This window comes from Macrosteles quadrilineatus, unplaced genomic scaffold (genome assembly GCF_028750875.1).
Source record: "Macrosteles quadrilineatus isolate MER2022 unplaced genomic scaffold, UCM_ALF_1.0 Scaffold_3__2_contigs__length_128488019, whole genome shotgun sequence".
In the NCBI taxonomy this organism is placed as follows: Eukaryota; Metazoa; Arthropoda; class Insecta; order Hemiptera; family Cicadellidae; genus Macrosteles; species Macrosteles quadrilineatus.
Window position 1 is genome coordinate 44,894,150 of NW_026542596.1, and position 72,089 is coordinate 44,966,238.

Genomic DNA, 72,089 nt, shown 5'->3' on the forward strand with positions numbered 1-72,089 from the left:
CTTTGAGAGGATATCCTACACAGAAATTATTCCCTGCCTTAGTGATAAATAAGTTTATCATATATATTTTGACCTAAATTGTTTACTATGGGGATTTTCTAAGCCTTTTTGTCCACGTATGAAAAAAAATAACACAGTCCAAATCCTGGCCTTGTCCAACGTCCAACGTCAATATGGTGCTAGAAAGCATCATCCCTCTCACAAATTGCATCTGCCTTAAAATTCGTTCGCAAAATTTAGGTGGTTTGATGGGAAGTGATTCCATCAACTCAATCTCACTCTAACATTAAAACAAGAGCCAACAGCTGATCAGCTGATGTATGCATTAAGCTAAAAAAGTGGCGGGGGAACTCAGGAAACATTCCCTTTAAACCGCCAAAATTTTGTGAACGAGCTATAGTAATAGGAGTGTCACAGAACACCAGGTAAAATACATATTAGTGCAGTAAAAATAAGAGAAAAATTCCATAAACCTAAAAAAAATTAGCACAACCGGGGAATTTGGTATTGTTATTGTTATTAAGTATATTTAGTTTTTTCTATTTATCAAAAATAGGTGAAACACATGGAAATTGACCGTTACTTTCAAGGATTATAATAATTTATCCCATTTAGTTAAATAATGTGATACTATAAAATCTTAAAATTTAAGCTTATTTTATGAGTAAAACAACTCTGCCACAGCAAACCTGCAGACTCGGCAAATTTCCATTTGATTGGATGTTTTATTAATTGTATTTAAATAAAATTAGATTCAACAGGTACCTAGGTTTTCTGCTACAGGTAGGTTATTATAGTGTGTTTTTTTAAGTAAAATATTAATAACTTAGTATAAAATAATTAATTTTCCAAGTTTGATCATAATAAATCTATAAACAAACAAACTGCAACAGTTAACTAATTCATAATAATAGCATGGTGGCTTAAGATATACAATTTACAAATTTAAATATACAAATTTTGGTTGTGTTTACTAAAAATATGGCGATTATTCGTCACGATTCGAATACTAACCGAAGGGGTTTACAAAAGGAGATGAAGCAAGTAATTTAAGTACTGTAATATTAACTCGTACCAAGTATCGGAAATATTGTATGCAGTGAGGAAATCAATTATATTTTGTAAACTACGCAATAGTCATATTAATATTTTATACTCATTTTTACCCATTTAATAAATTAACATTTTAATATTTTGATGGCACTACCACTATCACTCTAATATCAACTAAGTGGGATGAATAACTGTCGTAAACCTTGAAAGTAACCGTCGATTGCGATGGGTTTCACCAATTTTTGATAAATAAAACTAACTATACTATACCATACTTAATTAGTCACCAACATGAACTATACACGAAAAACACCCTTCCAAATTTACAATGGGATATCAAGTATAGTTAGTTAGTGTGGTGGTGCCATCAAAATACCAAAATGTTAACTATTAAATGGGTAAAAAATTAAGATAAAATATTAATATGACTATTGCGTACTTTACAAAATATGGTAGATTACCTTACTGCATACAATATTTTCGGTGCTTGGTACCAATTAATATTACTTAAATAACCGGCTCCATCTCCTTTTGAAAACCCATTTGGTTAATATTCTAATCGTGACGAATAATCGCCATCTTTTTAGTAAACACAACCAAAATTTGTACATTCAAATTTGTTTGTTGTAAATTTAAAACTCCCATGCTATTCTTATGAATTAGTTAACTGTTGCAGTTTGCTTGTTTATATATATATTTTGATCAAACTTGGAAAATTAGTTATTTTGTAGTAAGGTATTGATATTTTACTTAAAAAAACACACTATAATAACCTACCTGTAGCAGCAAACCTACCCTGTTGAACCTAATTTTATTTATATACATTTTTTAATAAAACATCCAATCAAATGGAAATTTAATGAGTCTGCAGGTTTGCTGTGGCGGAGTTGTTTTAATCATAAAATAAGCTTAAATTTTTAGATTTTATAGTATCAAACTATTTAACTAAATAGGATAAATTATCATAATCCTTGAAAGTAACGGTCAATTTCCATGTGTTTCACCTATTTTTGATAAATAGAAAAAACTAAATATACTTAATAACAAATATCTCAAGAACCGCTGGGCTTAGAGAAAGATGATAAATACAAAAAATGTGTATTTTTAGATTACCTACATTTTTTACATTTAGTTTTTTCCTGTATCTCTAATAATAAAGTCACTATAGCGAAAAATACAGAAATATGCCGCCATTTTCCAATATGGCGGCCGTAAGTATGTTCAAAAGGAAGGTACACCCAACATCTGTACCAAATTCCCCGGTTGTGCTAATTTTTTTTGGGTCAAAACATTTTTTTACTGTACTATATGTTTAGAGATACCCCCATATTGCTAAGGGTATAGAATTGACAATTGAAATGTTCTGACCCAAAATTTTAATGAGACATTTTTCACGTAATCAATTAATCAAACGGTTATGGTGGTAAGATTTGAGCCCTAATCTTCAAAACGGAAGCCTCGTACTTTAACAACTAGACCAGGCGCGTTCAAAATCTCTAGAAGTGATGCAATTTTTAATAGTGCTTTTAATAGTAGCTTTCGGTGTAGCGAAATCTCTAGATATTTCTCAACCGAGATACTTTATCTAACTTCTCAACAATACAAGCTTGGACTACGCACAAGAGATTGTGGTTATCACATAACGAGATGTAATTGTATGGACATATCAAAGGGCAGCATGAAACCAAGACATAATTCTGTATCTTAATTTCATTCAGTAGCAACTGTCTCTGTCTTTGAAACGCACAGCTTTAAAGGTAGGTCTAAGCCTGGTTAATTGTATTAGCGAACAATATCTTCAGTAGATGTAAACCCAAGAGTCGAGTGAACATAAAAAGGTGAAAACGTTAGAACAAAACATATTTAAATATATGAACCAGTTTTACTGTCAATTAACACAATGTGTAAAAGTGTTTTACGGATTAACTTTCACTACTAATTAGTAGTAGTCATTTTGTACGTTCTAGGACAGAGGAGGGAGGAGTGTAGACCACGTGGGTTGAGGTAGGTAACCTCACTTTGCCTAACCTAACCTAACCTTACAGGTAGAGACTGATCCTCTGATTTGGACGACTTTACAGAAACGACAACAACTTTTGAATCTCATTTTATATAGGACCACCAATAGGTTCTCAACTGCACAAAAATGGCGCCGATTGCATCATTCGGTGCTCATGTTTTCACTAGAGGATTTGTATGAAGATGCAGTATTTCGATCTCAATGTATACTGACACGCCATTTGAAACTCACGTTCTAGGACAGAGGAGGGAGGAGTGTAGACCACGTGGGTTGAGGTAGGTCGGGAAGGAAGGTGTGTCCATGACGTCACATGTAAACAGAGGATGATCTTACAGTCAGAGACTGATCCTCTGATTTGGATGACAATTTTTTTTTGTGTAGATATAAAGAACGTTAAATCAGTTCTCATTTGGTATACTTGTCGTATAATAGGATCTCACGGCTGAGATCGAAAACGACAATAGCTTTTGAATCTCATTTTATATAGGACCACCAATAGGTTCTCAACTGCACAAAAATGACGCCGATTGCAACGTTAAATCAGTTCTCATTTGGTATACTTGTCGTATAATAGGATCTCACGGTTGAGATCGAAAACGACAACAGCTTTTGAATCTCATTTTATATAGGACCACCAATAGGTTCTCAACTGCACAAAAATGGCGTCGATTGCATCATTCGGTGCTCATGTTTTCACTAGAGGATTTGTATGAAGATGCAGTATTTCGATCTCAATGTATACTGACACGCCATTTGAAACTCATTGTTTTCATGTTGATTTTTACGTGTCTTCTGAGTGACTCAGCACGTGGTTCCGACCACGCCAATCCTTCGGAGGCGAAAAAATATTTTTTTGTGTTTTTCAGTTATTTTGCGTATTTTATTTCTGTTATATTAGTTTATTGTTGTAAACTCGATCTGACCATGGCTTTTGGGTATCAAAGCAAGTTTTTCGTTGACACCGTTGTTGTAGTTTCTAATCATGACGTCTGTCAAAACGTTGTTGTACCTGCATGGGAGATACAATTTTCTTAGATTGCCACAAGGGTCTTCTTCGACAGTAGCAGTTACCGAGGGACCGTATCTCGTCACGACTCGCTGCAACTCCACTATTCTGTAGGGATGCTCATGTCGCAGCTCTTCGATTTTAGTGTATTTGGGTGCTTGGCACGCGTTAAGCAAATCTACCAATTGTGCCATGTCTCTCACTTATATAAATGCGCAGTTACATTACCTTGATTATGTTCCTTGATATGTCGTAGGCAAACGCGTTTTCAGAGACTACGATGACATATGCGGTAGTGCCTGAATCGGCTGATGGTGATGCGATTGCGTTTGTGAAATCGAATTCTATTTGAATGTCACTTCTAGAACGGTCTGTATTCATCGGATGAAGATGTGTGTCGACAACACACAGTGGGTAGTGTGAAATAAACTCGCTTGGGTCAATGATCATTGAGCTGTCATCGAAATTCACCTTACGATATCTCATGAATTGCTCGTAAATCACTCTCCAACGTCCCTCGAGGATTGCAGCGTTTTGTAGTTCTTGAGGGTAACGTTGACCATTTATTTTAACTGCAAAGTTTTTTATATTTTCGCTGTCAAATTGCGCTGGGTTCTTTTTCTGATCATTCGTGCGGTTAGTTTGAAAGCACATGATTACGAATCTAGGGTTGTATACGTTTCTATAAACGTTTGTAATGTCGAATGTGTACGTAGATCCGAACACACCCTTTTTGTCAATACATTGCCACTAATAATAGTTGTAGACCAACTCGTCTTTTTCACTAAGTTTTGTTAGACCATCGATTAGTTGGATTTTGCTAGTTGACGTATATTCCACTATGGGAACTCTGAGAACGAAGGAAGTGATTTTCACTTTGCCATCCTCAGGTTCGGTAGCTGCGGTACCGGTTCCTTTCCAATGGTATAGAGCATCGTTATCTTCAGCTCTTGTGAATACAATCTCGAATCCACCTTTGTACATGGGGTATCGCATGTGGTCAAAGAACCCTAACCCGAGATGCGCTAAGGTTCCAATCGCTTCGAACTTGCCACCACCAAGCGAGTATCTTGATGCGAACCCACAGTTTTGCAAAGCGGGTTTCATCGATTGAGGATAGTTTAGGATACTTTTGATAGTGCTTGTAATTCCCGGATGATCGACCACATCGATTGTTGTGTTGTGTTTTTTCAGTTCGATTCTTGTAAATAGGTATGGTATGAAATTGTCAATAAGGGCTATAGTGGCAGTCGCATCATATGTTTTACCATCGGATTTTTTTACTACCTCGCCGCAGATGTGATATTGAATTGCCGAGTCGTAAAACGTGTCTCCGTGATCGAGTTTGAAGATTGTGTAATTGTTTGGTGTGTTGAAATTCAACTCGGATATCGGCATAACAGCTCGGTACTCGCTTTTCACCACTCCGGTGGAGAAACGTTCGTACAGTGCTTCCATTGTCTACAATGACTTAATAACACAGAAGAACAAAAAAAAATATAAGCTAATTATTTTTATTTATTTTTTAATTACATGGTATATATATATATATATATAGGCTTACTCATCGAACTCCTCTTCCATGTAAGCTTTGTGATCATCCAAAAACTGTTGTGAAACGATCTGGAATTTTTTAATGTATTCCCAATCGACTTTGTTTGCGTAGTCGTGTATGAACGACTCGGAAAGTATTTGGTGCTTGCTGACAGCAAACCACGCATGCTCAAAGTTTGGTGCCATCTCACGAAGAAAGCTCTCACTGAATTTTTGCCTCTTCAGAATAGGACCCCAGTCAACACGATGAAAGCATATACGCAGCATATCGATGGAGAAATCATAGTGAACTGACAACAGGTCCCAGTTGAGGTACCTATCGAACTTCATAACGAGCTCGTCGGTGAGTACACCGTTCGGTGCCTTCGGTTCGCGGGACAAGATTCGCCAAGCGTTGTCCATGCTGTTCACTTATATATACCCATTTTTTCTACAGGGATATGAACACGCGGATGTACCTAAACCCATCCCTAGTTTACGTTTCAACCACATCGCACCCGTGGTCGCGAGGGCTACGCTCCTCTCGTTAAGGTCCGCGTCGCTAGACGTCACTCTATCCCACGCCGCTTTCTGTAACGCTTTATCTGCGACCCATCTGTCTTCGGGCTTCCGGTGGTCTCTGTACCATATGTCGTGCTGTTTACACGCATCGTCTAAAGGGTTCACACCCTTGTCACCACGACCTAATCGTTCAGCGAGCTTCGTGCCTGGACCGCAGAAGTTGTACGTATCGAATTTCCAGTTACGCGGGGCGTGTAGTTCTACAGGTAATTTGTTGATGATGTCGTTCAACAATCCCGAGCCTTCTATCGCGCGTTCAGGCAAGGCTGACAAACATCGTACTACGTATTTGACCCCGTTCGGTTGGTCAATCAGTTCTTGCATACGGTCGGATATGAATTTAACAACAGATAGTTTTTCGTTGTGAAAGTTGTTGTTGCCTGCAACCTCCTCTGCGTAAATAAAATTCAGACGGTTGATGAGCTCGTTGAGGTCTTTGATGTAGCGATATTCAACCGGACCGTCATGGTAGCGTTTTAAACCGGATCCCGTCAATAGATCCCTCTCCATATCTTGTTCAATCGGATCGGTCGGTTTGATAACTTCGTCCCAAATAGGTTTTATCATTTTCCGCCATTTTTGTCCTGAACTAGATTTTGGACGTCGTGTAGTAGGATCATTTTTCTGGAAGATAGAGTTTGTCATCAAAAGCATATCTTTATATGTCTGCCAATCGTTTGATGTGTATTCATTAGACTGCACAAACCCTTTCTTCGTTAAAAGTTTCCAAAGTCCTTCAGTACCTTTAAATCGTTTGTTGTTTACAATAATATCATCATAATCAAACCCAATCGGTTCAGAACCGATTTTTAGTTGCTCATCTATCTCATCGAAATAAATGCCGAATTGAGAGTCACTAGCTCGTGGTAGATATTTAGCTCCGACCACTCCGAGATTAACGACCTTGGTATCCATCAACTGTTTTATTGATTGATCCGCAACTACTTCCATTTTTTCATCTTCATCATCATCGTATTGAGTGGAACCGATATAACCAACTCGGTCTGGTGTACTAGAGACTGATGGTCTAAAGTTGCGTTTCATTAGCTGGTTGTATTTTTGTTTTTTCAGCATTTCTTTTGTTTTTTTCTCCAGTACCTCATCCTTTTCTTTTTTCTCTTTAATCGCTTTGGTGATAGCCTCGTACTTTTTCTCCCTTACACGTTGTTCCTCCATTTCCCTAACATGTATTTCTCCGAACTGGTTTTTCAGAGTGGTTTGCAGTTGCTCCAGTTGTCTAGCTTTTTCAACTGTCAGAGGTTCATCTCGCGTTTTACTTGTTACTCGTGTTGGGGGTTTTGTGATGTCTTGTATTGCATGTGTATTGGGATGGGAGTTTGTAATCTCCTCTAGTTTCTTAGCTCGTTCTTTCTTTTCCTCCTGTTCCGCTGTCCGAAATTTTTTGACGAGATTCTTTTCTAGAATCTCAAGTCGCTTAGCTTCTTTTGCATCCATTGTGCACTTAGTAACACATAAACACAACGTAAGATTCACATCGTTATTCCAACATGTACATGTGAAACGTTTATTGATTGTAGAAACGCTCTTTACATAAATATGACGTTTATTTAGTGTAGAAACGCTTTCGATAAAAATATAACGTTTATTTAACGCAGAAACGCTCTTTAATTTGAAATATCGTTTTTTAGCATAAACACTATCATTTAGTGTAAATACGCTCTTACGTATAAAATATCGTTAATGTAACAAAATACACGTATTTGATGCAAAAATGTTTTTATTAGGGATATAGCGTTTCCTTAAACATACATCTATATTTACCTAGATGCGTTTTTTTAGTAGTGTCTATTGACATAAAACCGTGAGGTTCCGCCCAACACTTTTTACACATGCCTACAAACTCTTGGTATATCATATCGGATCCAACGAAGTCGTTGTATATCTTTTGTGTATAGTGTTTGTTCTGTGTGAATATACACAAAAGATTAACGTTATTCCTTATTACTTGCATGTCTACCCGCCCGTAGCTCTGACTCAAATAAATGCAAGATACCTGTTTATGACGCCCTCGTATGAAATAGTCTTTTATTTTTGTTTGTTCTTCTAAAAGACAATCGTCAAACACCACCAAAGAGTTGGACTTACATTCGTCTAGAGGTATCAAGTCACTACAGTTTGAGTAAAAGTATGCAATAGTTGTGCAGAGTGCGTGCTCTACTTTTTCATAGTGTTTACGTAGCTGTGTGTATGCTGGCTGATCAATGGATCGGCTGAACACATAAAGGTTTTTGAACTTTACACCCTTAACGTTATAGATAAAATTGAGCAATAGGTTTGTTTTTCCACACCCTGATGAACCGACTATAAGACATCTTAATGGGTGTGGTAATAGATTATTTATGGATCCTTCTTCGATGCAGTAAACATTGATATCCATTTTAGGACTTATATAAATCTAAAACTATTACACATTCAACGTTTTCGTTTTGAAGCAAGCGATTGTTTTGATCTCGGAGAGTGATGTCGATTCGGTTGATCGTTTGTAAGCCATTCCTCAGAGGAACGTACAACTTCTCCGTTGGCACTTCATATATCTTGTAGCCATGTGCTACATTCAGGAAGAACGTGTACAACAGTTCTGCTTCCACATGTTTGTGTCTGTGCTCATCGTGGCTGATGTAACTGTGCTCTACGATGTTGCAGTGTACCTCTATGGCGTCCACAGCCCTGAAATTGGGTGCGTTTGGCGCAACCAGAAGCGTATTGGCATCGTAAAACGATTCCTGCTCGGTTAATGGTTTCTCTCCAGGACTTGAGAATCCGAGGAATGAAGCCGCCTTTTCGTCGAGATAAAATTTCAATGGACTTGTTATTGCAATACGATCATTTTCCCTTTTGATTGAAAATTGGTTGGTAGGTACGTTAAGTTTCAGTGCAGTAATATATTCGTTGATTTTTTCATTTAGTTTTTCAATAGTCCAATATCCCCTTGAGATCGTAAATGGCGTCGAGATCAGATAAATATCGCTGTCCCAAAAATATATGTTACCCGGTTCTAACACGTTGTTTATGTAGTTCTCCGACATAAAGCTAACTAGAGCTAGTCGGCACTTGCTACCATCACTGAGGCGGATAGGGTGCTCTGGATGGAATGTCATTTGGCATCCTTTGCCCCGGATTTTCACTAGCGGCATCTTTGTCACTTATATCATAACCATTTTGTGCTCTCTTTAAATTTATAATGTCATCGTGTATATTAACCAATATCGTGTTAAGGTTTGTCTGGAATGTAACCAGTTTTTCATTTAACTCGTTTAGTTCTTTCCTTACGATCACGTCATAAAGATCTTTTGATCTGCTGACTTTTCCTATTCTTCGATGTCCGTTTAAATTTACCACCTCAGGGTTCGAAACATCGAATGTTTTTGTTAGTCTATCCACCGTTGATTTGACAGTATCCAATTGATATTTGTTTACAACATCATGTTTATCAATTGCATTGGAGACGCTAACCAAACGTTTGCTTTTAAAACCAATGAAATTATCCTTGATGTTCATCGTAGATTCTATTTTACCAAGTCTATTGTTTAATGCTACATGGCTCGAATCGTCGTTAGGTGTTCTCATCATTTTCTTCATTTCCGAAAGACCTGATTTGACAAGATCTCTAATTTCAGACTTTGTTTGTGATTCGATTTGTTGACGAATTGAGCTTTGGTAGTCCACCTCGTCCCCGAATCTATTGAACACGAATCTTCCGCTGCCACCACCAACTCCATACATATTTATCATCCCGTATAGCTCTTATGATATCATCCCAAGGCTCATCACTAGAGTTTCGTCGTAAAACCTCCAAACACAAATGACCACAGATAGGTGGATCATTATACTCTTGAACAGCAATGTCATTATAGAAGAGATCGTTTGAACCTAAATAGTCTATTAGTTCTAGTGGTGGGGGTGCGTTTCCAAACGAATCGAAATAGAACTTTTTGTTTTTGTCTTTAACATAACAAGTCCAATGGGTTCCAGAAGAATCGATATTACCCAGATTCAAGATTCCACATTCAAACTCCATAGGGGCTTCGGGTAATATCTGTCTCATAAACACTCCTCGAAAGCCACGGATGCCTAATTGGTTAGCATAAAGCTCTATTTCTCCCAGTGACATAGGTTCAAACGATCTTACGGGTTTTTTAAAAGAGAGTCCAGCTTGTTGTTGATGCACCGCTTAAGGCCGGCTCCCTTGGGGTCTTTTTCAATTATTGAATCTAGCTCGTTATCGATCAGGTTTTTCAACCACGGCACGAATCGGTTCTTGAGAATCGGTGCCACCTGATGTCGTATCAATGGAGATATGAAACGTTTTCCATATGGCACCTTTGATTCAACCATTTCCAACATCTCTTTCAAAAGACCGCCCTCTTTGTTTTTCAAAAGCTGGTCGTAGCTCACAGCCAGACGTAGACCGGTTTTGTTCCGGATAGCTTTTTCAACAGCCTTGTGTTGTGCTTCGTTAAGCAGTATATGATCCGCTCCACGTGAGAGGCTATCATTAGTTAAACCAATTATAGCAGTTCTACGCTTCTTAAACGCGATGCGTAACTTACGCTTCTGACCGTCGGACAAGTGAATTCTGTGTCTGTGCAGTTCACTCATTTTTAAGTCTTTCCCACTTATATAAGAGCCAATGGAAATCTACTGTATGAAATGCAAAAGGAAAACCACGTCTCAAGACAGTGGGGAGTATGTCAAAACCGTTAACAACAAATGGCGTTTAAATACGACATGCAATATTTGCGGTCAGCGTAAAGGCGCCTTCGTCAAAGTTCCTAAGCCCAGTATGGCCGCCAAGGAAGTACATAGACCAGTGATCAAGCACTTTCCTCGACGACGTATTGTTACCCTAGGTATAGACGATCTGTGGGCCGCAGATCTGGTTGTCATGAGAAAGTATGCCAGTGAGAATGATGGCTATAATTATATGTTGAATGTGATTGATACCTTTTCAAAATTCGCCTGGTCAGAGCCGTTGATGACCAAACGGGGTGCAGAAGTAGCGGAATCGTTTATGCTCATATTGAAGCGAGCAATTGACGTCAACTGTCACACCGCTCCCAGACTGTTACACACCGATAAGGGCAAAGAATTTCTTAACCGTGATTTTAAGTCAGTTTTGCAATCGTACAACATAAAAATGTATCATACTGAAAATGAGGAAAAGAGTGCAATCGTTGAGAGGTTCAATCGTACGTTGAATGAAAAAATGAAGGTTATATTCGAGACTCAAAATTATTTTCGGTGGTTAGACATAGTTCAAGACTTGTTACATCAGTACAACAATAGTGTCCATCGTACAATTTGTATGAAACCTGCAGAGGTTACTAAGGCGGACGTACCTAGATTGCTTGAGAGGTTCTCCAATATTCCTCACACACCTAGAAAAATAAAATTTCAACTAGAAGACAGAGTGAGGATTGTGGCAAAAAAAGATACGTTTGCCGATAAATACAGTCGCAATTGGACTAGAGAGATATTTACCATATCCAAAGTGCAAGACACCTTTCCAATAACCTATAGAATCAAAGATAAAAGTGGTGAAGAAATAATTGGATCTTTTTATGAGAAAGAGCTACAAAAAACCTTGTGCACACCAGGGCAATAAATAACAACAGTGTAAAACACGAAAAAAATATATTTTACAGGAATAGTTTTTTTACATTTTTTTATGTACATTCAGTAGGAATTCTTCTATGTCCCCAGGGTAGCGTCCTTATTCCGTCTCGAAGAACACACCGTTTGTCGTCCTTTGGCGAAAGTGATTTCTTGAATTGTGTCATACTATAAACATCGTGCAGGTGGCTTCGGATGCTGTTGATTTGTCTGTACACATCTTCGAGAGTCTTCAAACATCTGCGATAGTCATCTATTGTGATTTCATTTTCCACCACTGATTTCTTGATTCCTTTAGCCTTTTTAGATGTTTTTATACAATTCAAACCTTCCTCTACGTCAGTAGCATACATTTTTGACTTCAGACCAACGTATTCAACCATGATCAGACCTTCCAGCTCATCTTTCATTTTTCCGAGAACCTTTTTGTTTACTCGAGGCATACCAAAAGGGTTGGAGCTTTGATATGCACTCGTGTCGAACTCGTCAATCATTTCTTTCATGTCCATGTACCAGTCTTCTGTATATATGATGTAAATCAGTGAGTCGGTATCAGTATAGGTGAGTATGACTCGATCACCATATCTGCTCTTCATCACTTGATAGTGGAAACGGTATATAAGGGTTTTCGACACATCTAGAATAGCCGCCCCCACGTAAATCGGTTTGTTGAAAAGAAGTGATGTTTTGGTCATGTGCACAGCTGCAAGATGGTCCGTAAATATTTTCCTACTCTTGAATGTAGGTTTGGCAATGAATTTATCCGCCTGTCGTTCGTCGGTTACCAGACGAACGTCCACTCTATTCCGAAGGTTTTCCATAGTTTTCCCAAATACCGCGTTATTCATAAGCTTGTAGAAGTCAATTTCGAATTTATTTTTTGCTTTGGTCCTCATGTTAGTGTTTAAATCAATGTATGGTTTCATCCACGGTTTTTGAGAAAACTCAAGAACCCGATGTATATTTTTTAGTTTCATTCCGAGGTTGAGATACTGTTTTAAATTTCTGTAGTGTACAACGTATCTAGATCGGTCGTACAAAGTGGTGACCAGTTTGGATATTTTTGACCCAGGTGGAATCATGTGGTGAGGTGCGAGTGGAAAGTCTGCATGGTGGTCATGAATTTCTTCGGGATACTCGAGGTCAACTTCGAGAATGTAGCCGGTGGCCGCGTCATCACTGATGTCTAAAACATTTATTTCAGTATCTTTTCTCCATCTAAAGTCACCGAATGGCATTGCCTGCGACATAGCCCAAGCATATAGGTTATTCGCATCTAAGTACACCAGGTAGCTAGGTTCTTTGTTCTCATCGAAGCCTTGACTCATGTACTTGTTGTTGGCTCGAGCTTGTCTCAAGCAACACTGCGAAACACCTCCACGAATTCCTTTTTCAACCATTAGAATCATATCGAGGTCGGTTAGTAACTGGAGCTCTACATCAGTGAGTTTCAGCATCGCCGACCAGGCTAATCCGGGAGCTGTGAAGTACCATGCTGGATCGAGACTATATGTTTGAAGGCAAACGTCTCTGAAGTTGTCCATAACATCTGCCAACTGGAGGACGTCAATCTTGTTGTAAAACAATGTGTACTCTCTCATATCTTTGATGTTGAACTCATTCCAAACCTTTTGAGCATGCTCATAATCTGATTCTGATACATCACACTTATTTAATTTGTTTTTGAAATCATGAAGTTCCGGCAGAGTTGTCATATCATATTTTGTTATGTTATCCATAAAGTCATAGGGATAAACTCCTTTTCTTGTTACCAACTCTATCTGTGATGATCTGACAAATCTCTTTGTATGCTCCAACTGATCTGTAGTTAAATTGTTAATCAATTGGTCTAAACTTGCACTTAAAAACTTAAAAGAGTCCAAGAATCTCAGTTCCAACCCTCCCCTAACTTGAACGGTGAATGATATATATCGCTCATCATTTTGGGGAATCACTTTGAGTTTCTCACCTTGTCGTCCTATTTCTTTGATGAACTGATGTATGTCATAGCCAGAAAGGTTGTGCAAGAAAACAGGAATAAATTTGGGCTTAGTAAACAATAAGTTACATTTGGAATGGGCAGGGCCTCGATACAAACCGGTGAGGTGGTCGTGATCCCTCACTTTGTCGGTTTCATTGAGAGGTTCCTGGCAGATGTGACAGGTTACCGCTTCTTTATGTCTACGTATCTCTTCTTCCTCCAGTGGTTTCATTGGAATGATATTTTCGTAGATTTGTTTTATCTCTACGGCCTCCTTTTTCAACACCTCGACAAACTTTCGTCCAGCATCTTCCCCGAAATATGTCGTTGGAGGCTTTTCACTGCCAGAGATATAGTAACAGAAACTTATAGCTTCGTGTTTCTGATAGCTGTATGTGTACGATCTCTTAGCACCGTTTTCATCAACTCCCGATGGTTCACAAGTAGAAATCGGGAGGAGCATGCTCTCCAGATCAGCATAAATGACATAAGGAACTTTCATTGATTTATTGTGTTCCGTAAATCTTATTTTGTCATTTTTTCCAGCGGTAGGGAGCTTTATTTTTAAGGGATCATGTCTAGAGCAGTCCTCCATATGTGTCTTCAAATTGTCTTCGTTATGAAAGTGTTGAAGACAACGTCTGCATATATAGCATTTTCTATTATGTTTTGTAGCTTGACTGTGAACTAAACGAGATAGGTTTTTGATTAGACAGTAGTGTGAGTTCGTTCCATCTTTAACCAACAACAGGTCTACATGCACGGGCTTTTCTTCATCTGTTACACACAAGGGAAAAACATCACTATTTTCTTCAAGACCGTATACATTGATCGATAATCCTGCACGCTTTTCGAATTTTTTTACATCAGTCAGTTTGACTGGAAAATCTATCCCATCAAATAACTCGAGAAATCCATCAACATAAGCAGTGTAGCTTTCGATCCGCTCCGGGTGTACCTTTGGAGGGTGGAGTGCTGCTAGACAACACCACATGAAACAACGCTGATCATTGTTTTTTATGTTTACAACAGCACGTTTTAAGCGAATTTTTTCTGACAGGGCTATGTAACTAGACCCTTTCAAAGGCTTAAGTCGGTTGATATGTAAAAGAAGACATTCAATCGTTTTCATTTTCCAATTGGAGCCTTTGTGGTTAAAACTTTCCATCTCAGTCAATAGTTTTTGTTTTGCCTCATTTAACAAATCTGATAGATTAGAATCTTCGTAAATGATGATGTTTTTCGTTTTGAATTCGAAATCAGATTCGACTTTTTCCGTAATCCCTTTAGCGAACTTTGCCTTAAGGATAAGTTGGATTTTCAATGAAGTTCCCTCATCACGAACCTTTTCAATTATAAGTTTTTTGGAATCTTCGATAAAAGTTTCAACACTTTTGTAACCATTTACTTTGACATTATTGATCTCAAACGTCTTCATTCGACCTCTGAACGCCGTTTTAGATTGGATGATTTCAAGATTAGGTGGTGGCGGAGGCTTACGTGGGACTTGCACTATGATGGATGGCCGAACTATGATGGATGGCTGAACTATGACGGATGGTCGGTTTAGTTGCTGTTTTTGTATCCACGCCGCTTGGTGAGCTCCACTCCCAGTATGACGGGCCCAGTTTTTCCTAGTAATACTGAGGTGACATATATCACAGAACTTTAATGTTTTTGTATCGGCTCTCCTGACAGGTAGAACCTGCACGACATCCGAAACATCTTCTTCCTGCTCTTGAATGTCCATCATCTCACTAGCACCTTGTAGTTGTTCCGAAATATCCAACTCACTATGTTGGGCTCGACGACGCTTCGGTGATATAGGACGGGTCTCGTTATCACTGTCGTTGTCAGTAGGAAACGACCGCTTGGTAGCACTTTGAACAACCGGTGACACATGATGTTCTCCGTCAGAGACCGAGGCAACATCCAAGCGGTGTTCTTCCCTAGCACCTTGTTGTTCCTCAATATCGTCTTTATAACGTTGGAACCAACGACGCTTCGGTGGTGTAGGAAGGCTGTCGTCATCACTCTCGTTGTCACTAGGAAACGATCGCTTCGTAGCACTGACACTAGCCATCACCGCAAATCCTCGTCACACTTATAAATGGTTGAAAACTTACTTTTCACGCACTACACAATTTCAAAGACTCGAAAAATAGCACCTCTCACAACCACCTCTCAGAGAAGACTGACGCAAGACCGCGCGGGCTGTTGCACAATCGTCGAAACACATGACCATATATGGTAATGTTCTCGAACGTTCCAAGATGATCACGTGACCTATCACGTGGCATTTCCTTTTATGGTAATGTTTCTAGAACATTCCATGATCACATGATCCCAAGACAAGTGACGTCACTAAACACGGAACTACTCAACTCAGAAGACACGTAAAAATCAACATGAAAACAATGAGTTTCAAATGGCGTGTCAGTATACATTGAGATCGAAATACTGCATCTTCATACAAATCCTCTAGTGAAAACATGAGCACCGAATGATGCAATCGACGCCATTTTTGTGCAGTTGAGAACCTATTGGTGGTCCTATATAAAATGAGATTCAAAAGCTGTTGTCGTTTTCGATCTCAACCGTGAGATCCTATTATACGACAAGTATACCAAATGAGAACTGATTTAACGTTGCAATCGGCGTCATTTTTGTGCAGTTGAGAACCTATTGGTGGTCCTATATAAAATGAGATTCAAAAGCTATTGTCGTTTTCGATCTCAGCCGTGAGATCCTATTATACGACAAGTATACCAAATGAGAACTGATTTAACGTTCTTTATATCTACACAAAAAAAAATTGTCATCCAAATCAGAGGATCAGTCTCTGACTGTAAGATCATCCTCTGTTTACATGTGACGTCATGGACACACCTCCCTTCCCGACCTACCTCAACCCACGTGGTCTACACTCCTCCCTCCTCTGTCCTAGAACGTGAGTTTCAAATGGCGTGTCAGTATACATTGAGATCGAAATACTGCATCTTCATACAAATCCTCTAGTGAAAACATGAGCACCGAATGATGCAATCGGCGCCATTTTTGTGCAGTTGAGAACCTATTGGTGGTCCTATATAAAATGAGATTCAAAAGTTGTTGTCGTTTCTGTAAAGTCGTCCAAATCAGAGGATCAGTCTCTGCCTGTAAGGTTAGGTTAGGTTAGGCAAAGTGAGGTTACCTACCTCAACCCACGTGGTCTACACTCCTCCCTCCTCTGTCCTAGAACGTACAAAATGACTACTACTCTAATTAATTAAAGCACGGTCTGTATGCAGTCATTCATTAAGCTACATATGATTCAGCGTAATACATGAAGATTATATAACAAACTGGAAACACTTCTTTCATAATTGCTGAATATAAAACCACATCCAAACATCCAGTAGAGCACACAGCAAGGATGGCCGCTATACTGGCAACACTGTGTCTTCTGACGCTAGCCTCCGCCGAACACTTCCATCACCACGTCCAACATCATCACGAGCACGTCAAAGCCATCACGGTGACCAAGAAGGTGCCTGTGCCGTACCCTGTCACCGTCGAGAAGAAAGTGCCTTACACCGTGGAGGTGCCAGTCGATAAACCGTACCCGGTCCACGTGCCCAAGCCGTACTCCGTCTATGTCGAGAAGAAGGTGCCGTACACGGTCAAGGAGTACGTCCCGCAGCCGTACACGGTCTACAAGAAGGAGCCGTACCCGGTCGAGGTGCCCGTCGACAAGCCGTACCCCGTCCACGTCCCTAAACCTTACCCCGTGGTCGTCGAGAAGAAAGAACCTTACACGGTGGAGAAGCACGTGCCGTACCCTGTAAAAGTGGCTGTGGACAAACCTTACCCCGTCCACGTGCCTGTCGTCAAGCATGTGCCGTACACTATAGAGAAGAAGGTGCCTTACAAGGTAGAGGTGCCTGTGGAGAAGCCCGTACCTGTGTCTGTGCCCAAGCCTTATACGGTCGTTGTGGAGAAGAAGGTGCCTTATACAGTGGAGAAGCCGGTGCCTTACCCCGTCAAGGTGCCTGTCCATGTGCCTGTATATCACCATCACCACGAGATTGGACATGGGTTTGAACATGGATACCATGACAGCTTTGGGTTTTAAATCCAATTTAATATATGTAAAGATGTAGTAGTAATACCTTGTGTACAAATAAAATCAATGTTTTGTTTAAGAAATTTTGAACTTGAAGTCTTCCATTAGTTATAAGCCCATGTTTCATAAAAAAAATTTCTTGTGAACATTGTTTCAAGGAATTCAATAAATTCAACGAGAAACACATTTTTATATAGGTTGATGGCCTCTTCAAATCTTGGATTTGCCCACCCGTCCACATAGGCTACGAATCTGTTGCTGGAATGTATCCATCAAAGCAAGGGGTGAGCTGCTATATTACAAGGGTGAACTGTACTGAATAAAATCAGTGACAGCATATATTAATGAATAAACACTACTCCTTTAATAAATGATGGTAGTGACCAGGATCCGATTCCACGACGTCGCTGCCTTGGGCCCGAAGTCTGTGGCCCTACCACTGAGCCACCGACACACTCGAAGGAAATGCACTTTGAATGATGGAATTTTAAATCAAAATTTGTTTGTGGTCTTATGAATTATGTTTTTGTTTAGTTGTCATTTTTGTGACAATTAATTCCGAAAAGGTAGTGGGGGGAAGAAGGTGTCTTACCTCGTAATGGTGCCTGTCCATGTGTCTGTATATCACCATCACCACAAGATTGGACATGTGCTGGAACATAGATATCACCACAGCTTTGGGTTTTAGAATCATTTCACAGACTGGTTAACCATTTTTGTTTTTCTATACTAAAATCCTGATGTTTTTCTGATCAATTTACCCTCCAAAATTGAGCTTAATGAAATATCATGATCGTTAAGATGACTTTGAATTAAATATGTGTTACTGTTGGTTACATTTTTTTTAAACATGTTGAATTAGACAACATAGCAAAAGCATTATTTATATTACCGAACTTGATATAGAAAAACAACACACGATACAATAATAGCGTTGAGGAAATGTTTATGATTGAAATCATATATCAGACATTCCATTCCCATATTAGAATTGTAGCAAGATTTAGTATCATAATCACAATGAACGCTGTTGAATTAAGTGGGCTGCTGCTAGTTGCCGATTTCTGTTCTATACACAATTAATTATTTACCAATCCAAATAGGAAGGGCAACTTAGTAAACTATGAAACGTACTAGCACAAGCTGGTGATAGAATTTCGTCTCCAAAACCCCACATAGAAACTTAAAGGCCAGTGCATCAGAACCAGTAATGAGTTATAAAATTATCTACTGAACATCGACGATCTCTAATAATTAATTAATGTAAAACGCGTTTGTACATAACACATTTTGCCCCCTCCAACCCAAAATACTAATTTCCCACGTCCCCCCTACCGTCCAAACCTAAACCTAAAAAATGATTAAACCTTTAACCAAACATCAATGATGGGGACATCAGATTCCTAGCATCTTCCTTTCCATACCACAACACTACAGGCATTGCTGCTGTACACCCCCAGATATATTAATTTACTTCCTAGTCTAGATCTACTGGGTCTACCGTACTGATGACAACCACAGGAAGGTCGTGGCTCTTCACCACGCACCGGAGTCTAACAGTTCTTCAGCATCCGATGGCTAGACAAAGTAAAAAACAACACTAAAAAGAATAAGGAATGACTGAATAGGGAGGGTTAAAACAATTTAGCCGGCAAGCTCTGCACCGAAACCCACAGGGAATTAAAAAGGGCAGACCAAGAACCACTTGGAGGAGATTAGTTAAGATATATTCATTATGAATGTTAAATAATTCTTGATAGCATTTATGCTACTTTGTAAGTAAGTGTAAACCTGTTTTGTAGCATTGTAACAAAAATAAAATAAATAAACTAGAAATAATAGAAAGATAAGTATGCCAAAACAAGTGATAAAGAGGCCCAAAACATGTGTTAGAGAGCAAGGGTTGCAGTTATACATGTTTAATCTATGGTTATACTCTCTCCCGCAGGATTAAAGGTATTAGGTAGAGTATGTGGACTGATTTAAAAAATTGAATCTGAAATTGTACATTAAATTTTAAGGCTTGGTTGTAAATTTGAGCAAAATTATACATACATGAGATTTAAAAACATAGATTTAGGAGTAAGAATTTACTTGTGGAGATCGAGGCCAGTTAAAAATTCAAATAAATGCGGATGGAAGTGTATTTGTATAAGCTGATGTGTGCATATCCCGTCTGAGAACCATAATGAAAGTTGCAAAATCAGACGAAGGACAATTTCCCAAATAGACTGTAACACAAATTCACAAAGGAGTAAAACCAAAGACACCATTCATAAGACTTCTAACACATAATATGGGATAAAAGTTTATCCTTCAAACAATGTCCGTTTGTTATTGAGCTTATTGCATTCAATGATACCATTTTCACATAAATGTAACATATTTGCTTATAATTTTTATATTTTTTTGCTTAATGTTTATTTTATTTTTTATTGTTTTAAAACAACCTGCGCATAAATCTAACGGAACACAGTAAGAACAAAAATGTGTAAACAAAATTTAATTTTATTTGTACACGAGGTTTTACAACATCATTACATATCAAGGTACATGATAAACCAGTCAGTGAAATAAATCTAAAAACCAAAAATGTGGTGATGTCCATGCTCAAACCCATGTCCGATCTCGTGGTGAGGGTGATATACAGGCACCTTGACGGGGTAAGGCACCGGCTTCTCTACTGTATAAGGCACCTTCTTCTCTACAACGACCGTATAGGGCTTGGGCACAGACACAGGTATGGGCTTCTCCACAGGCACCTCTACCTTGTAAGGCACCTTCTTCTCTACAGTGTACGGAACATGCTTGACGACAGGCACGTGGACAGGGTAAGGTTTGTCCACAGCCACTTTTACAGGGTACGGCACGTGCTTCTCTACCGTGTAAGGTACTTTCTTCTCGACGACCACGGGGTAAGGTTTAGGGACGTGGACGGGGTACGGCTTGTCGACGGGCACCTGGACCGGGTACGGCTCCTTCTTGTAGACCGTGTACGGCTGCGGGACGTACTCCTTGACCGTGTACGGCACTTTCTTCTCGACATAGACGGGGTACGGCTTGGGCACGTGGACCGGGTACGGTTTATCGACTGGCACCTCCACGGTGTAAGGCACTTTCTTCTCGACGGTGACAGGGTACGGCACAGGCACCTTCTTGGTCACCGTGATGGCTTTGACGTGCTCGTGATGATGTTGGACGTGGTGATGGAAGGGTTCGGCGGAGGCCAGCGTCAGAAGACACAGTGTTGCCAGTAGAGCAGCCATCCTGAAATTGTGCCAGAACAGTTCTTAGTATGGATCATATAGCCAATCTCAAACTAAATAACCACATACACTGTTAGCGCAACATACGACACATAACGTCTACATGGCGGGTACATAACATCCTTCTTAAGAGTTAATGATGCCAATGGAATGTTCCAGCGTTGCATTTTAATTAGTAGCGCAATTTCTCAATGTAGTTACTGATATGATGTCCATGTGCTTTGTTCATCGATTGGTAATTAACTATGTCAGCCAATAAAACAATGATAAATTTGTTTTAGATTTCCATCTTTTAAAGAATGATTTTAAAATGTAAAATTTAGCTTATAAGTTGGGATATTTGTATTTTAATTTATTTGTATAGTTGATTGAGTGATAATATATATATATTTTTTTTAATTAAATACTGTTTAAAATAAACCATAGTTATGGCAGAATCAACTTTTGAGTCATAGCTTCTTTCAAAATTGATAATTTAAGATAGCACAGTTAGTTGTCACAATGATATTTGGATAGTTTATATTATTTCAATACTTAATAAAAAAGGCTAGGATAATGCACAGATTTGTTTAAACGTTAACCTCATGAAATGCTTTGAAAAGCTAAACACAGGTTTAGGCCTAATTCAAATCATAGTTTGTCACTAACAAAGAGAAGCATTTAGATTCAATTTGTACAGATTTGAACAAAACAATAAATGAAAGAATTTCTAAGATCTTAAACCGTAGGTTTTAGGCCTGTGGGATATTTGAAGAAACAATCAAATCAACATCCACTCCAATGTACAAAAAGAATAAATTGACTGAAATCTAAATAACGTTTTGAGATAAATTCAAACAAGAAATAAATGTGTTAACATTTTTCTAATTTCATTTTTAAGACGAAACAAGAACAATTTATTTTGCATATTAAAATGAAACGTTGGTTACGTTGATCACAAGGTGCAAATCACTACCTATGGGTTTCATCAAAGTTGCCTGGAGACTAGAGTGGGTGGGTGACAGGGTGCTCTCCTAGGTCTACTGTTGTTCCGCTCGAGTTGTCGGGTTATTGAGGCTCGACTCGCACTCAATTACTCAAGTTTGCTTCCTGGATGTCCGGATCATTTGATTTTCGGACATCCTTCTTCACTAAAGGGTTCTCTGTAAACAACATCTACCAGTCAATGTTGTTAGTGCTATTGGCATAACGAGTCTTAAGTAACCTAGATTAAAATTAAAACTAGAATCGCATTTTTAGAAGCACGTGTTAAAAATGTTTGCAAAGTACACAAATCAAAGATTACAGTGTAACTGCAAAATACTGTTTTTAGTAAAAAACCCTCAATTTGTTTTCGACGGATAGTTGGTCCATTATACTGAATGCAGCTAGACTAACAATCTTTGAATAGATTTAGCTAAAATATAGAATATTATTGCAAAACTACAAATCAAGAAAAATATTTGATGCCTTGAATTTTAAAATTATAGAAAAAAAGGTTATTCAGTAGTGGTCATAAAAACGGCTTCGCATACTATTTATAAGGGTTGATTGTTTATTAGGTTAAAAATAATCCATATTTTTACTGTAAGTTAAATCTTTGGTTAGACAATATAGCAGCCGAATTCGAAATACTACTCGATAAAAGTGATTTGAATCCCATAACGTAGTTTAGAAACACATTAAAACCAGGCCAGACCTAATCAAGTGGCAACAATTAACCACAAAAATGATCTCAAGTGTGAAAATCCTCACCCAAGAACATTCTTGGGTTAATTATTTCGCATGTTTTCGGAAGCCGCTTCATCTAATTGTAGTCGAAGACAAAAGGCGCATTTCTTTGTTATGATATTACCATTGTCTTTTTTATGTTCGCACCCCCGAGCGCGTCGAATGCACCCCTAGGTGAGTCAAAGTGCCGCCTCCCGCCAGCGCGCGAGAAGTTAGTTCCGACCCATTGCGGTCTAATGCGCGATCCCCGAAATAATATCTCAAGAGAAAAAATGTCAAATGTGAAGAGGAAATTGGTAGTAGACATATCTGTCTCATAGCTCACCTAATAAAGGGTGAATCAAGCCACCCTTATGGCTGTGACGAATTTATCGGGAGGGATTATTAAGATGTAGAAATGGATTTAGAATAATTTTAGACTGAAAGTTAAAGAAAAGAGCATTTATTGTTTTAATATGATGTTTTTGAATGCAGTCAATGGAATACAATGGTAATCAAATGGATATTTAACATGTTAACTCCCGAAATCTAAGTATAAAGTATTTATTTAATTACCGAAGGCTCCATGGAGATGTAGTACTGTAAAGTAATTTATATGAGAGCTGTAATCACTAAATTAAATTAAATTTTATACAGTTGCGATACTAAACTAAGTGATTTATCACTTAAAATTTGAATGTGTGTTATTTAAGCGTTTCGTCACATACAGAGTGGCTGAAAAGTAACTTGCATCTCCCTCTTATTTTTTTAACTATTTCAGATTTTTGAATTAAGTTTGCGGCAACCTTCTTAGTTATGAGGGGCTACAATAACTATGGGTATTTTTTTTTTAAATTAACCTTTAGGGGTAGTGTTGGTAGGGGGTAGTTCAAAATTGTCAAATAGGAAGTATGGAGGACTTTCATATAATTTTATAGGCATCCTATTGATGAAACAAAACAATCGACAAAAAGAAAAGAAAAATTGGACCACTAATAACAAGATAGTAACTAACAAAAAACTAGTCACGCTGTATGTGCTCTTAGGATCCTGATACATTAAGCATTTATTAAACGTAATATCGTAATTTATTTATTTTGTTCTAAAACGTATATGTCACGACTCAATGGGAACCAAGGGGGTTGATGTAAATATTTCCAAAAACATTTAAATAACTCCGAAATGTACAATATATACTTAAAAAAAATCGAGTTATATGTATCGTTTTGTGGTCAAAAATGTTTCAAGTCTGAGTTTGAAAAGATATGAACGTCACAGTGTATACTAATTGCTTACTATAATTCTAAACAAATTAGAAGAAAAAACAAATTTGATACTTTAACGAAGTAAACACCATAGTGAAACCCCTATTAATTATTCAAAATATTGTCCAAATGAAGTTTTTTTCACTATTCTTCCATGTTTTTTAAGTACCAGAGAACCCACAAGAATACTGTACAAAGTGTTTCAGTGTGAACGAGACACCCTTGTCAGTGTCACACCCTTATAATCATCCCTATTTCGTCACCCTGAGCGTCGCCGATGCCGACCTGTGTTTAATGTTTTTGCACGTGTCAAGGTATTTGCCCCAGTTCCGGACGCGTGCGTGATTTCCATTTCCCGTGCCTGGTCACGCACCCGCGGCCTCTCTGTGATCATCCCCTAGTTCGGGGGTTCTAACGAGGAGTCGGTAACGACGCCCTTAGCCGAAATTGCCGTTAGGTAAAAACTGTAACGGTTACAATCCTACTGGTCGAGTAATTTAATTGGGTGAACTACTTTTGTTTTGAGTTGAATTGTAAGTTGTCTTGTTGAATATGGGCTGCATGTGGAATCGTCTGTTAATATCTTCACCAGCTTATTTTTTATAGACCATTGTAACAAAATGTGTATTGGAATAAAATTAAAAACGAGCCGTTCAAAGAGTGTGCCAAAATCATAATTTCTATTCGATCCTTATTTTGATACTATGATATTATGGTTTTAATGGGAAATAATGGATGCCATAAGTTTATGGTTGTTCTTTTACTTAGGCTTGGCTTAAAGTTCCTCAAAAATCAGTAAAGTACATCACAATTCTCCCTTGGTTGATTGCATTAACTACGTACTTTTTTATTTGGTGCAACTCTAACATAGTAATGTGGTGTCTAATCCTAAAGATGACTCTAATATATTTAATTCTAATCACCTTCATAAATATTATCTTACTATTTTATCTTACTAATTTTATAAATGTGAAAGTTTGTGTGTTTGTTTGTTTGTTTGAAGTTAAATCACACATAAACCACTAGACGGATTGGGCTGAAATTTGGCATAATGATAGCTCACGTTCCCGATTATAGGCATATTCTCATCTCAAAAATCCTTTCGAGCTCCGCCCCAGTGGCTCTGTAGTTCCCCATGTTAACCTTCTGAGTATTCATATTTAAAGGGAAAAAAAATTTAGTCAGCTGTTTAAACTAAAACAGTTGGTTCTATGATATACAAAAACCACCAAAAGTTTACCAACAAGGTGTAGCACTATATTTTTTATGCATTTATGTAAACAGCTAATTTGAACTAAGCAGCAACAAAAAACTGTGAGACGCAATGAGAGCTGTCAAAGTAGGATTGTTTAAAGTTATGTTTATGTCTTTAACGTCATGAATATTTTGTGATTTTTTGTAAATTCGTAATAATTTATTTTTCTTTATTGTTTAGGTGAAGTGGTAGAACATTATGGCTATGGTAGATGTGTAATACCATTAGTCAATTTAAAGAAGCAAATTTTATCAAACTTTGTCCTCTCCCATTGCAAACGCAAAGCTTGAGTATAACTGCAATAAGCATTTTAAACTTATATGACAACCCCGTACGAAGGACGGGTACTCTGCTAGTTTACATCTATATGGAGAGCACCGTAACAAAATACCCTGGAACCTTGGTAACAAGACCCTCGATAACAAGTCACACTTGATAACAAGTGTCAAATACCCTTGAATCTATTTTACCCCTAATCTCATCTCATTGCAAACCTCAATAAGAAGTCAACATTGGTGACAATTCAAATTTAATAATACCCATGAGTGTCTTGTTATCTAGGTTCTACGGTAGAACCAAATTGACGAAACTATCACAATGGTGTCAAAAGATAAACACTTACAAAGTCTCTTTACAAATAACACCACTGGCAACTTCCGAGACGTTTTCGCTACTCATTATCCAATAACTTCAACAACTCAACGTTTTCAACGTGACCAGCTCGTTTGAGATTATAATTTGTTGTTATCGTTCCGGTCCTTACAGTGCGGATATAAATAGTTAATTGGAGACAGGAACAATAGAGGGGGAGCAGCTGATGGCACGCGACTGGCACAGTTGGCCAGCGGGGCCCGACCCGGTGCTGGGGTCCGGGGCACAAATCAGAACATGTGCTACTGATACGCCACCTCTCGTTATGTGAAGAGTTTACTGGGAGACACATCGACAGGAGAGCACGTGTGGGGGACTGTAGGGTGTACAACAATGTAGGGGCATGTGTAGATGTGGAAAGTAACACAATAGCTGCTGAGTAGCTAGGCTTTTCTAGTGTAATCAGAGGATAGGCGAAAAAAGTCTAAAGCTTAGTGAAAATTGACACTGATGTCCTTGATTAGACTTTGGTTTCCTGGCCCTAACTGAGTATTGAAAGAACCAGATGATTTTAATTTGAAATTCAAACAATATTTATTCATTGAGTATTTGGTACATTGAACAGTGTAGTGTCTCTATTCTATTTCTATCAACTTGCACAAAACAATAATAGGAAAGTTAAAATAATAAATTACATACAATAGAAAGTATAAACAAGAATATATAACCAACATGCATGAAATAAGACAACTAATGAAAAAAGCATAGCATCCAAAATCCCTTTACGTTAATTAGTTAGTGATGGAAATACAGTACATCATCTGATTTTAGAAACATAACTGTACTCCCGTTAACTACACAATAATCTTTCACCTTAAAATAAACATGATGAGACGGTGTTGAAATGTATGAATTTAGTGATGCTATCCAACAAAAAGGTCGACGTTATTTATTAGTAACGAGATAAGGGTTTAGAACGTTCCATTTTAAAACGTAAAAATAAATTGGCTTAGAAGACACATACACAAAAAAATATGTAATGTAATATATTACAAAAAGTTACAGGATAGTAGTTGGATATCAGTGTGTATAAAATTCGCTTGGTAATCAAAAGATCATGGGTTCGATTCTAAACTGCACAGTGATTACATGGCTTTTTCTAGGGTGCGGTCTGCATGTAAATCCATGTCAGTGGAATGTTATAGATCGTATATTGCACATGTAGATAGTGTTATTCCTACCAATCCCAAGATATTTTGGAGTTATGTGAACGGACTGAAGAAGTCAACATCCATCCCAACTAGAATCAAACTGGGTGCTGAGGAATCATCAGATCCTAGAACTATGGCCAACATTTTCGCCCGCCACTTCGCTAGTGTCTATAACAATGTTCCATCTGTCGTTCCTGATTATCCTGATAAACCCTCTAGCATTTCTATTGCTTGTGTCCAGACATCACCGGAAGAGGTGAGGAAGAAGTTGGAAGAACTTGATGTCGCTAAGGGCTGTGGTCTAGATGGCATACCTGCTATTGTTCTTCGTGAATGCAGTGAACCTCTTTGTGGGATTATCTCTGAGCTATTCAATCACAGCCTGAGCCAGGGCATTTTTCCTTCATCCTTGAAAACATCCTACATTGTTCCAATCTTTAAAGCTGGTGATATGTCTGAGGCCAGTAACTATAGACCAATTACCATCCAGTCACCCATTGCTAAGACTTTTGAATCTTTGGTCCTAGATAGACTCAGACCTCTACTTGGAAGTCTCATAGTTAAAGAACAACACGGGTTTACTATGGGAAGGTCTACAGTAACAAATTTAATTACCTTTGAGCAATACATATATTCATCCTTTGATAATAGAGCCCAAGTTGATGCCTTGTTTCTCGACTTTAGTAAGGCTTTCGATAAAGTGAGCCACGATCATCTTATTGCTAAACTGAAGGCCTATGGCATTATTGGCAAACTTCTTTTGTGGATTGACAACTACCTGAGGAATAGACACTCGATAGTCAGATTTGCAAATGCTGAGTCTCTACCCATGAAAGTTTTATCAGGGGTTCCCCAGGGATCTCTCTTGGGGCCTTGTCTGTTTAACATCTTTGTAAATGATATAGGGGAAGTAATTGAGTCCGAATACCTGTTATTTGCCGATGATATAAAACTATTTAAAACGATCAGAAATGTTAGTGATGGTGAATCTTTGCAGAGAACTCTCGCTGGCATCGAGTCTTGGTGCAAGCAGAATTTGATGTACCTGAATGTATCTAAGTGCAATGTAATATCCTTTACAAGACGTGAAACTATTGTACATATAGATTATCGGTTGGATGGTACTCCCCTGAGCCGGTGCCACGTAATTAAAGACCTCGGAGTCTATTGGAATTCTTCCCTTACGCCTGAGCACCACGTAGATGAAATCTGCAGGAGAGCTTGTGGAATCCTCGGTCTGATCTTCAGAGTGTCAAGAAATGGATTTTCAATAACAACTCTAACTACCCTTTACAAGACACTCCTACGCCCGATTTTGGAATATGCTTCGGTGGTTTGGAAACCTTACCATGACATCTACGTTTCTCGGTTACAGCGAATTCAGAGAAGATTTGCAAGAATGATGGGAGTTAGATGTGGCTACAACTACAGAGACGTCCCAGTTGAAGAACTTGAGTCCCTGCTGAACCTCCATACTCTGGCCAAGAGAAGAGATGTTGCGGACCTGGCTTTCTTGTTAAAACTGATCAATGGTAAAATTGACTCTTCTCAGCTGTTGGAAAAGCTGTTATTTCGAGTTCCAGGCGGTACCAGGTCTACAGATGTTTTCTTCAGGGCGCAGTACAGAACAAACTACCTGGGTAATAGTCCGATGATCCGACTCCAACGGCTAGGAAACGAATTCTCAACTCATGTGGACCTCTACAGCGACAGTCTAGCCTCCCTTAAACATAAAATCCTACACGTTTAATTATTTCACACCACATTACACTTCACATCCAAATACAGATTTACACCAGACTTCACACTACTACTACAGCACTACACCACTTACATTAGAACACAACAGATCTAACTCAGACATCCTACCATACCACATTTCATTATCATTGTTATTATCATTCTTTTTGCCTTGTTTTTGTTATGTCATAGTTTATTATTGTTGATTGATTGTATTGTTGTTATTGCTGATGAAATGTTGTTTTGTTATAATTTAATATTTTGTATTCATATAATCTATTATAATCTTAACTGATTGTATTTTGTAAATGGCATTGCCGTGGAAAATAAAAATGAAATGAAATGAAATGAAATGAAATAAACTAGTCCGAAGCTTTTTTAGCTTTTAGCTTGTCTGGAGAACTAGCTGATCTTATCCAGTAGGCTGAAATTCCGTTCATTCTGAATCATTCTATGTACATTCATCTTTAACTCCTCTCCTTTTTAAAATACAAATATTGTTCATCACTACTTTCAGGGACCGCACAATCTCATGGAAAGTAGGGTGAGTGCACCAGTGAATGACCACCCCCTGGTGGTTGGCCGTTTTGTATAAAAAACATCATATCAGGCTTTCTGCTTTTCCTAGACCATCACAAACTGTTTTAAAAGTACCTTTTGGGTCTTATAAAAATACACTCTCCTGTTACTATTGGTCCTTGCATTAAATATGTGTAGGTTTATAGAAAAAACGTTTATAATTTCTTGAGAAATCATTTATGGCTGCAAGTTAAGCTTTGGTGGTTTATTTAGCAAACAGTCGATATTATTTTACGATTAAAAAATCGATATTATTACAAACCAATTAGTATTTTATATAATCCACACCGATAGTGTTTTAGTAACAGTATAAAAAATACAATTTTTATACACTTATTCCTTGAAACGAATGTTGCAAAACAGCGTGTTAGGGAGTGTTTGTCAGGGTGTAGAAAAGCACGTAATAATGATTTCACGGTAGAAATCTATTATTTCAAAATGACGGACGTCGAGAGCGGAGGTGGTCTTCAGGTCGAGCGTGGTGGTCACTCGCAAAAAAAACAATGACTTTTATTTTTGGCCACTGACCCAATACATGGGTCATCCCATCATTTTGGTGGCTATTGAGTAATTTCGACGAACAAAAGAAAATAGATTAAGAAATAAACAATGGATTCATAAGTTATTAGATGAGCAATGGAAATATCAGGTAATATGTGCATATTAAGTAAGATAATGAACTTCCTCCAAATAATAAATATATAAAAACAGCATGAGATTGCCTTCGATGAGTCTAAAATACTGAAATGGGATATTCAGTTGAGACAAAGAAATTGTTGTAATTTAGTCCGTCAGCAAAGGTCCAGTTAATGATTGTAGTAGTTGTATGCAAATTATCTTAGAGTTCTAGTGATGAAAATTATACAGTGACAAAGAACTAGAACTTGGTAACCAAACTCTTTGGTAGTGGGTTAGTTATTGATGGTAATATAGATCATCGGTAGAGGACCGATATATAGTTAATGATGGTAAAGTAGATCTTATAGATGGCTAGTTACCGGCGGTAATGTAAGGTCATTGGCAGTGGACCAGATGACAACAAAATTCGTCGGAAGTTAAAGTAGATCACCAGCGTCAGATACAGTTAGTGACGTGTCAATCGTCCAGGCGCCTGTGGCGGCCAGTAATGACAAGTCGGCGGACACAGATTACAGTATTGGTGCAAATTGTTTGTTTTTCGGACAGACCTCCGAGAAGTTGCAAGTCAACGTTTACGCCCACTTAGCGATTTTTCAAACTAGGTTCTCGTTTGGGGATCGTTAGCCATTTTTGAGAAAGTTGTAAATGACAGAAGATAATACAGTGGTTAATAGTTTGGCTGAAATACATTTGTTGTAAAACTAATAAGACACTATCATTGACTTTGGATTGATAGTCAAAGACACTATTCATTCACCCATCATTTATGATTAGGAAAATAATATCTGTATTTTCTCTTCAATGTAAATTTCTGTTAAGAAAGAGTTTGAAAGAAGAATTAAAGAATTTCTTGTCATTACATTAGCTTATCTCCCGGACCTTATACATTGAATGGTAAAAGATTGATTCAACGATTATATGTTGTTTTAAATGGTTAACAGGTTTAACAATCACCACTAGCCTAATTACGAACTCTAACAATATTTCCGCCATTGAAGGATCTCCAAAAGTGACAAGTGAATGAGATGAAAGGAACGTGATACCCTAAATGAGCCCGAATGAGCCGAAGCTTATTTTCAACCTCGTAACTTAAAACCAAAGGCTTCCCGATGTTAGGGGTGCCGCCACGCCGGGGGTGGCCTAGAGTGCATTAACGGATTAGCTTTGAGGGCCAAACTAGCGGACAGAATCGCTTCAGCGGTCAGCCGAAACATCGGTTACCATTGACAAGAGCGGCGAGACAAGCTTTGTAAACGTACCTTTATAATCCGCGGATTGGACCAAAGATATAACACGCGCCCTTTTGTGGCGTGGAAGTTTCAATGTGTACGACTGACTTTGGTTGGGTCTTCTGTGATACCCCATCCAGTCAGCGAGCTAAGGACGTAATTTCGAACAAACTTTTCAGCATTAAAAGCTCAATGAGGGAAACAATCTGTTATTAGTTAGTTTTTATCGTCAATGCTACTACCAAAGCCTACTTCAAAATAATAAAGAAATGTACATTTTTGAACTCAAATTTTAGGATTTTTAATTCAAATTGAAAAAAAATTACACTTTGTAAAATTTTTGATTCAAAGAAAAATAAATTCGTTGTACATTTTAACACGAATGATGATTGAACGGTCTAAGTTCTCATTGTTAACTATTCGGAACTTAAAACCATTACATTTTGTGGTAATGAACTTATCCATGATTATTTTATAAATACATTACAGTTACTGGTTCAATATTTACAAGTGTATACTATACATTTCATTAAATTTATTTGGTTCTAGTTACCCAAGAATGCGGAACACATTGACATATTAAATCGTAAATAAGAACTAGGACAAACAGTGAAGAGCGTTGCATGTGTCTCAAGTGATGTAATGTGTAATAATTACCATCTTACATGAATGAGCCGGAGACCGTCACGCTGGTCGCACTCGACGCACGATAAAACCATCAGTGGTCGTCACAGGCAGCACACTCAGCTGTCCAGCAGCAGACATGAAGTATCTCCTGGTCCTTCTGTTGGTGGCGGTAGTCTTCGCCGAGGAGAAAAAGGTGGAGAAGAAGGCAGAAGAGAAGCAAGACGACAAGAAGCATGACAAGAGAGGAATAGAAGAATTCGGAGGACACGACTTCAGTGGCGGAGACTTTGGTGGACACGATTTCGGTGGACATGATTTTGGTGGACATGATTTTGGAGGTCAAGACTTTGGAGGCCACGACTTCAGCAAACACCGTCACCACGAGGTGAAGACCATCACAATTCAGAAGGAGGTGAAGGTTCCATACCCGGTCCACGTGGAGAAGAAGGTACCGTACCCTGTAAAGGTGCACGTCGACAGGCCGGTCCCCTACCCTGTGGAGAAACCTTACCCGGTGACTGTGGAGAAGAAAGTGCCTTACCCTGTCAAGGAGTACATTCCTAAGCCTTACCCAGTTGAGAAGACCATCCATTATCCAGTGAAGGTTCCAGTTGACAGGCCATACCCCGTGCATGTGCCCAAGCCTTACCCCGTCTACGTAGAGAAGAAGGTGCCCTACCCTGTAGAGAAACACATCCCTTACCCGGTCAAGGTGCATGTCCCCCGGCCTGTCCCCTATCACGTTCCTGTTGTCAAACATGTGCCCTACCCCGTCGAGAAGAAAGTTCCTTATCCCGTCAAGGTGCCAGTTGAGAAGCCAGTTCCCTACCCTGTGGAGAAGCCTTACCCCGTCTACGTAGAGAAGAAGGTTCCCTACCCGGTGGAGAAGGAGGTGCCGTATCCAGTCAAGGTTCCGGTTCACATCCCGGTCCATGTCCACAAGCATCATGAGCATGAGGAACATCACTTCGGAGGGGACGAGGGATTCCACGGCGTTAGTGAACACGGAAGTCATGGACATGGATTTTAAACATATCATAATGTGAGTACAAAGTAACTGTATAATGTAAAATAAAATATTTTGTAAATAATCTCAGTATTATACTTTATGTTCCTTTTGATATTCCGTGGTCCAGCTAGTAGTTATAATCGTCATAGCTATCTGAGTTTATTGATTCTTAGTGTGGGCTGGTGTGTATCATTCGCTAGACTGGCCTGTTAAAATTTAAATAACTTTTGAAAACTGTTAATGTGTACCTTAGGATGAAAAAATTACTTGTTGCCATTTTTTTCATTATTAAATACAGCCCCAATCCAAGATGGCTACCAAACGTCGCAAAAACGTGACTGTAAATTAAGATATAAGGGTTATTAGCGAATTTCCCAATTTTTACAATTTCTTTCCAAACCATTTTGTATAGCTTAAAAAAAACAAATAATTTAGTATATTGAAGCTTTGTTGTGCGCCTAATGGTTACGGAGAAAATTCCAAAAAAATTTAAATTTAAAATTTCTATGTTGTTCTTATGGAGAATAAGTCAACTTTTGTAGTTTGCTTGTTTATGAACATATTTTGATCGAAATTGGATACTTTCATTTCTTACTAAACTATTAATATTTTACAAAAAAAGACACTTTTACCCTCCCTGTTGCAGCAAACCTAAGTACTCGTCAAACTAATTCTATTTAAATAGGAAATAAATGTGATATTTTTATGGAGGCATTTTAGTGTGAATCGAATCAGGTTAATGGAAATTCGCTTAGTCTGCAGGTTTGCTGCGGCGGGGGTATTTTATAAATTTTCTTTACAATGATAATTATATATTTTTTTTTGTGTTTAGGCATTGTAGGAACAAAACCAGTTGTAAGATAAATTTTTTAACTATAACAGCAGTATAACGGCCACTGGTATTTGTGCTAATTCGTGTGAAAATTACCAAAGATTTTATAGAACGGTGACACATTTTTATGGAACGACAGTTTAATAATGAAAGCTGGCTATGGTATTTATTGATACTACAGACTAATTGTTTAATAGATTACTGTGAACAATAGTGTACTCGGAAGTTAAAATATTTAATAACAAAACGTACATCGCATACTAAACATATTATAAGATACAGATATTAAATATCTAAATGTATAAACTAAACAGTCATTGTTTTCACCATCAAAATCTGTTGCTTGTTCTAATGGGATGTTGTTACACTCAGCACATCCATTCAATTCAGTGCAACACATCTTTTCCCCAAGCAAGAACAATATGCCGACTTGCCCCCATACACGGGCGAGCATGTTCCCAGCACTCTATCCTACTATGCCACCGAGGCCGATGTCGGCAAACTGTATCGTTCCGGTAATGGTTTTCCCTCAGTCAACCTGAAGCCTCCAAATGCCACTGTTGGCAAAATTAATCCTGAAATAAAAATTCAGCCGCCGGTACGAAGGCTCTCAGACCCCACACACGGGCGAGCATGTTCGCCGCCAACACCTTCACGAACATGCTCGCGAACATGCTCGCGAACATGCTCGGTGATTTCTAGCTGTTATAATGAACATATGCAGTAGGCTACTTCATATTCCTTCACCTTAATTACCTTATCGCAAACAGATATTGCCTTTGTCACATTTGATGACTTGAACGTCATCAAATTACTTGTAGGCCTACGTCATTAGTTTTACTTCACTCATACGATCCCAAACGCAAATCTCACCTTTACCCAAGTGCTGATGGACAAACGTTTCAAAACATTCTTGTCCTATGGTACTACCGTGGTTGATCATTTGCTTCCTTTTCGGTCATAACTTGTTCAGATGCAAGGTATGTAGCTTGGTTTCACTTTCATCAAAAGCGCAATGAGAGAGAGTTACATATTCGTCTGTATTGTGTTTAGCTTGCTTCCCCAAATTTCGTGGTGCATAGTCCTTATGGGATCCATGTTAACATTGTACCGGTTTTCAAACTCATCACATAATCATGACATTTCTGGTGCTAGGTGCTATAATAAAGAACCTGTCAAAGGCAATGTCATTCTGTGTCAATCCCACTATTCCACCAATTACTTTCAGTTTCCGGTTTTCATGCTCAATCCCATGATCAATCCATGATGTGTCGTGAAAAGCACAGATCTAGGTATTGCTAAAATAACATTATCAGCAATCTGACACATACCTTCTCCCATTAGCTTGTCAACAACCGTTATCATGGGTTAGCGATGAGAGAGAATATAAAATATTTAATATGTAAAGTCACAACAGTTGCATTAACGTTTGAATCTTAATTTTTACAGGAATGAGAGATTGCACTATTTTGTTAAGAATTATAAGGACCATCAAAAATACTAATTTCAATCAAAACCGGTTTCCATTTGAAATTCCTATTTTATTTTACTTCCTGAGGTTTGTAGGGGAAAATAACACGATAAATTTAAACCGTAATTTTTACAGGAATGGGAGTTCTACCATTTAGTATACGAACCTGTCTCCTGGCCCTCTGCCTACCTGGGAACTGCCCAAAGGAGGGCTTGGAAGACATTGGGTTAGAACTCTAAAGACAGATCCCATCATACAGACTATAGTCTTTTGACCTGAAAATATTGTACAATAACTCAAGACTCATAGACAAACACTGCCAATCTCGTGTCCACCGACAACAGAATGTAACGTAACAATGGAGTGTGTAACTCGTGATAACTATACAATAACATTAACACATATATGTGGTCTCGGAGCGTAAGCTCGTGTATGTAGAGCGTAACGATAGCTCATTAGCGTTACGTTAGGATGTGAGTGTTACGTCACAGGACGGAACTTCCACATATCCTATGGTCAGCATCCGCAACCATGCAACCAGGGTGAGCAACCGTGCAGAGATGCAACCTCGGTTACTCAATGGCATTAGTTAAGATACAAGTAATTATATAGTTAAGAAGTGGTTAAACTTTTGGAGTTGTGAGCAATGATTGAAAGGAATGTTAACGTTTTGGAGACATCATGGGGAGTTATAGGGAACCAAGGTAGAAGACTCACTAAGAAATGTTTTTGGACAATCTTAATTTTTGGCCGACGAGAGAAATTTCCCCTAACGTCATTTTCAACTTTTTATGAAGGGGGTAAACCATGCGCTTTTAAGATTTTTAATCTTAATGGTTAGATTTACAAATTGAACCTAAAAATTCTTGTTTTTTACATTCCATCGATGAAAAGTAAAAACATATGAACACTAACACGAAAACAAGATTTTTTACATTTTCAAGCTCCCCTCGGTTTTTTGTGTTATGTAATTGTACGAAGGGAATCGGATTGCGGGTTGTTAAAAAATAGTCAGTTTAGTTTTTAATTTTATGTTTTGAAAAACTAAAGTGGGAACTATCACACTACTCCGATGTCTTAGTTCTCTAATGTATAATATTCGTGCCCCTTTACACACAATTTCAAACAAAACAAATTTTACCTCCTTAACTGCCCCACCAATCGCTCCCGCCAAAAGTCAGTAACAAGACTTTGACAAGGGCAACCTCCCCTGTAATCCATCAGTCCGACCCCGCTAATCAAAATCGGCCCGCGGCCGAATACAATAAAAAGTACGCGAAAATGCTAAACCGAAAATGGCATTTAATACGAACTGCAATTAAAAGGCACGAGGGTACGTGGCAATTTGGCCAATTTGGCAGTCAGGAGAGTGTACAGGATGCAAGCAAGTGTTTGGGTAGAGGTCAGTGATTGGGGCTCAGTGAGCGGTGCAGTGACGTGCAGCGTACGCCCACAGGTAATCAGTGATTGCCGCGGTTTTGGGAATTCGCCAATTTCGGTGGACCGGGCTAACTACAGCGGCGATGCACTTTAATTGGAAAATTAGCGACTGAAATCCCTTTTCCCTCCAATTGTGGATTTCCCAGAATTTTTGGGTTTACGATATTCATCAATGGGGTATTGTAGGGAAAAGTGAATTTTTAATTTGAATCAGCAAATTTGGCGCATATTTTCTTTTCTTTGTTAGTAAGGAATATATAAACCAGTGTTATAACGAAGGAGGCACTCCTTCTAAATTAGCAGTGAGAATATAAGGCTTAATTCCCACTATTAACTAATTTAAGTCGATTTAGAATTCCACATCAGTAACATTAATTTTAGTATCAAAATGTACAGTATAAATTGTGACAAATCAAATAACACGAATAACACCCTTCAATTATAGAATTGAGAAGAATTGTAGAATTGAGAGAGAACAAATAAGCTATAAAAACAATGCCAATCTCACCCTTAAAAATTAAAAGATGAATCCACGTAGATGCGCTGAGGTATTACACAATGAATGGGCCACGAGCCCAGCAGCTGCCCAAATGATGAATAATTGAACCGCAGAACAAAAGCGGGGAAGTGGTCTGATTCCGGACAATTTGTTCTCAATTCAACTTATATAATTGATTACAAATGGATATTCGACCCAATCATGCGGCTTTGTCTCAGAGAAGAAGAAGAAGGGTCACGAGGTCGGGGATGAAACAACCCCTATCTGACCTGGATACCTTTGAGTGATTAAGCGGAAAATCACTCCTGATAGGAAAATGTTCGGATCGCGATTTTCGGTTTCCGGCAAGGAGAATCGCAGTGACATCGCCTAATGGTGGCGGCGGGGGCGGAACTAACCCGACCCGACGAAATGTTGGAGATTTCGTTAATTGGAGCTCCCCGGGGGTAATTCACGTCCATTCAGACAGAAAAATATCGATCAAAATTACTCTTGGATTTGGGGCACAATGCCGTTACGTTCCGTATTGTTGTGGAAGGAAGTGAAAAATTTGGAATCAAACTAATTTATGGTGCTTAGAAATAATTTTATGTCTGTAATTTTGTTGCCTTTTCATTCTGTTCGAAACCTTGTTTGGGAACGAAGAAATAGAGTGGTGGTTAAAAATATAAAAATAAAGTATTACGGATTAAAATGTGACGGTGAGTTGAGGTAGGCACTCCAATCGAATCTAAAAGCCTCAAGTCATGGAGTGCAAATAATAGCAGTCGAGACACCAACAGAGCTCACTGATCTGCACGACCTTTTTACCTATCCAAACTGAAAAGACAGTTGATTATAAATGATAGACTCTTTTATGCCACGTCAAATATCGTATGAACAAAAATTAAGATAGATCATAGAATATTGACACTCGATAGGCTTATTCTGTCGTTCTATTTTAATTATGTGTTATATATGAATGATTGTTGCTGGTTCATACATATGAGATTTTTAATTCAGTACCCAAATGGTAATGCATTTATAAAGATAAACAATACTGATACCACTTTCAAGATAAATCTTTTGGTTGTGTACCATTAAAAGAACCTCGGAAACTGTTGAGCACTGCAGAAATATTTTATTTTTTGTTCGTTGATATTGCGGAATAAGAAGAATAAACACTAGCCTACAATTGACTAGACCTTGAATAATTTCAAGTATTGAGGGACATTGACATCAATTAGGCTAAGTAAGTTAAATTATTTGAAAATTTAATTTATTAATAACAATGTAAAACGATCCAGTAATTAGCAATTAAGTGCATAATTTACGACATACTCTGATATCCATTTAGTCCGTCAACAGCTTCAACGAAATGCAAGTGACAGAAAGTAACGTATTAAGCAAATTAACAATGAATTACTTCAGCGACAGTCGCACATAACTCAGAACGCAGATGTCGGGTGGCAAGGTGCGCTCGACGTTTGAATACAATGTGACACTCGATTTCGAGTGCAACACATTTTACAAGACTGTCATCAGTCGACGTAATTATTCATTGTGTTACTTTTGTCCTGCATATCGTATTTGTCGTTATTGCTTCCTTATATGACCGGACGGGTAATCAACTTACCGTTACATAATGTGAAGTTTGTATTCAGATTTTGCTAGATATTATGGCGAATTATGAAATAAATTAGTTTAGTTTCTTATGTCAATATTTTTCAGAAAACAGTATTATTTTCATGGAATAAAATTTGCATAGAAAAATGTTAGACTGTTAAAAGGTGTAAAACTTGCAAATTAGCCTATTGAACTTTTGAAAGTTCTACCTATCTTACAAAGTTTGATAAACTGTGTTAACGAATATGTATTTTTTAATGTGGCCAATAAGTAGGCCTACTTTTGTAGTTGATCATGATGACTATGAATATAAGTTTCGGTTATCCGACCTAAACCTACTATAGAGTTCGGACAACAAGAAAAATAAGAAACCCACGGTTAAAAATCATAAAAAAGTAAAAAAATTAAATTAAAAAGTGTCTCTTGTTAGGTTTAACAAACCTACAAATAGCTCCAACGCTATTATTTTTGTTTAAATCACTATTGTTCACTTTTGAAGTAATAATTAAAACAAATAAATAAATCAATTAACGAAAAAGTAAAACATCACTATTGTAACGAAAAAATATAAATTAAGGAATGCACTTCTGATCATCCACAGGTCTTCCCAGTACAAACCGCTTCTAAAACGTGAGGGGTAGCAGGAAGATATGCAGATTATACAGGCATGAGGTTTGTCAACTAACTGGGTGGTATGCAGCACCCTAAAAATATAAGTACTCCCCTGTATGGCTATCTAAACCTGTTGCATATCTTCCGAGTACAGTTGGGGGTTGTAAAAGGGTAATTTCTACGTATGCGTTAAAGAGTTTACATACGACACAGAAATTACAAGAAAGATCGAATAATCCGAAACTCCGCCGATTGGATAATTGATAAGCTGTAATGTCGAGATACCTAATGAGATAATGAGATAATACAGAACTATTTGCAAATAAACGATATCAGAATCCTGATACATACTTTCTCCCATTGGCTTTTTAACAACCCTTATATGGGTAAGCTGTAGGAGTAACTATAATATTTTATGGGGAAACCACAATAGTTGCAATAGCTTTTAAAGCCTTCTTTTTACAGTTAAGGGATTGTACTACTTTGTTTAGAGTTCGGAGTACTATAATATAGCAAACTCGTTTGATCAGGTTTTTTGGAAATAAGGGGGTTTCCGTTATTCACCATTAAAAATCAAAACTTCAAGAAAATTAAAAAATGCCTGGAGATACCATTTATTATATAGTACCCATACTATATTTCATCCAAATCGAACCACCACACACACGGACATCACTCTAAAAACCACTTTTTTTGTACAGGAGACGAAAAACTTATATTTCCCACATAGAACTCAAACTCGAAAATGTTTACTAAAACAATACTTTCTCGATATAACATGTATAGGGAGGGAGAGAAAAATGTCAAATTGAAATGATAAAGTGATAAAATAGAACACTGTTCCTGCAGCACCTAGAAGAGTAAATAAAGGTAAGTGATTTTCCCTTTTAGTTATTGGAGCGTCAGCGGCGGGCACGGTTCAAAGAGCGGCAGATCAAACAATTACCATTGCCTTTTCTTCAAACTCATCAACTTTGGGCCGAGGAGAATCGGATTTGGCAAACAACAAACACCAAGAACCGGAAGTTGGTTTAGAGAAAGAAGCGCTGCTAATGAGTAATGGAGAAGACAAGATGACAGGCCACAAAAGATGATCAAACAATTTTCCTCGCCTAATATTGATTTTTGGGTGGTTTCGTTACAGTTTTATTTTGTTCAAAACCAAGTTTGGTGGTCTAACAAAGATTGAGCTATCGTATACCTTATAGATTCTCATAGGTTTTAAGACTTACTAGAATAATTAAATGTATGAACTAGAACTGCCCATAGTAGATTGCTCGAAAATTTAAGAGTGTGAGAACTGTCTGTTTCAATTACATTAATGTATATGCAATCATAACATGCAATGGGAGGGGAGGAAAACAGGTCCGCGACGTAGGGAGTGGTGAAGGAAGTAGTAAAGGCGAGCAGTGTGGAGTTTGGGAATGGATTTATGTATCTGCAATACTAAGACTGCTTTCAGAGTAAACTAATGATTTTCCCCGAGCAAAGCTCGGTGCCCAGGTACTATATAGTAAAACGAGTATATGCAAATATGTTATTCCACAAACCGTTGTAGATTTAAGATGATCAACAATTACAATACATATGAACTAGACAAAATTCAATGTTTCCACTGTGTGATAATTTTGTATGTAATCTTCAACCTATAACTTATGAAACCTTGGCGAGTAAAAAATAATATTAACGGATGACTGTTTTGGTGACCATTTATGAAATGATTTATGATCAGTATGTCATCAAAAGTAAACTCATAATATACTACATTAAAACCGTATGTTCAGTTCAACTGTAAATTTTAAATTTTAAAAATATTAAAAATACTCGAATTAGACGGATCAAACGTGCCTACCATTCGACAAACAAGTCAATTAGTCGACGAGCCAGTTGAACAAGATTTTAAATTAAAAGGATTTTTTTAGAATTATTTGTTGATATGTTAGTTGGTTGCCATGTTCATTGCATGAAACTTATTGAACAATTAACTGTACGAAACCCCACTTTATTAACATGACACTTATACGAGTAGGCCTACTATAATTTATATAAATATACTCTCAAGACCAATTCTACGTTTTCCCGCGTTCAAAATCATTCCAGAAACTCCTCCAAATTACAACGTAGACAGGAGTCATTCCGGTTTCGTTTATGTACGAGGCAAACATAACAGTTAGTCTAAAGGCCGACTGTTGATGGTTGAGTGACTACTAGGAAGAAACCACTCGAATAACTCAATTGTATGAACTATTTGATTTTAACCAAACATTCCCACCAATATATTTCTTCCCTTGTTCGAAATCATTCAAGAAACTCATCCAGATTCCCACGTAAACCGGAATCATTCAGGTTGATCCGAAACAAACAGAACAGTTAGTCTGATGGTCGTTTGTTGTGTCTCGGTCGTCGCGCCGTGTCTAGGTCTGGGTCTAGAAGAGTCTTCCCAGCGCCATCAGCCCGTATTGTAGACCCTGTCCACACGTTCTTCAGACAATACGGACAATTATGTCTTCCCTTCAGAGTCTACGCCGCGTCGCCTTTCGCCTTTTGCTAATACACCGCTGGTCTTCCCCATTGTTGTGTTGAATAATCTTAGGGGGTTCTTTAGGAAAACAAGGGAAGTGGGTGTCGAAAGGTATATTGGTTATTATTTTTTTAATGTGTATTGCCATGTATTACAAATTGAGATGGGGAAGCTACTAGGCATCTTTAACCTAAATATGAGTAAAGGATAAGTGTATGGAGGGAGATGTCTGTGCGGCTTTGTTACTTCCTAAGGTTAAGGCTTTGGTCAGAACTCAGAACTATTTATTGAAAGCCCAAAAATGATTTAGGACATTTTGTGTCAAAATGCTTCTGAATTGGAATCGAGCAGGCAAACTTTACATCGCCAGGTAAGCACTAATGAATTTATCTGTCCAACAATTAAACCATATATAGACATCTGAATGCTTGAAATGATGATATGCATTATGATTTTACCGTTAGCAATGTAAAAAAATATTTGTAAGGTTCGAGCCCCAAATTTACAGGTTGATCCGATATTTTACATGGGCAGTAGTGAATTCTGATCATATTCTTCTGTACTACTGTAGCTGTTTCTCAAAAGTAATAGTAGTTTTCATCACTAGGAGCAAAAGTGGCTCTTTTTGGTACACAATCGTGTTTTACGTTTAAGTAACAAAAAGACACGATGAACAACTATTTTCATCATCTGTGGAAATAAACCTTCTAATAATCGTAACAAAATTAGACCACATAATTTGAGGTTATACAAAGTCGTCATCAATGTTTACATTTCAGTTGTTTACAAACATAACGTATTCGGGCCAGTGACGTCATTTGTTTTATTCGTATGATCCATACATCGATCTCTATTATCGATGGAACCGTACCGTTTCTGTTCCAATATTCGTGGGAGCCAGGTGCCCTAAAGTGATTGATCGTTAAGCTCAGAAACGACCAAGACTCCAAATATTACAGCAGTATATATCTATTAATCTTGATTAGCCATTATGTAACAAGTTGAATATAATACAGTATTTAGAGTGTACTACTCCACGAGTTTCACCGTAGACGAGCACTTGGCCAACTACAGTTACGAGCTCAGGTCTTGGTTGTAGTTGTAGCGTTGCTTGATTTATTCCCTGCTTCTCAAGATGAGACTTGATGGATACTAAATGTTGCGAGCAATTTATGGTGTGTGAGAAATTCGTGTAAGGTATTTCCATATCTCGGACGTCAAGCTTGATTTTCAGATTTCACACGAGAAAGCAAAAGATTTAAATTGTACTTGTAATTAGACATGCTAGCAATAAAATCCTTGTGGCGTATTACATGTATTGTCAATTGATTATGAAAATGATCCTCAAATGTAGGATACTGATTTCAAAGTAAAACATCCACGAACCTTTAACAATAATTCAACTTGCACCGATGCTTGTTATCAAAATTCCAAAGTTGGAAATCATTCTTTAGAGTCAGTATTTGTCCGCTTCTATCTTACAATCGAGGATCTTCACAAATTTCGTTATGCTCCACCGTAAAATCCTAGGACGCATTTTTTAAAGCTGGGAATGGATAAATATATCACATAAACACAACACATAAATAGACCTATAGGTGATTGGCGGAATTTGAACCCAAAGCTCCGAGTGTAACCAGTAGATCTGTTCGATCCCGAATTCCAATGCACGAATTTTGAATCTGCTACAATATAGTAAGAAAATTAAATAATTCTTGAAGAGGAACCCAATCAAAAATTTCTCTGAAACCAACCAAACTTCTTCCGTTATCGAACAGAGAAAGTCGAACCTTGCGATTAGTGTAATCGTCTCATCCGACGGCAAAAACTAGACGAATCTGCAAAAACACAGTGGTGCGTGGAATTCCTAGACAACCGCTAGTTAATTGCAGCCTACTGGACGTCGGTAATTATTGAAAGGTAGACCGATTAGGCGGCTCGATTAGTGGCAACCCTTGTCAAACGTTGCAGATATCCGGCGGGAAGATAGTCTGGCACACTCCGGCAACCCTTTGTAAAATGTCTTTCAATATAATCGTCACATCGAGGTCTAGGTTGTCATCGCAGTATGACAAGTCGCATCCTCATGGTATGGTACCTTACGAAACACTTTGTTGTAGTGTAGTTAGTCATTGTTACATCCTCAGGGTGCTACATTACTACTACCCTTTGGAAGATGTCCTTCAGTCAAATACTCACATACGTCACATACTCCAATATAAGATCAACAGGTATGTTGGTGTATCTTCTTGCCCAACCTAATAAACAGCAGAATCCTAACCACCTATAAGACTCAACTTAGAACAGTTGTTATCATTCCACGTATGCAAATGCAACACATTAGCCCGCGGAACGCCGTTCCTTGTCCAGCATGCCAGCATTCCCGATTCCGCAGTTCCGTTTGACAGTTAGTGGTGAAGTATCTATTTCCCGCAGTCCATTGTCCATCCATCGTAAAACGTTTGAGCTGAGAGCGGTCCTGCCATTGTGGCCGGCTCGCTTGTGATTATACAAGATTAAAGTCAGAACAAAGTTATTGCCTTTTCTTGGCTGCGTTATCAATATTCTTGAGCGACAGTGGCATAAACCCGACCACTTAGCTTTATTGACTTTAAATTGGTGCATTAAACGCTCCAGTTCGACCGGTAGCCGCTGGCCGCTACACATTGAAATTTCACGATCATCTGACGGATGAAAATACGTTGTTCTTTATATGAACCTCTGCGTTTATCTGAGATTTCATATAGGTGGCACAAACACACAGGCTTACAAACAATGTCAGTAGTTTTGCTAAAAATATTTTTATATTTCAACCGTTGTTTCGATTCAATATGAATCCATAAGTTAAGGACTGAAGTGTTCCTTGGATTCCTCTCACGTATATCTGAGTCTGTGCTATTTTATCAACACCCATGAACAACGCTAAGGAAATATGATATCTAGAAAGGACAATGAATGTTGATCAATGCTTAGTCAGTTCCAACTGCAAAAAGTGCAACAACCTAAATGATGTGCGTTGTGATGTACTGCATCAGCTTTATAATTAATACTTTAATACTGTACTTTATTATTAAATGGCGACCATACAAAGTAGGTATTTTAAGCCAAGTATGAATGAAGATGTGTGTAGGATGAGTGGTGCGATATCTTGTAGTCTTCTTAGTGACTAAGGCCGACATTCCTTAGACACTGCTGTTAATTAATAGTCCATACAGCTAATGGTAACTAAGGGACCTACAGTTAATAGTGGAATCCGTACCAAATTTTTGCCATGGTATATACGAATTGGTCTAATTATCAGGATAGTACTGCGGATAGTCATAGTACTCACTCGTGCGGACGTTAATCCACACCAGGGAGTATCACATCCACACTACTATAATATATAGTTTGGAGTATATTATTTAATATAATCCATATAAATCCAGATACTATTAATTGGATGGTTTAATTTACCTGCACTTATATTAGTTATCAATTAGGGAAAACAATCCTCCGTAAAAAACCTAACAATGAAAAGACGTGTTTTATACGTAACGAAAAGTACCGATTGTATTTCCGCGACCTTTCATTATAGGAGTCTGTGATATATTATTTCGTTCAAACACGGGGATGGAAGAAATACCTTAGGGAAAATAAGAAGCTATCCAACATCACTGCATCTTAAAAGGCTTTATTGGAAAACTTGGAAACCCCTACTGATAACCCCTTATTTTCTCTAATCTTCCATAGCCTACTCTTCAACAGCAACACGCCCAATAAAGGAAGCAACCACACCACTGTGCAGAAAACACATAGATGCTTTCAAAGAAAACTCATAGCCACGGCAATAACAGTAACAGAATCACTCAAATTGCAAAGACAACAATATGTAGTTTAATTGTACACCCGTAGGCCTCAATTTCGCGGGTTTTATGCGATGAGAATCAAAACGCGCTGCCAGTGGCGGTTTACGGCCCATAAACCATTGTGGCTGCTACATATTGTTTTAAAGCGGCTTAATTGCATGACCGTAACAACGGAATCTCAGTTCCTAGTTTCCTGGCTCCTGAATATTAACACGGTGCGTTACCCATTGTGCATTATCGTCTCGCAGTTTCCACTCTATCCCACGATCACGGAGTCATCATCTTGATGGCAGAGCCTTGCACACTCATATACCTAGACTGTTTAAGGTTCATTTAGCTGAAATATAGTTTTTGCGTTTTCTGCATGAATACATAGCTTTAAGTTTAAGGTTTGTACATGATGTTTGAGGTTCCTCGTTACTTCACATGATCGCTTAATTTAAGTACAGAACCTATGTGCATAGAATATATAACCGTTTCTGATTTAAAATGTACCTAAAAAATAAAAGATTATCAGAACGTACGATTTAACACAAATTAAATATTATAAAGGGAGTTGTTGTGATGAATATTTCCATCATCCACGTTAGCGCATACCAAGAGTCGAAGGCTTGGACATATACTCTGACCAAGAACTTTTGATTTTACAAACCTTAGATCTTTGACATCGAACAACTTTAGCAAGATGGATTTTTTGAACATTGCATGGCATCTCGAAGTACCATTCTACGAGTAGAGAAAGCTAAAAGAAGGATTGTAGTCACATGTAATCTATCTATCTTCTATCTATATATTAATAGGCAAGCATGTTTCTTTAAAACCTTTTTTCTCAGCTTGTGTGCATCGTGGGGTAAATCTGCGCATACCGTTAGAAAGCAATTTTCCTGTAGGTGTGCAGAATCCCTTTATAAATTTAAATAGGCTCAAAGATAAGCACAAAAAATGAGTTTAAAAATTTGAAAAAATTAACATGGATCTTATGCGTTGCCATGCTGGTGACGAAATAACAACGAAATATAAACAGAAAATCAAAACAAATGGAAGAAACTCCAATCACATGTTTTATTTACAGTGTGGGGTGAAAATAGAGAAGTGAGTACATTACATATTTTTGGTCGAGTTTCGACCACTGGACGACCTCTCGTACTTATTTAATACGCAAGCAGGATTTTTGTGACAATTACTCCTCCGAAACTACTGAACCGATTGACATGTTTTTGGTGTCATTGGAAAGAGAGTAACGTGAAGTTGTGCAGGAAACTTTCTTTTTAGGTAAATAATTAGAGAGTGAGGCTCTGGGGCCCTTTAAAGTTTCGTATTTCTCCATAAGATTAACATGGGAAACAAACATTGTTTTGAAACTCCAGCTGTTGTTAGAAATGGAGTATTAATAATTTGTCTCCATGGAAGCATGAGAAAATTCACAATATTTACATTTGCTTTGACATTTAAATGTAAACAACCAGAACTATCAAATGCCTATTTCACAGTTTCAGACAGCTGATAAAAATAAAATAAAACAACTATGAGGTGGGTTTATTCAATCTTAAACCTTATGATAGATTATTATTTTATTATAAATCTATTTCAACGATTATGAAACAGATTTTTCCCGTTGCGAAGCAAAAATTACAAGAGAGAAGAAGAACATATGTTAATCGTAAACAGTCAATGTGTAAATTATCTATGTTGTATTAAAAATGTGTATAGTTTTGGATGTTGGTTTGAATTTAATGATATAAGTTATTAATTTAAGGATTTGGCATATAAGTATGCCTATGATAAATAGCACCATTTCTGAGTTCTGCCAGTTTTTGCCTAACTCTGTTCAGTAGAGTTTAAAGTAGCCTACACCTTATTGTCTACAAATTGGCTAAATAACTTAGGTACGGTACATTATAAAAGCTGACAGCCTTTTTACGTTGACTTAAATTGTAAGCTTATCTTGTCCCGTCCATGTGCAGTTTGATAGTTAAAAATTAACCCTTTAAACTGGAATAGGACTGTTATGTAAATTGTGAGTATTTCCGATAGTTAATAATCGTTTAGTCAACTCTTTCAAAATCATCGGAAATTATGACTGTTATTAGTTTTTAAACAAGTCATTTGTTTATAAATAACTCCTGTACTTCTTTGCAATTGCTCGATTTCGAGCAACATGTACACTAGTTTACCTAATTGTTGAAAATTTTTAAGTTCTGGTCATCGATAGGTTTAAAACGTTTGTTGGTTTAATAGAGGTTTCAAAATTGTCTGTAAGAGTTTCAACGTTTACTGGCTATCATTTGTAAATGTAAGGAGTTCCCAACGTTGGCAGGTATGTTAGGAGGTCCAATGATTGCTGTTAAATCTTTGTATCCGATGGGAGTTTGAACTATTACAGGTCAACGTTAAGGGCTTCGATGTTTTAAAAGATTTTAAAAAGGCAACACTTTTGCCCATATGGTAGAAGGTCTAACGTCGGCTAGTATTTTAGTTTATTTATAGTTATTTTAGTTTCAAAACAATTGTTAAAAAAATTGTGTGTGCGAATAACTATGGAACTTTTTGAAAACAACTCAAATGAGAAATGTGATCCAAATGTTGACCAACTGGGAAGCAGATGAGTTCTTGGGCAATCTAAAGTCGCCAAATCAGCCTCAAAACATTAATTTTGGATTCGTTTGCTGGAAAGCGAGGTGATAGTGAATTTTTAGCCTACAATTGTGTAGAAAGCCAACAAGGGTAACGGCGTGTAAGGGGCTCACACCACTCGGTTTGGGTAAGGTTCACCAGGAATTCAGTCCTATTATGATCGGAGATCGCGTGGTCTGGGATCTCTCATTTGGCCGCCAGCCGCGTCTGAGGCTCAGACGTCTAATTGTCCGGTAATCACGCCTGACCGTGGTGATCTACCGGGTAAAGGGCAACACACAACACACAACTCGGGTAAACACTGGACCACTTACAACAGGCCACTCTTGCGACACGTACGTACAGCTAACGTAATCAACGATCGAGTTGAAATCGTCCGCCGCTGAGGGGTGGTGTTCAAAAAAGGTGGAGAATGCATTCGTAGAAAAAAATCTTTCGGTAGAAGAATAGAAGTCACATAACTTATTAAAATACTCTTGCGACGCACTCGGCCTAACGTAATATTGTACTTGTCAGTTGGTTTTGTCTAAAGTTGAAATCGTCCATGGTTGAATTGTTTGAGAACGAAACTTATTTGATGGGTTTCACAAAATGTGGCGACTGCATTCAACGAAGAACATATTTCTGAAGATAGAAGGAATATCCAACTTACGTTAAAATCGTGGTTTCTCTGCTATATAGGGGTTAGCGTTAGTACGGGGAGAAACCACGAATGATGATTTCCTGGACGATCAGTTGGTTTTAAATCTTCCAGGGTTGAATTGATTGAGGTCGAACATTCTTTAATAGGTTTATCTCAGATTAAAGAGTTTGTCAAAATTAGAGCACTGCATTCAATGAAGAACGTATTTTTGAAGAAGGAAGAAACATCTATCTCAATTTAAAATCTTGGCCTTTTTACATAATGGCTTGGAATGCATTAAAAGAAAAACGAGGCATTTCCGAAGAAAAAGGACGCCTATCTTGTGATAAAATCATAGTTCGTGCACGATCAGTTTGTTTGGTCTAAAGCTGATGGCAGTCTTTATATTATAATGGAGTAATGGATCATTTGATTCAATACGGAACGAACTCTTTTAGAAATAATTTCGTCCATTCAATAGCTCCGGATTAAAAGTAATATCCATAGGCTAATCACGTAATAGTCAATTGCAAATGTGTGTTCTGAAGCAGAATAACTTAAAAGGAACTTTATTCTTGATGGTTTATTTAAAAGTTCTCCCACAGGCATTTACATCAGCTATCTTCTAGGCGAAAATGCTCGTCATGAATCGTTTATTTCTTATTCTACTTGATCAATGTATTCTTATTATTTTGATTTTTACTAATGGCCCTAATGATACTAATGGACTAATGGTACTTGTACTAATCATATCCCAATAAGAACTATATTTTTCTGAATCTAGTTCTATCTAAATGCAAAGTAAAATAAATTTTCAACCATAAATCTAAGCAAAAATCATGGCGTATTTAGAAATCCCTGATAGAGACAGTACTCTTCTCGTGCCTTACTGCTGCACTTAAATCATCCCTCATGATTAAGTACCTCCTACGAACACTCCATTCCTCACACCGAATTCAACCCTAATTTCGGCGAGCTCAAATAAATCAACAGTTCATACCACTTGACCATGTGGCGAGTACTATTCTGTCGATTAACACCTCACCTTATTGATGAGGTGGCCCTAACAATTACCATAGTGGTCACCCCAAAGCACGACCTACCCCAACCTCGCACACGCACCATCGATTACACCGTTCACACATTCATCAGGGTGGTATATGATTACACGTGATTGCACCCCCTGCTTCCAGGGGAGCTGTAATACAGGGGTGTTGCTTGGGGCGTAAATAATATGTTTATTTGATCCTTGTCGACAGGAAAAGGGTACGGTGAAAGGGTGTGTGAACAGAATGTAACAACGATTAAAACTGAAGGGTGGTTTGGCAAGATTTTGTGGTGTACCCTTTTTTAGGGGTCCAACACTTTGACTGTGAGGAAAACCGACATTGTACTTTAAATTGGACCAAGACATTGTTTTAAGATTAGCTTATGCAATAAATAAGGCCTTTCAAATTAAAACTGTAGTGAAATCTGAAAACATGTGAAGTTATTATTTCCACCCTATTTTGGTAAAGGAAGTAAGTTTGTCATTCTCCTTAAATCTCCTGTAATCCATGCGTAGAATATGCCTAAATTATTCTGTAATATCTTTACAGTAAAAATTACAGTAGTAAAATCATGGATGTAAAAATATGTATTTCTAAATAATACAAAAATGTGTGTCATTGCCTCGGCTAAGTATTATAAGTCGATGTTGTTAACTAAACATTGAAACATTGTACTAAACATCAACTAAACATTAATCATATTCAGTACTTGATATTTACACAATACCAGTATACTTTTAACTAACTACATGACAACATATATTAATGTCCAGTATTTTACAATTAATGTTTATTTTAGGTCACCGTAGCTCACTTTCTTGTAAATTTGTCGCGAAAACGTTTTTAAGTATCGTTATATAAAACAACTAGGTCAGCATCACAGACAATTATATTTCAACAAAGAACAGCATTTTTAGTATATGCCTCCTAAAGTGTAATACCAATAAATAATGGTACACACTTAGGAAACACAATCGTTGTCGCCCTTTTCCTTCCCTCCACCCCAACCATTTACCAAGAATCATTGACTTACCTAGTGTATACAGTATATTTTAAACACCAATCTCAAACCCAACAAGGTGCACCAGTTTTGACAAAAAATGAAAATACAACACGGTAAGAGGATGTGGGGGAGGAGTCAAAAAGATGAAGGGACGTCAAGATATCGCACCTGAAGATCCAAGGGCTTCGACACCGGAAGTGAGCTGATGGGGGCTGAGGGCAATAACATATGTAATATTTGTTCATGTAACTTCCGTCCCGGTAAAAAATAAATAGCCCGCTTACAAAGTTCCCACGGCGGCGCGCCGGGTCGACGTCACTCAATGTACACGGGTACACCCGCCACTCCACTTGTCCGGTAATGGGCGATGTTAGTACAGGGTGTTGAAGGCGTCGTAATGATCTCGTGGCCAAGCGGTCATTAACTCGATGGTTAGTGGTAATTGAAAATAAAGTGTTACAGAAAAAAGGTAACGGTACACGTCAATGTGTGAAAAGTCAACAGGAATGTAAGAAATTGTAAATTAAGGATGACTATTTTGCAGGGAGTGGTACTGAACTGATTAATTATCAACCGATTTCACTCCCAAGCACTATTTGAAGAATCTTAAAAATCTGAATTGAATTGGTTTGTGCATTTAAATGTTACATTATGTACATATTTAGTCTCACATATTTGGTTAATTAATCAAGAGTTGATAAAAATAAAATGTTTATATAATTTTAAATTCATGTTAAGTTTCTTTTTCATATGATAACTGGAAAATAACCTAATATTTTTTACCGAGAATCAGGGCGGTGAATGATTGGGGAAGGGGAGGTAAAGTTAATTTTAAATGCAAGTAATATTCTATTTAATTAATAGGAAAATATCGAATTATATGAATTTATGAATTAGGAGCAACATCCAGCCTAGCAATATAACATTTAGGACATATTTAGTGAACACTGCCGTGCAAAATCCACTACATGATTTATGTTATAGGTGATATTTAAAAAGCTAGTTCTGCTTCCCCACTATAGTGAAATCTCCCAATCAGTAACAGACTTCAGTCTCGTAGATTCTAGACCTACTAGTAGTAACCTTTGACTAGGCTTCACTTTCACACTCACGCATTTTCCTCTAAAAATCCAGGAATTGCTGCTGAAAGCAAAGCTCCGAAAATGTGTGTTGGCTCAGATAAGTTAAATTGAGTTAAGTTAAGTTAAATTCTTAAACCTCATTTAAGAACAGTGCCGTAGCTCACACTAATTTTGTAGTGTATTTCAAAGAAGCACTTTTTGGAGTATAGTCGTGCACCGGAAAAGAACGCCACCTATCCAGAACTCTTGATGGTGAAAAAAGGTGTTTGATGTCGTGATAGACGATTAGGAGTTGTGATGAGAAACCTCGTCTACATGTAATAACCCATGACTCAGGTGCGGGTGACCCTGGAGCTGTGAGAATGCTTGTTGCTCCAGCTGATTCATATCCACCTCCACGTTTAATTGGTTCAAATTGCTGGACGGAGAGCAGATCCTGGACCGGAAGGAAGCTGGTGGGAAACAGCGAAATTAGCAGCTCCCAAGTTGACCAAGGTCGACATGAGATTATATGATTTGTTTGCCAACAAGATGGTTTGAATCTGGTTCTCAAGGATGTTCTTTTGTTCATATGAATGAGAGTGAGTAGCCTAGACATTAAAACCTCTTTGATATTTCGTTGTTGAATCCCACTTAGTGTAGACTGTTAATTTGTAAGTTTAAGTGCGTGATCCTCAGAAGTTACTGTTTCGTCAGCTAGGAATAAATGATAATAATGGTAGTGGTGGAAAAATATTATACAGTGTCTCTAATTTTTAAAAGTGCAATAATATAGGAAAAATATATGTTTCCTTAGAATTTGGACACCTCATGAATTAAACAAGAGAAATTTTCATTTATCCTCCAAGTATTTATTTCTCATTAAATCTGTTTGAAACAACACATCTGTATTCTTACAAGAATCCAAGATTATATATTATTACAAATTCAAAAGTGACTTGGTAGCAGAAACCAAACAACCAAAACAGTTTTTTTGTGTTCATGAATTCCAAAAGTATAAAACGCATAAAGAAAATGGGTATTTGCGAAAATAAGCCGGAATTTGCAAATATACATTTTATTGACAGTAAAACCTCATTCTGTACGGTTGTTAATATTTAAAAGTTGTGTCCAAAACTGTGTCCGAAGTGATGTCCTCCGAAGTGATGTTCATCGTGATCATGATGCTCGTGGACATGGACTGGGATGTGAACCGGAACCTTGACTGGATACGGCACCTCCTTCTCCACCGGGTAGGGAACCTTCTTCTCTACGTAGACAGGGTAAGGCTTCTCCACAGGGTAGGGGATTGGCTTCTCAACTGGTACCTTGACGGGATAAGGAATCTTCTTCTCGACGGGGTAAGGCACGTGTTTGACAACAGGAACGTGATAGGGGACAGGCCGGGGGACATGCACCTTGACCGGGTAAGGGATGTGTTTCTCTACAGGGTAGGGAACCTTCTTCTCTACGTAGACGGGGTAAGGCTTGGGTACATGCACGGGGTATGGCCTCTCTACATGCACTTTTACTGGGTAAGGGATCTTCTTTTCGACAGGGTAAGGTTTAGGGATGTACTCCTTGACCGGGTAAGGCACTTTCTTCTCCACAGTCACCGGGTAAGGTTTTTCCACAGGGTATGGGACCGGCCTCTCGACGTGCACCTTGACAGGGTACGGTACCTTCTTCTCCACGTGGACCGGGTACGGCACCTTCACCTCCTTCTCTATCGTGATGGTCTTCACCTCGTGGTGGTGGTGGTTGCTGAAGTCATGTTCTCCGAAGTCATGACCTCCAAAATCATGTCCTCCAAACTGATAAAGTCCCCTTTTTGTTTGTTTCTTCTCCTCGGCGACAACGACGGCTGCTGCAGCCACCAGAAGCCAGAAGATCTTCATGTCTGCTGCTGCTAGTCGATGTCTGATACTGATCATGACTAGTTCCTGCTATATATACATACCTACTGAACAGGAGTTATACAACAGCGCTGTAACGCATACCATGTGAGTAATTAACTAAGGAATTACTGCTTTAATTGCGTGTTATGTGATTTGTATTCACCGGATCGGATTTAAACTCCTATTTCACTTACGTTTCAAACATGTAGCATTTTATGTTTTGCTACTTTTTATTACCGTAGGTGTTGCTAATTATTTTTTCTCTTTTTATGAGTTTTTAATGAGATACGTTGTCATTTACAGATTACAATTTGTATTCCTACTCAAGCTAATTGATTATATAATAAAATCGGGACTTTTATTTCTCATGCGCAATTTATAGGATATGGCAAATTATTGGCTAACGAATGTTACATTCCAATGTTAAAATTGTTACATCAATGATTAATGTGTTCATGCACCTTTTGACAGTACTACTGGAGTAACGAGTCTAGTTTGATTAACTTAATACTTTCGACAACTTCGAAAACAAGTATACATCTTGTGGACCAAACATCGGTTTACTACATTCAAACTGAACATAGTTGATCTTGAAAAGAAATGGACAGCTAAATATACCAACTACAGTATAGACTTATAAGTCTGCAAAAAATTACAAATGAGTGGCATAGTCGATTATAAATTTCGGCAAGAACAGGCTAATTCAGAATATGCATCCAACGTTTGCCAGATTCAATGATCAGTACTAAAAAATCAATGGTCACTAGCTTTTATGTTTGGACGAAAAGCAACCAATTAATTAATAGATCGAGTGATTTAGCTGGAGAATATTTTCATACTTATTTATCTTGTTAGCAAATTTCCCATATAGGGAATAAGCTATTACCAAAGTACTCATGGCAAGACGTCAACCCGGGACCGATTTACTTTTTCGTTTTGAGGTCCCTAGAGGCGAAAAAAACATCCGTTCAAATTCATTTATATATGTCCGTTAGCTCGATAACTCGAGCAAAAATGATCCGATTTTGTGGAATTTTGGTATAAACATGTAAACCTACATTTATTCAAAAGAGTTCGTGGACCAACATGATCGGACTATGGGAACAGAAGTTTGGGGGGGGGGGGTTATGGGGTAAAAATAAGTTTTTCCCATTTTTGACCCTAAAAACACAAACATTTCACAATTTCATTCCAAACCATTTTGTTGAACTTAAAAAACAAATAATTTAGTATCTTTGAAGCGTTTTTGTGCGCCTAATGGTTAGGGAGAAAATTCCCAAAAAATTTATATTTAAAATTACTATGTTATTCTTATGGAGAATAAGTCAACTGTTGTAGTTTGCTTATTTATGAACATATTTTGATCGAATTTGGAAAACACATTAATTTCTTATTAAACTATTAACATTTTACAACAAAAAACACTTTTTACCCTGTTGCAGCAAACCTAAGTACTCGTCAAATTAATTCTATTTAAATAGGGAATAAATGTGATATTTTTAAGGAGGCATTTTAGAGTAAACCCAATCAGGCAAATGGAAATTCGCTTAGTCTGCAGGTTTGCTGCGGCTTGCTTCTCATAGTTTTTTTTCTTTTTTCAATGTTTTTTCCGTTTAAAGTCGTTGACTGTATTTTGTATGTATGTTCACAGGTAAGACAAAAAAATTGACAAACTAATGATTACGACAAATTCATTGTCATAGTGTATATCAACCAAATATATTGAATCATCATTATTAGAGTTTCAACAATTAATTTACGACCATCTTCCATATTCGTAAATGCAAGCAGCCTTCCGATTACGATTATCGGATTTAGCTAATTACTTAAACGGTGTTTCAAAATATGTTAAGGACGATTAGATTGACAAAAAGTGGAAGAAATCTGAGGCTGGTAAGAAGGTAGATCGTATAACGTCCACACGCAACACCCAAGGGTTACTTTCCCATACCCCCCCCCCCTGAAACTTGGCCCGCTAAGTATTTGATATTTGAGTGAAATTGTGTATGATCTGCAGACATATGTAGACCCTCCTTTCGAACACACAGGCGTATTTAGACCTTGGGTACGCCCCGTTTACGAACAAAGTTTCGTTATACAAAATTTTTCAATTGCAATTTCAGATGTATGTAATTAACTGTATCATGTAGGGAAATTACCTGAGATTGTTGACACCACAATCACGAACTAATATCACTTCAAGGTAAGAAAATATATTATTTCAGCAATCTGAGACATACTTTCTCACATTAAACTATGAATCACCCTTATTCGTAATTTGTTGGAGTCATCGATATATAAACACAATAAATTGGTTAGAGTAGGAGTAACAACGACATTTCATTGATAAAATAAAATAAAATGCAATAATCTTTAAACCGTATTTTTTTCAGCATTGCAAGGTTGTGGCATTTTTGTAGTTAAGGACCATACAAAATATTAAGCAAACAATTCTAGAAAATTTCTATAACTTTCTGATATTTTATGGGTTTTTTCCAAAACAAACAAAAAACCCTCAAGACTTCTATTATAGATTAGTACCATAGATTAAACATACTCCCAGTACCCACATACCAAAATTTCCTAAAAATCGGACAACAGGGCTTTTTGGCTTCAGAGGGATCAAAACGGAGCCAAAACTCGAAAATGTTGACGATAACAATACTTTCTCCATATACTGTGTACTATAAGAGGAGAAATATATGGAAAAATAACTTGTGGTTTAGTATTTGCGATCTGAGGGAAGCGAGCTGGTCTATCGGTAGAGCGCGGACTTTGGTGCCACAGGTCCCGGGTTCAAATCCCACCAAACTCCAATGGATTTAATCTATGTGATAATGCTGCAACTCTCTAGGAATCGCCTGAAGTAATATGCATAACTGTTCTGGGGTAGAACTAATGTCTATGAAGGTGAGACTCAACAAAAAAGAATAAAACCTGCAGACTTAGCGAATTTCCATTTGCCTGATTGGATTTAAACTAAAATGTCTCCTTAAAAATATCACATTTATTCCCTATCTAAACAGAATTAGTTTAATGAGTACTTAGGTTTGCTGCAACAGGGAGGGCAAAAAAGTTTTTTTAAATTGTAAAATGTTAAAAGGTACTGTGGTTTAGTAAGAAATTAATGTATTTTCCAAATTTGATCAAAATATGTTCATAAACAAGCAAACTACAACAGTTGACTTATTTTCCTTAAGAATAACATAGGAATTATAAAAATTACAATTTTTTTGAATTTTCTCCTTAAAAATTAGGCGCATAATAACGCTTCAATATACTAAATTATTTGTTTTTTAAGCTCTACAAAATGGTTTTAAAGGAAATTGAGAAATTTTTTGTTTTTAGGGTCAAAAATGGGAAAACCTGTTTTTACCCCATAAAACCCCCCATAACCACCCGTTCCCATAGTCCGATCATGCTGGTTCGCGAACTCATTCAAGTTTATCCCGCCTTACACCTTCAAACCAAATTTTATCAAAATCGGCAAAAATTACTCAAGTTATCGTGCGGATGCACATATATATATATATATAGATATATAAACATTTGAACGAATGGTGTTTTTGGCCTCTGGGAACATCAAAATGAAAAAGTAAATCGGTCCCGGGCCTAGGTCTTACCATGAGACCTACGGTAATACGTAGCTACTTCCCTATTGGGAAATACGCTAAAAAGTATTTGAGAAATGTGAACCGTTATTTAAGTATTCAAACTATATACTAAGAAATTTTAAAACAATATTGGTACCTTTTATGGGAGAGAAATCGTGTTATTTTGTTGAGGACGTAGGACATATATCCGGGACATCGGCTTCAAATCCCACCAGTCACTAATTATGTTTAGCTTTGTGCAATCGTGCAACGATTCAAGGGGTCAAAGCCCACATGAGACACAAGGACTATGTTGAAATAAAACAACATATTACGGGGTTTTCACGTGAGTATAACTCCCTCATTCCCTCATTTGAAGAATTCTAATGGGCAATATTCATATAATTGAATTACCTTTTCGTCATATTGTAGCTAAAACAGCCGTTTTATACATGCATTGCGGGTCTTAAGTAGCTCTTTTACTCCATAGGAATTAAAAAGCCTTTTTTAGTCCCTAGGAGGTAAAAGCTTTGTAAGAGTCAGGCGACGTAAACTAAGTTGTTAACTTCGGTTGTAAGCACAAGCATCGAAACTAATTTTCGATTGATTTCATCGGCTGTAGCTTATTGTGCATTCTTGTCAATAGTTCGACGTATCGATGGTACAATGTGCTCTATCACAAACGTAATAAAATTCGAAATTCATATTCAATCACTTACTAAACAGCTGCTTATTTGCATTAGCAAAATGGAAAATAAGTTGGAAGTTGTTTAGTGAGGTTATCATTGCATGAAAAGAATTTTCATTTTCTAACTTAGTTTTTTGTTAGTTAGTTGTTGTTAGTATAATGTTGCAGAACGAAAAATATAGTTCATCAAACGGCCAAACAGTTTCTTTTCATCCCTCGTTCTTTTCAAACTTGAGCTCGGGTCGAAAAGAGTTACGATGAATGGGGGTTATTATGATGAAAGAGTTATTACAACGTTAAATTATTATTACTAGAGGTCGTCCAGTGGTCGAAAACTCTACCAAAAATATATAATTTACAGACTTTAATATTTCCACCCGCACTGTAAATAAAACATGTGATTGGCATTTCTTCCATTCGTTTCGATTTTCTGTTTATATTTCGTTGTTATTTCGTCACCAGCATGGTAGCCCGTAAGGCCTATGTTAGTTTTTTGAACTCATTTTTGTGCTTATATTTGAGACTATTTTAATTTATAAAAGGATTCAGCCTACAGGAAAATATCCTTCTAACAGTATGAGTAGATTTTCCCTGCGATACAAACGATCTGAGAAAAATGGTTTGAAAGAAACATGCTGGCCTGTTAATATATAGATTGCATTTCTATTTGTTCGACATGATTTGTCTACGCCAGTTCAAAAAGCTGCAAAGTAACACTTATACAGAGTAGTGGTTACCACGACACCTGGGGATTACTCCAAGACGTTTCGCACTTGATTTGAGGAGGCGTCATCAGGTGCTAGGCTGAAACACTTCGTTCTTGCGCCGGGTTGTCGTCAGGAGTGTTTGGTATTCATCGTCATTAACAGTGACAAATGTACTCTAAGCATGGCTACTACAAAGTTTATAGCTAAAGTAGCGGATCCTGGGTCCAAGCATCCTTCGCCACTCATTGCACATTAATCTTGCTTGCAATCAAGTAACCCATCCTCGCTTTCTGCATGAGTCGGCTCTCCGCTCTCTCCGTGTTCCTAGTTACGATTTATGGTCTTTCTAATTTCTCGAGGTTTTTGTTATTTTCATCTTCAAGCTCTGGTTCTATAGGAACAGAAAGTGGTCAATTGTTTTGCATGCAGTAAGCAAGTTAAGTATACGCCTACTCTAAATTGAAAAAAAAAAACATGAGAGTTCGTTAATAGCATGAAACTTTTTCTGAAAATAATATTCATCGTCATTTTACTGTGTACATCAACTAACTTTGCAGAACACTTGGTGGTAACTGGAGAGTCTTTTGAGTGCCTATTTAGCATAAAGAAGAAACTATTGTCATTAGTGGTTTTACTTACATAAAAATTGTACTACTTTTTTCAACTTCTACGACCTTAGTTAGGTGTTACATATAGAGGAAATTATCTCAATTCTTGTGAATGGTGATGCTTGCATTTTACCTGTTGACTTACCGCCGCTATATCTTGCAGGTTGTGCAAACTTCTGCACACTGTGCACTATCTTACCAAAATTAAAATACACTCGTACTATACAAATTTTACTATTTTATCAATTCAGTCGCTTAAAATCATGGTGTCAAAATGGAGGAAGCAGAATTTACTACAGTTTACAGCAGACAATCACATAGTTAACTTAGTTGTGGCACTTAGTAATGAAGTTATCGCGGTTTGTTAAAACTTTACTAACTTGACTTTACTCATCATATTTTCAGGGAAGGTATAATGTTATTTAGTTCTAGAGTGGTTGAAATCCCTGTTCAAAATAGAAAACTTTGTTAAGCAATGTGAAATACTCTGATATAGATTTGAATATTTTATCCACAAAAAATAATCAGAGTAAAAATACATAATACATGAATAGTATGACCATTAAAGATTTGTGATTCATAACCAGTTTCTATACAGATGTTCACATAAAAAGAATTACTGATGAATTTGAAAAACTTCTTAAATGTCTACCTCTCAAATACCCATTTAATTTCTTACATTGTGTACTTAGTTTTAAAAATGCCCTATTTGTTAAACTGTTTTAAACACCTATTTAATGTCATATTTAAAGTTTTTTTCACTTGCGCAGAAGATAACTTAAGATTAAGAAATTAAGAAATTCAATTATAAAACAATTGTAAAAATGATATACCAGTTTTCAATTATTCTCATTTCTCACCATAAAGTCTCACCCTTCTAAAGCTACTTTACTTTCAGTTTACTGAAATTCATAGTTATGAACAAACTCTGATCTATAACGTAAGTTACATTTACAAAATATTTCCTCAATATTTTATAAACAATTTAAAAACGTAAATCATTCATTATTGAACACAAAATCAAACTATTTTTGAACATTTTGAAAATATTTACATTTGAAACATATAACTGTTGTGATATTCATCAATCTAAGTGAATCAACCGCTTTTACTTTTACAGTCAAAATATAATAAGGAAAATCGCCCAAAAATGATTATAGGTTAATATAAGCAATTACTTGATTTATACAAAGTACAGTCAGAAAAGGACAAGTAATGACAAAACACTAATTATTACTACATTGTTTATTGGTCAATGAAAAAAAAAATATTTCATATAAAATACACTATGTACATATAAACAAGATATAACAGTCTCTAACAATACTGTAAACATTTTTATCACAGCTAATATTAAATAGTACAGAAACCTACATAGACTTTGATTCAATAGCTTAATCCTAAGTAAATGGCAAACATAAAACACTTTTGATAAGAGAGCAAATAATGAGACCAATTCGTCATACTTAAAAGGCACATATAGTAGGTAAGTTAAATAAAACAGAATGGATCAGAAACTCAAGTTTAGTTTGGGCAGAATTTATTAACTGAACAATCTTAAACATAAGTATTGGCCTGTTAAAATCTCATAGAAAAACATGATATATATATATATATTTTAAACAAGAATGTTAATTAAGATAAAAAATAATAAATTTTGTATTAATAGACAAAAATATTTTAAATTGAGCAAACAGTACTTTTACACTTAAAATTAATAGAGAAAAATTAAAATTTACATTCAAGTTTTGATTACTTGTCAGTGTAAAATTGAGCTAGCTATTATTGAGCAGTATTTTATTAAATGGCTTTATTGTTGTAGTTTTTAAACATAAAATCCTTTTTAAATCAGGCTTTTCACTACCATAGTTTCTAAATGCTATTCTATCGAATATTGATAATAAAAATGAACATAATTAGATAGCTATTATAAAATGGCTTAAACTTCGTGTGAAAACTGTAAATATTTGTCCAAATAAAAATAATATTTGGCACAATATGTTTTATAAATGGTTAATATGTATACTACAAATAAGTCTGAAGAAGGGAATTTAAAGTAGAAAGAGAAGTAGATACTATATAAAATTTATGGTTTCCCATAGCATAGGATAAATATTTCTAAAATATTTTTTGTAAGTAGTTGTGTATTTGCTGTGTGTTGTTGTAAATTACGTTATTTTTAAACTCCGTATGGAAATATTAAGTTCTTAAACTGTTTAAATTATTATTGTATAAAACACAAAGTTAAAATAACAGATTTTTAGTAATAGATTGTCAAAAACTTAAATTTGTATTAGCTTAGAAATTTAAAAATGAACTTAAAGCTTTGTCATTATCAAAACAGAAGTAATAGTTTACATTCTAAACCTAAATCACAGCCAAAAGTAAATCTAACTTAACGTCTAGTATTTACAAACATTTAGTATACTTGAGCATCGCTTTGGTTTTACCCAAGGGATTAATATTAACACTAATTGTCCTCATTGGCTCAGAATTGACTGTTTATGTTAACGTAGGAACTAAGGAGGTACCTGTCATCGTTCTACTGCAGAAGATCGTTCAGCGCGTTGATGTAGGTTTGCGCCATCTGAAGTGTCTCGTACTTGGAGAGTTGTCTGTCGTTGCCGAGGGAAGGAAGAACAGTTCTAAGACGGTCAAAAGCTTTGTTTAAGTTCTGCATCCTCCGGCGTTCCCGAGCGTTAGCGGCGAGTCGTCGCTTCTTCATCACCGTTGGGTTCACCTCCTTCCCGGAGAGTGTTCTCGCGGACTTCTCATCCAGGTCTTCCCCACTGAGCAGACTGTCGTCATCATAGTCGTCCATCCTCTCCTGTGGCGGTTCCTCAGGGGTCTTCACGTGATGAGCTTGATTCTCCACGAGGACACATTTACGAGAAACCTTTCTTTTGGAGAAGTCCAACAGATTTTCTTCCTGGGGCTCGGAGTATCGTTGGTTTTTCGCGTACATGAAGACGTTCATGAACGGGTTGACCTTGTAGGGATCCGGTTGAGGTTCCAGACGGTTGGAATCGAGAAGAGTGTAGTGCTTCTGGAGGTCGACCATCTCGGGGGTGACGGAGCGGAAGCTGTCGGGGCTGGGAGTGTGGCAGCCGTCGGAGAGGGTATCGTAGGCTGGCAGAACCTCTGGAGCGACCGCGGGAGATCTTCGGGCGAAGGAGAACGGAGGAAGGGGAGACTTGGTTATCTTCGTCGGGTAGACGTAACCTCCGACCGGGGGTGGAGTCCCACTCAAACCGGGAGACCCCGAGAAATCATCTTCACGAACATAACGTTGGTAATAAGTAGCCATCCTTGAACTAACACACAGTAGTAACAATACTCAAAGTTCCATAACAAGGTAAAATAAAAATTCAAAACACCGAGAGTCGATAAACAACTAACACGTGATTCTGGGAGTGTAGGGCGAAGAGAACCTCTCCCCAGAACAGTCGGTAGTCGAGTGACTTGACAGGCGCCCTCGGCTGGCACCTCGGTTGTCGGGTGAGGGGAGGGAGGGGGTGGTCACGTGATATAGCCCCGCCCCTACAGGCGTGGTGCTACACAAATTAATATGCGATTACAACTTGTTCCGCACCTGCACCTCGGTGAGAATAAGTGATGCATTGTTTTTAAAAGTGACATAATAGATCAATGTTTTACAAAATAATAAAAACTATTTTAAATATCCTATTTTTAAACATTTAATGGGGTTACTTTGTAATTTATGCATTTATTTATGTTATCACAATTTTTGAAATTTAACAGTTACAGAGATGCACGGCTAATGTCTAATCTAAGTGCTATAAATTACAATTACATACGGTGATCATAACAATATTCAATATTCCATGACCATCAACAAAACATCCAATTCATAAGATAAAAACAAAGTAACAAAAACAGATAACATAAATCAAAAACAGGAAAAAACAACAACAATGGCTCGATAACTAACAATGTATATGGAGATATGATAACAACCTATGGAGATTAAAAATAACAGTGACGAACAAGAGGAATAACTTTATTAGATTTTTCTCCGATTGTAGTTGATCTATTAATTTCAGCTGATGAGATAAGATTTAGCCGGTTCGAGACCGAACACTTGCACCGGTATATCAGAAACAAAATAGACAAAAGATAAAAGAAAACTCACAAAAAATATAGAGCTTCTTTTAGGAGCAAACTAAATCTTAAAATATTAGGGATTAATTGCGGGGCACTGAAATTTCAATACCGAATTCTTAACTGAATGTATGTCAAGAAAGTATCTCGTACAGTATTAAAATTTCTTATCATACACCCATACATCTATGCATGATTGTATTTGTATAATGCATTGCCTATGTTAAATCCTATAAACCACACCTTCAGTCTTTACGAGCGTTGAAGTCTCCGCTGGACTCCACCGCTGTAGTATAGATGATTCTGCCCAAAGTCTACTCATTTTTGTGAGATAAAATGCGTATAGTTCTGGATTGAATAACGAATGTCTCTTATGCGTTTCCTAATGTTTAAGCTGTTTTTGGTTTACGGTTTTCTGTTTTCTCACTTATGCTTACATAGCAATCTAGAGAACCTATGCACATTTTAAATTAACTCTCACTATCGCACCTATTGTGAATAATAATTACATAACTAAAAAGCTTTATATGTAGCTGTACATTCTTATAGTATAAACAAAATACTATAATAATAGATTAATACATCCGAAAGGCAACCTAAATCTGCAGAAACAATATATCATAATAATGCATATACTGTAGTTACTTATCGTCTGTAATATTATTCATGTAACATAATTGTATCATTGTATTTCATTTGTAGCGGAATCTGACATTTTTATAGCGTAATTAATAATATAATTAACTACTAATTTATTTTTATAATCTTTGGTAATTAAATCTCCTAAAACATTCCCAACCGCGGTGGTAGAATATACAACACAATAACTATACATATATATGTATAACAATATAGATATAACAATTTATATTGTTTTTAATTTGTAAAGTCATTTATCTATATCTATTCTATACTTATTTAATACACAAGCAGGTTTTTGTAACAATTACTCCTCCGAAACTACTGAACCGATTGACATGTTTTTTGTGGCATTGGAAAGAGCGTAACGTTAAGTTGTGCAGGAAACTTTCTTTATAGGGAAATAATTAGAGAGTGAGGCCCTGGGGCCCTTTAAAGTTTCGTATTTCTCCATAAGATTAACATGGGAAACAAAAATTGTCATGAAACTCCAGCTGTTGTCAGAAATTAAAAGTGAGAAGAAGAGCATATGGTATATTTTGAGCATATTTTAAGAGTCAATAAGTTTGCTAATTTAACAGTTTGCCACAAACATTTACTGACTTGGTTGAAATGAAATATTTACAATTGTAATTTGGGGTAGCGTAAATATTACAATGGAAAAAAGCGTGAGACCCTGGATAATTTTATATACTAAAAATAATACTGAATTAACACCGTGTTAATCATTGAAAGAGCCGATTTACAAACTATGGAAACATAGGAAAGTCATAGAACACCACCAAGGAGAAGAAATAGAAATAATGTTTTTTTTTATTATAATCGTTGATAAGGACAACCTAATGCGGCTATGAGTAAGGCTATTTGTAGAAAACACTAAAAAACAATATCAGCTTTTGAAAAATTATAAGATATTTACAAGAAATGTTGATTATATCGATCTGTTATGTACATCTTAATATAAGTATCTCCATAACCTTTGAGTCGAATCTTTTAAAGTCATCAGAAATTATGACTGTTATTCGTTTTAAAATAACGCCTGTGATACTTAGCAATTAGAATAACAATCGAATTCGAGCAACCGGTAGACTAGTTTTACTAAAATGACCTATCTGTTGACCCTGATGTCGTTATCAAAGTAAATGCAATATCAAAACGCAAGAGGCATGCAAAGAATGAATGAGCCAAGCATGAAGGACTTTACAGGGAAGCCAAATTCTTTTGCCTCCAAGAAGTCCAGGCTAGCCACTCATCTGTAAAACCCACTTGGCCAAATATTTGTAAACAAAATCACCTCCCCAACCTCACATTGTTGTAAAATCTTTTATCTTCAGCGAAATACACGACTACTTTAACATCGACACGCTTTCAAATATGCGACATAAATGTTTCCAATTTATATTTCTAGAATCACAAATACCCAGCCTTAGAATGTAAAACCTGATAGTAATTTTTATTAGAACTTAGTGACAGGAAATATATGTAAATCATGATATGTCTACATCTAATTACTTGTAGTGTTAATTTTGTCTCAACAAAATAATGTTTCTTGACTTCAAACGAACGTTGGCCGTCTTCACAGTTGACGAATTCATAATACATAAAGAGTAAAGAGTCTAATCAACCGTCAATTACGGAAATTTATTTCCATTTTTGTGGATTTTTTTTCAATACAAATGCTGTAAATATTTAAATCTCCTAATAATAATATACATTATAAACATGACATAAGATTGGTGACACAGGTCACTTGTACATTATTAAAGTGTCAAGCATTTTAGATCACGAAGCTTCTTCGACTCGTTACGAATATATAGTGCAATGCACTTGTTTTAATTTCCTTTAATCAATACAAAATGTCTGATGCAGTTTGAACTTGAACTTGAATCTGAAACATTACCTACACCTGATGTCTAATAATTTCCTTTACCTTTCTGTGAATAAGATTATCAAAGATGTCAATGATCTTTAACAATAACTACGAGTTTTATTTGGTAACATGCTCACTACAAACAGGTCTTCGTTACTCAAATGGTATAATCTATTTACTAAACAGCCTAATCTAAAGGTAACCTTGGTGAGGTGTATATCCGAGTGTTTTGAGGTGTATAATTGTGGTTAGGGGAGGTGATGCCACCACACGCACCACAGAAACTTGCACGTGGCTGAATTAGTCTGGAAAACATGTGTCTACTAAAACATATAATAATATTCAACCAACATATAATATGTTGGTACTTATATACAGGAAATATTTTGAAAACTAAATATGAATTCAACAACAGTGCAAATATTTAACACACAACTGGGATATGAATAGGTTTGATTCTACTTTGAATTGCATTATCGAAAAGGGGTTTTTGCAGACAATGGGGAGATAAATTAGTGTAATTTATTGATGCTTAGAGCAAAACCTACTTGACTATGAAATGTAGTGGGAGAAGGCATTTATCTGGAATTAAGTAAAACTTGGGTGGATAATATTATTTTGCTCACATAGTTCATTGAAAGTATAACAGGACCAAGTTTTTCAGCAGTGTTACTTTCTCCACAAATGATGAATATCAATCGTAGGCTATTATTTGTTATGTAGTTTAAGTACGATATATTACATTTTCTTGAAGCAAACTACTGTATCGTATCAGTAATTTATTTTTAGTGCTACTCATTCGTTTTTGCTAGCTATATGAGGGGTTGTCAAAAACGTTTTCCGCCGCGATTAGTGAAAAATTGTTCACTTCGTTTTGGAATCTGAATTCTTATCTCGTCCTCAGGTAAGAAAGGACATAAAAATATAGGATTTATGTTGTAGATACAGTATTTAATCGCTTGAAGGTGGGATCAGACGCGAGATACTGAAACATGGGAAGATTTGTGTTAACTAATCGTGGTGGAAAATTGAAAAATCTAAAAGAACCCCTCGAATAGCATTTGAGAGGTGCTTGCTTATTATACGAAGAAATGAAGCCAAGAGTTTTTCGGGGTTATGAATGTAGATGGTTCGTGTATTTTATCTTCGACTTACAAAAATTCCACCGGTATGGACCATAAACATAAACAAATGACATTGTTGGCCCGAATCATATACCAATAGCATTAACATATGTTTTTGCAGTTCCATTTAAGGAATGCTAAATTATGTTTATTTTCGGGCCAAAAACGTCATTTGTTTATGTTTATGATCCATATAGGTTATTTTCAAATATGCGAGCAAAATTCACATTCCCAATCCCCAATACCGGCACCTGATCACCAATTGAGATTGAAAGGATAAGGGCACGTTTTAATCCGAATATTAATTAAGAATTAAGTTAGAATGGAGTGAGTTTAGCACTGTAGCTTTGCTATGCTGATCAAGATCACCTGTTTTATTATTTAAAACATTGTTTACCATCTCGTGTGCATCGCAGGGAAAATCTACGCATACTGTTAGAACGATGTTTTCCTGAAGATGTGCAGAATCCCTTTATAAATTAAAATAAGCTAAAATATGAGCACAAACATTAATTTAAAATAAAAATAAAATATCATGGGCCTTATGGGTTGCCATGTAGGTGACGAAATAACAACGAAATAACAACGAAATATAAACAGAAAATCAAAACAAATGAAAAAAATTCCAATTACATGTTTTATTTACAGCGTGGTGTGGAAATAAGAAGTCTGTACATTTAATATTAATGGTATATTTATTGATCACTGGACGACCTCTAGTCATTTATTGAAAGTCAAGTGACCAAAGAAAGCTGAGTCCAGCTACAGACTTTTAGGATCGAACCGGTGACATTCAGATTGCGAGGCGAGCGCTATATGATCAGATTTCAACAGTCGTAGTACTTTATTGCAAACTATGCCAACATAGAAAGTACACTACAGGTGTGAAGTTGTTTAGATGTGCCACCGATGCGTGTAGCGCCACCTGCAGTCGTGTGCCGGCCATATGTCGTCTACAGTCAGACGCCACCATCACCAATCTGGGCCAGTGTATCACTGTAACACACAATCACTCTGTGCGTGTGTGTGTGTGTGTGTGTGTGTGTGTGTGTGCTACCACCCTCCAAAACCACCGACACAATCACACGTCACTGTGACACTCTCCGACAAATAGATGTTCTCAAGTCACTTTACTATTGCCACAAAATGTAGGTCGATTTATGCAATCATAGTTGACGGAGCTTCAATTATATCTTCGTATTATTTCCTGCTTTCATTACGAGACTTGGTCGCTTAGGGGTAAACCCGGCTGTAATAAATAACATAGCGCTGGTAATGGAGACCTTTTTTTACGGACAAACATGGAATTTTCAATTTAAACTATAGTATGTTTTCCTAGTATTATGGTACAAAGATTTAATTTTTTTTTCTCTGTTCATACCTGTTGAATATATTGTGCAAAGTAAATTATTTGCCTTAAATTCAAAATGTAAACACAGCCAAATGTATTGTGTTCGTAGCAATAATATGAAACCAGGAAGCAAGTTTAGTTGTGACGAGGAATCGTATTTCTACAGCAATTTAATAGATTGCTGAATGTGTTATTTGTAGTTTCACAGAACATCCATAATTTATTCACAAATCTTCTTAAACATCTTCTTCATTATATGCTATTGTTCAAGGGCAGAACTTTAAACCAGGTGTATTTACTTCTCAAGAGTCATTATTAAAAGTAAAGATTTTTCCATTCGTCGTTACGAAATCGTATAATTTTAATACTACTCTTCTATGTTGTTTTTTGACAAATCAAGGACAGAAATATTATGTGGGCTTGAAAGGAAGTCATAATAAAATTTGAATGTACTGTAGGCCTATTTCTATATATAGCCTACTATTATAAAAATGAGGTTGTGTCTGTCTGTCTGTCTGTCTTACTTTCTTTCTGTCTGTCTGTGCAGCTACCACGACTTAAAATACTAAACCGATAAAGCCGAAATTAAGCACAAAGATTGTCCACATATCTAGAAATGTCATAGGCCTATTCTCTTCTCTGAGTTCCTCTCGGACTACGCCCCTTGTACGTCTAACATTTTTTTGTGAGGTTTTCAAAAGAAAATATTAATAATTAATTGGTCTCCATGGAAGCATAAGAAAATTCACAATGTTTACCTTTGAGTTGACATTTCAATGTAAACAATCAGAACTATTAAATGCTTATTCAACAATTTCATACAGCTGATGTAAACAAATGAAATAAAATACTTTAAACTATTATGGTAGGTTTTATTTATTCTAAAACTTTTTCATAGATTATTTATTTTAATAAGATGTCATTGACTATGGAAATAAAATAATAATTTCATAACTGTTTGTTATGAAAATGATGTAGGTAATTGAAATATTTTTATGTAAACAGGAGGACAATTAAAATACAGGTTAAATTTTGTTGTATAAATTTGGTGGCTATCTATAATATTAAAACGAAACAGGGTTTTTTTATTTCACGATTCTGAATCAACCACTTGACCGATTTTCATGATTTTTGTGTTGAAAGAAAGATAGTTTTGAGAACTAGGGAATGTCGAAGCCAAAATTTTAGTTTAGGGTCCCAGTTTTTTTGAAATTAAATTTCAATTTTTAAAAAGTCTAGCAGCTGACGTTTTAGCAATTCAAAGTATTTTCAGTAGGCCTACTGGTTAAACTAACAGCTGGTTATAAACTGTCATTGAAATGTTTATGTTACAAGTTGTTTGTCTACAAAAATATTGTTTTCAGTGTTGGCCTGCATACTATTTCACTTAAAAATTTAGTTTTTTTCTACCGTGAAGGATCTGCTTTATCAGGAAATGTGTTATTTTGATCTATACATCTCAAACAGTTTAATCAAGTTTTGTCGTAAATGCAAACTGTGTAAGTAAGCTATTTAGTTTATGCCATGGAAATTTCATCTCATATTTGGGAAATATTTTTTCAGAAATTTATTGCTTAATCGTTTAAGATATAAGTGGTTTACGTGTTGATACTTCTTTTTCTGTATGTCCGAATGTATGTGAGTCATACTATAATTTTGGTTGGTAATGAAAGCGTCAATTGGTGTAGTAGGTCTCTATAAAACTGTCCAATGAGCTGCAAGATGCAGTTAAAACCAAAGTCGACTCATACCATACCATAACTCTCCCCGTAGTATTGAAAATCGCAGACAAAATATACAGACCAGTTCAAGATAACGGAGGTCGAGATAAAAACAAACAGAGAGCTAAGAGAAATGTGTAAACACACAGATATAGGGGTGCTTTCCAGAAGTAAAAGGCTTGGATGGGCAGGCTATGCGTGGTGGATAGGAGATAAATCAACTTTTAAAAGTATATTCCATAGTACCACAAGATAAAAGACCACTTGGAAGACCAAGAATTAAGTGGAAACACCAAGTTATGAAATACATCCTCAGACCGGGATCTAAATTATAAGAGACAGGGGATGGAAGAGAATGGGTGGCCAGAATCCTCATAAGGTGTCAGTCTGTAGTCACGGAGGTAAAGGTGCGGTAAGTACATATATAAGTGGTAAATGCAATTGTAGCAACTCTACTCAATACCAGTGTGTGTGAATCGGTCTCCAATCTCACTTCAAGTCTTTTTAAATCGACGCAACTGCTATTTTATGTAAAATTATCGAATTTAAAATGCATATCGCTATATTTTAGGTCTATAGTCGGATGGAAGAAATAGGTAGTCACGCGACTTTTGTTAATAAGGTCAACAACCAAAAAATAACAATTAATTGTTAATTAGGTTGTTTTGGGGGCAGTTGGTCCCAATTAAAACTGCCAGAATTTGTCACTGTGCGTGTAAACTAGATGTTCTGAACTATTCCGTTTTAATTGACTACTCGATTCCCGTACGTAGGACGGGCCAACAGCTCGTCTATAATATTAAAACGAAACAGCGTTTTTTTATTTCACGATTCTGAATCAACCACTCTACGGATTTTCATGATTTTTGTGTTGAAAGAAAGATAATTTTGAGAACTAGGGAATGTCGAAGCCATAATTTTAGTCTAGGGTCCCAGTTTTGTTAGAAATTAGGTTTTGATTTTTAAAAAGTCTAGCAGCCGACGCTAAGATTCTAAACTAGCTTTTGGCATAAAATAATTTGCTTAACATAACAGCTGTAAACATTCAGCTTTTGTGTCACAAATTCAGCATTTGGATAAAAACTAGGTGAAACCCGTCGAAATCGACGGTTACTTTCAAGGCGGACGCTAATTCATCTGCTGCGATAAATTGAGTGAAATTATACATATTTTGAGCATGTTTAAAGATTAATAAGTGTAAAAACGATAATGATATCAATTGCCTAAGTTACCAAAATATGGTTGATCATTCAATTAATAAAATATTCCCCATACTGTACGTCATCGGAGTTATTATATTAGTATGTTATCTGGTATCTCTTCCTTTGGAAGAACCATTATACAGTATTCAAATCGTAATGGTGGTTCTTTTGTAGTTAAACACTTCCGTGATTCCATCAGTGTAATGCAGATTAATCTAAGATACTATTTGAAAAAAATATCTGTTTGTTGGGAAGACTTGCTATAACTTCAAACGGAGGTATATCCGTTACAGTGTAAGTTTGAGTTTTCCTTCGTCACGTCACTTCAGTTCATATCGTACTTCTGTGCCAATGA

The 72,089-nt window shown here is 36.9% G+C and overlaps 1 protein-coding gene across 1 annotated transcript; it reads right to left on the reverse strand.

Annotated features, from left to right (window-relative positions):
* Positions 1–20,406: 20,406 nt before the first annotated feature.
* LOC128989160 (uncharacterized) lies at positions 20,407–54,121 on the reverse strand. The gene is made up of 6 exons (XM_054411029.1): positions 53,332–54,121; positions 52,548–52,684; positions 32,142–33,062; positions 28,565–28,668; positions 27,970–28,068; positions 20,407–21,181 (listed from the first exon to the last, which is right to left on the reverse strand). The coding sequence occupies exons 1-6, from the start codon at positions 54,107–54,109 to the stop codon at positions 20,494–20,496; spliced, it is 2,727 nt and encodes a 908-aa protein (XP_054267004.1). The 5' UTR covers positions 54,110–54,121; the 3' UTR covers positions 20,407–20,493.
* Positions 54,122–72,089: the final 17,968 nt, after the last annotated feature.

Bases quoted from the DNA above. Each gene is read 5' to 3' on its own strand.
- LOC128989160 (XM_054411029.1), bottom strand. From the start codon at position 54,109: ATGAAGATCTTCTGGCTTCTGGTGGCTGCAGCAGCCGTCGTTGTCGCC. The intron at 33,063-52,547 runs GTAGACGAGGTT...TACATTATACAG, and splicing joins TGAGTCATGGGTTATTACAT to TTACTTTGTACTCACATTAT. The intron at 28,069-28,564 runs GTAACCGAGAAA...GATGTTAAACAG, and splicing joins AAATCTTCTCTGAATTCGCT to ACAAGGCCCCAAGAGAGATC.